The sequence below is a fragment of the Equus caballus genome, chromosome 7 (genome assembly GCF_041296265.1).
Source record: "Equus caballus isolate H_3958 breed thoroughbred chromosome 7, TB-T2T, whole genome shotgun sequence".
Classification (NCBI taxonomy): Eukaryota; Metazoa; Chordata; class Mammalia; order Perissodactyla; family Equidae; genus Equus; species Equus caballus.
In genome coordinates, this window is record NC_091690.1 from 39,391,853 (window position 1) to 39,461,575 (window position 69,723).

Below are 69,723 nucleotides of genomic sequence, written 5' to 3' on the forward strand. Positions count from 1 at the left end.
AATTCCTTGACTACATTTAGGAAGTATCTTGGTCTTTTATTTGGGGGTGATGGGGACATACCTGGTCAATGGATGAAGTTTCCTGACCTTTTCAAATTCCAGAGAAAAGGAGGTACCATGCTGTGAACAAAACTGACGTCCCACCTGTCTCCTATAAAAACGTATCAAACATAGTGACAAGGGCAGATAGCCACTGGGCAAACTACAGCGCAGATTGCTGAGAGGACTTGAAGGAAAGTGAGGTTTGTGAGGCCAGGGTTAATCAGCATGATCTGGGAAGTTCCCAAGAAGTCTGTGTCCTCCTTGTGACAGAAAGGCAGACATATACGAGGAGAAGCTTTGGGGAAGCCACTGCAGGCTGCTGCGGTGGGAAACTCAGCGGTCTCTGTTTGTACTGGCTGCTTTCGTTCAGATGTTTCTCATCAGCTACATTCAGATTGATTGCATTTGCAAATCTCTCCTGGCAGTCTTGGTGGATGAGGCTTGGTGGCAAAATCTCTGGCATTTTCTGAGCCTGCCCAGGGCCTGCTCTTCTTGTATAGTTTCTTGGCACTTGGGCTCCTAAGCAGAAATTGGCTAAGCAGACGCTGCTGCTAACAAAACCAAATGTGAAACAGAACATTGGAACACTGAACGAAGGGATTTTTCTAAATGTGGGGGCCAGAAATGCAGTGGAGGACAGTGAGGGATCAGGAAAGGGCGGGGCTTCCTTAGAACCAGACTGAATCATGCTCTGGTGAGGGTTTGCCATTGTCTCATCTTGTCAGCATCCTTGCTAATTGTACCAGATCAAAGGTTACATCCTCTTTACTCTTTGGTCTCACTAATGGATGTGACATAAAATATTTGGGTCCCACCCGGGGCCATCTTCTCATTGTCTGGCCCTCAAGAAAGTTTGTGACCCATGACACCCTGATACCACTTATTGTTTCTCAGAGTCCTTCACCTTAGCCTTGCAGCCTCTCGTTAGCTTCCTTCTTGGCATTCACCTCCCCAGTCCCACTGTTTCCCACATGTGACCCATCTTTTCTTCCTGCACTTGATGCTAACTTCTCTTGTACTGTTAGGGAGATGCTTACTTGTCTCACTCTTTACATTGCCATAGCAGGGAGAGGACATCGTTGGAGAAACCTCCAATCCCTCTTTTCCCACTGTGCAGACTGGGAAAAGGGGCACTGCCACCCGCAGCCCTTGGCTGTTGTTCCCAGGGCCTGACAGCATGGGGCCTGTTGCTCTTGTCCTTCATATTGCTATCTGGATTTCATTTCCCCACGTGCACGTCAGGGCGTCTAAAATCAGAGTGGAGACCTAAGTATCAGGAAGCAGAGAGCCCACTGGCTCCAGGTCCAAGACATTGATCCAGGCCAATAAAGCTGATAGACACACACATGGACGAACATGTATGCACTCACACATGCAAACACATACATGTGCACACAATGCAGTCTCATAGTCACACAGTTCACAACTAAAAAGGCACAAAAAGGGCATCTGGTGAAAGATCTCCCCGCACTCCTGTCCCGCAGCTTCTGAGCCCCTGCAGAGGCAGCCAGTGATGCCAACGTCCCAGGTATCTTTCTGGACAAGTTTTACATGTATGTTAGCAAATGAATACATACACATGCACATATGTTTTTCCACAAAAATGTAGCATACTATATATGTTGTTCAACGCCTTGCTGCTTTTTTCAACTTTTTAAATGGCTGCATAGTATTTCATTGAATGAATCTCCATAATTTAACTAGTTCCATATGGATGGGCATTTGGTAGCTTCCAATCTTTTGCTATCGTAAAAAAATGGAGTTGATATTTTGATCCTCACATCTTGTGTTTATTTCCCAAGGCTCAGCACTCAGAGGGGAGAGGAGTGTGGTCCATACTCCGCATGTCTGCCAAGCCTGGCACTGGATTTAAAGTCCCAGACCATCGTGTCGAAAACGTCCAAGTTTGCTCTTTTGTTCCCCCTAATTCTCTCCAACTTATCATCATGCAGGGAATTTATGCTACCAATTCTGGTGTTAACTAAATTAGGCAATTTTATGCTTTTCTTTCTCCTCCTCTGCCTATATCCTTATCCAACCCAGGGATCTGGTTGTAACTAAAATAATTTTCCAGCAAGTGATGCCCCATTCTCCGAAGACCTAAGGTATTGAATTCTGTACATTTCTGTAGCATGTTATAATTTGCAAAGCACCTTCACATAACATTCTTTCATTTGATTCTAACACAAATTATCTGAGGGTTGCAGGACATTTTCTAGATGAAGAAACTGAGGCTCAGAGAGACTATGTGGCTTGCACAAGTTCACTTAATTGATAAATAATAGAGACAAAACTTGAAGCCAGATCATCTAACTCTCTGTCTACTGCTTTCCTAATATACATGCTAACTCTTTGCTATGTCCATGACATCAAAGTCATCTTTTAACTTGGAATATGGTGGGAGGCTGAAGTTCTGGCAAATTCTCTTCCAAATTTTGTCTCCATCAAAAGAGAGATTGAGGCTATTCAGACAAGAGGAATTAGGGATCAATTTATCCACATCGATCCACTGGGATGGTGCATAACGTGACAAGGGCAATGCCAGTTGTCCAGGGAGCAGGAGAAAAGTCTGGTGGGAGAAGTGCCAGGGCTAGAAGCCTTTGCTCTTGAAGCACACATGGAATGTGGAAGTCAAGGGATGTTACAAGTTGGGGATCAGGTAGAGAGGCAAAGAATGTGTACGTATGAAGTGCCTTCTGTGTGCTATGCTCATCTACTAATCACTCACAGAACTTGGGAAGGACAGGTACACAGGAATGGAAAAGCCGTGCTAGGTCACTCAGGATGTGGTGGTAGCAGTGGGGAGACTAGTTCTGCTCTGCCCAGGAGGTAGGGGGAATTCCAAAGGGCAGCAAGGGATGGAGTAACTGGTGACACCTAGTGCTGAGTGATGGACACCATACTTGTCTTAACCTCTTCCCTCCAGGAAGGAGGAACTTGGGCGAAGCTCATGTGTGTGGCTCTTTCCTCCCCCAGGATGGGTTTTCTCTCTGGCAGCTCCTCAGCTCCTAGAAGCACAGGTTTCAGGCAGTTTTGCTGCATCTGTTCACTAGGCATCCTCAGATGCACTACCCTTGCTGCAATGATTTTGAACAAGGTCCAGGCCACTACAGAGAGGAGAGAAGCCCCATAGGTGGCAGGGATATGAAAGAAGACAGGAGCACTGAACATGGTCCTGAAGGAGAAAGGGAGCTTTCCAGGAGGCACTGCTGAGAGAAACACTGGACAGAGAGGCACGGGCTCCGATGCTCTGCTAAGAGCTTTAGGAATTATCCTTTAGGCAGTGGGAATTGTGGAGGAGTGATAAGATTAGATATGCATTTTAGAAATACCACTTTGTCAACAATTCACTTGTTTGTTCCCTGAACACACTATTTCTTGTTTGTTCCATAGCACGTGCTATGGAGTGAATGTTTGTGCCCTACCCCACCCCACACCCCGTCCCCAAATTCCCATGCTGAAGCACTAACCATCAGTGTGATGGTGTTTGGAGATGGGACCTCTAGGCGGTAGCTAGGTTTAGATGAGGTCATAGGGGTGGGGCCCCAATGATAGGATTAATCTCCATATTAGAGAGACTCCAGAGAGCTTGTGCCTTCTCTCTCTCTCCCCACGCACATGCACCAAGGAAAGGCCACACCAGGAAACAGAGAGAAGGCAGCTGTCTGCAAATGAGGAAGTGGGCTCTCGCCAGGAACCCACTGTGTGGGCATCCTGGTCTCAGACTTCTAGCCTCCACAACTGTGAGAGACAAATTTCTGTTATCAAGCCCCCCAGTGTGTGGCACTCTGTTATGGCAGCCTGAGCTGACAGAGATGGTGCACAAGCATGCGGCCAGCACTAGCTTGGCTCCAGACATCCAGGGGTGAGCAAGGAGTCCTTGCCCTCATAGAACTTATGGTCTGGTGGGGAGGAGACAGAGGCATGAAATGAACAATCCATACAAGATATACATAGTTACTAATTATGAAAGAGAGTCACGGGGCCTCATTCACACTGGGGAAGATGGGAGAGGACGTCCTGAAGACAGAACCTTCAACCTGAGACACCAGGGTCGATTGAGGGGAGCCAGGTGTGAGCAGAGGAAAGAGCATCCCAGGCTTGAGAAGGGCATGTGTGAAGCCCCCAGATGAGGAAGGGCTTGGTGGGAAACTGACAAGACACAAATGTCACCAGAGGCGGGGAGTGATGTAAGACAAGACTGGAGCTGTTAGGGACAGTTCACCTAGGTGAACTTGTAACCTGTAGGCCTTGTTAAGAGGTTTAGATTTATATTCTTAGTGAACTGGGGAGCTATTAAAGGGCTTAAGTGGAGAAGGGAAATGATCCAGTTATCATGCTTAAAAGTTAATGCTGAATAATGTGAGAATCTGGTCAGAGGGGCGACAAGTGGAGTGGGAGAGGCCTGTCCTGAGGGTTGTTGTGGCCATCCTGGGGACAGGCGATCCTGAGCAGCAGTGGGATAGAGAGAAGTAGGCGCATTTGAGGGCCAGCGGACAGGATGCAGGGGAAGAAGGGAAACAGAAGGTTGGTTGTCGGCACGAGAGCTGGGAGGAAGAGGCTGAGTGTGGGGCATGGAGTCTGGTGGGAAGTTGGAAACATGGGCCTGTGGTTCAGGAGACAGATCCAGCCCGTGCAGAAAGGAGAGAACACAGCAGGCCTGTCACTGCTGTGCTTAGAAAGACCTGATTTCATGGTTGGCTCTTGGTTGGTGTCTGGGAACTTGGCTCTCTGAGTGTCCCGAGTCCACAGTTAACTGTTGATAAGGCTGGTTCCCTGTGGCTAGACTGTTTGTGCAGACTATATGATTTATGCTGCACACCACTTTCCTTCTGGGAGTCTGGAATTTTGGTATGTGCTAGGAGAGGGTGCTCACATGACCAGCCCCCGGTAAATCCTTGGCCACTGAGTCTCTCAGGGCTTCCCTGGGCGGAAATCTCACACGTGCTTCTGGGGGAAGACTGGGCTCTGTGCGGCCCCTCCTGGGAGGGAGAGAGCGCAGAGCAGCCTCACGTGGCCTCCTCCGGACTCCGCCTGTGTCTTTATCTGTTATGATTCAGCTGGGTATCTCTGCTACAACTCTGTAATCAACCTCAGCCATGAGCACTACTCCGTGCGGAGTGCTGTGGGTTCTTCTAGCGAATCTCTGAATGACGGGGGTCTCTTGGGCACCCTGACAGCCTCAGGAGTTAAATTTGGGGGTGATCAGCATGTAGAAAAAACTGAAACCATGGGAGCCTATGCGATCTTCCAGAAAGAGTGAGTAGAACACTGAGATCTCTGCAACTTAGGGGTGGTCTGGGGGACAGATACGACAGAGGAGGGCCAGAACTCAGGCAAAAAGAGACAGGAACATCTGCTGGATTTAGCACAAAGTCATTGATGACGTTGGCAAGACAGTCCCCGTGTGCAGTTGCAGGGAGACCTGGCTTGTTAGGGGGTGACGAGGGGCGCCATCCCCTCAAGTGTGACTGGAGGGAGCAGAGACGAATGTGGGAGGTGTAAACATATTGTTTTTAAGGTGGAAAAATCTTGACCATTTGTTTTCTCATTTATTAAGTGCCTGCTGTATGACAGGCTCTAGGCTAGAAGCGAGTGACAACATGTGGTTCGGGCCTCATGTCATATGTGGTCCAGAAGTGAGACAGGAAGGACTACCAGTGGGCTGAGTATTTGAAAAGTGATGTGCACAACACCATGGGGGTGTTTAACCTAACTGGAGGCTTTCTTTGAGGAAGTGACCTTGAATCTGGGGCTTGGTGAATAAGTAGGAGTTTGTTGAAGTGGGAAGAGGAGAAAAAGGAAAAAGGACATTTCAGGAAGAGGGAAGAATCTATATGAAAGTCTGGAGGGAGAAGAGGGTGCGTACTTTGGAGGAGCAGCAGGGCCTTAGCCAGTGGGGGGGAGAGTGAAGCGATATGGCTGCAAAATGGCACCAGCCAGGTGATGCAGTGCCTCAAACACTCATGGGATGGAGCCAGCAGAGGGAGAAGCTCAGCCAGCAGGAGAGGGTGGGATGGTCTGTGGGCGGAGGATCTTGAGAAGGTGAGGTGCTGTGGCATTTAGAAGGGATTAATTCTGATGGTAGGAAATACCTCATCATGTAACAGAAACGGGAAAAGAGGATAGATTTTGAAAAGGACAGATATAGCTAAAGGTAAGACCTTAGGATTGGTGGCAAGAAATCGAGCTTTCTTGTATGATGACACTCATTTTCTTGTGAGGCAGGTTTTTGCTTTGTTTTGCAGTCCAGTTGCCTTCCTGAAATCTAGCACATTTGGAGGCTAAGCAAATAGAAGGGGTCTTTGGTAATATAACTCAAGATGGAGAAAAGGGAGACACTGTTCCAGCATTACAACACACCAGGGATAGGCCAGCAGGAGGCCGAGGTCAGCGCGGAGGAAAGTCTATCGTCTTTAAGATTGGTTGTCCTTGGTCCTGGGCCTGTAAGGGCTTTTCCCTCTTCCCTTCCTCCACCCTTGAGATCTGAAGACCCAGCTCCATCTAACAGTGAAACTAGACGGAATAGAATGACCGACAAATCGTGTCAGGGACCACACCTGAGAAAAGGCTTTACACTGGGTAGGTGGTGGAGAACAGAGGGGTCGACAAGGATCATGGGGTGGGGAAGTTGAGCCATGTGGAGTCCTGCATATCTAGACCTGATGTGCTGCTGTGCCCTTCAGAGGAGCCGCGAGATTAATTTAATAAAGTAAATTAGTAAGGTAATAGTAAAGAGGAATTATCTCCTGAATCTTCACCCTTCTATGGACTTGCTAGCAACTGGAATGTGCCTCTTGAATCCAAAATAAGGTAGAATTATAACATTCTTTTAGCTTCATGTCTGTAATTTGACCTGTTAACAGTGAGATTGTGTCCTCTCTCTCTCTTCTATCAAGGGAGATGCAGTGTAGGATACACTTAGTAGTAGAGGGTGAAGTCATCTACTCATAGTAAGGGGAAATGTGGCAGGATCATGAGCTTGAGGGGAGTGGAGAAAGTATAAAATAATTTCATAGAGAAGTGGCAATAGAACTGACTAGGGCAGCTAGTCAGAGTTGCTGGTCAGAGTTTCCCTTGGAGACCATAACTTCATGGTGGCGCCCGTATGCTCAGTGGTGTGTGATTTCCCCTAGTGCTGTGCAGCTTGGTTGTTAGCATAATGATAATGAGCATAAGGCTCCTATCAGAGAGTTGAATAGGTCTGGCGTGGGGCTCTGCTTGTTGAACGCCAGAGAAAGTTAGTGGGGCAAGTGAGTTGGGAATATTGGCAAGACTGAGACTGAGGTGCTGGAACGTGGAATCTAAGCAGCACGAGGAAAGAAGAAACAGAGAAGAAATAAAGACAGGGGAATGTGTGGACACAGGGATGGCCAAGGACCTGGGCGTCCGTAGAATAAGTGTAGTGGGAACTAGTGAGAGGTCTGGAAGGGTAGGAAGTTGTGGTTGGGGAGCAGGATATTTCAGTTTAAGACTTCAGAGGGGGAGAAGTTCTGAGTAATAAGCAAGTTCAGGATGTAGCCTTGGGAGGGCCCACATGGATCCTTGTCATCACTGGGGCCCTCTCTTTTAGCCAAGATTCACATGGATTTTCTCTCTCTTTTTAGCCTCTGAAGCACCTCCCCTCTTAGCTACCCTTTCCCACTTTCTGGTCCAGCAAGAGGAACTCACAGCATCTTTTCTTACTTCCGGAGAAATTTATTCCACATGTGTCTGATTCATTTGCGTTTACAGAAACTTGAAATCTCCAGTGTCCAAAACCTTTTCAACTATTTTTTTTCTCCCCTTTCTTCGAAACAGGAAGTTGTGTTTGGCTGCGGACAAACTCTTCCAGTGCTCCTGGGACTCACAAGATGTTTGCAATGAGGAACGGTGAGGTCTGGGGAAGGCGTCTTTACTCCCTCCTTTCCTGGGGCAATTGCATGTCTGCCAGGGGTAGGCTGGGCAGGTCATGGGGATAGCCAGAACTTTCCTGTCTCTCATTGTTGAGCCTGAGGCCTGAGGGAAAGTATGTTCTAAAAGAAACAGGTGGCTTTGGAGGCTCCTATATTTCTCTCTCCCTGCGCTAACGTTAGAGCTCAGGATGTACTTGTACATTGGGTCTCATCTTTCTCTTCCCAATACTTGAGCAGTGTCTGTGAGGAGCCCCTCATCTAGTTTCTGGATGGTGTGGGTTGGCTGGCATTCAATTTTAAGTAGGGGAGGCCAACTATCTCCCAAATGGAATATCAGAGAAGCTCCCTGTCTGAAGAAGAGTGAACCAAGCTGTAAAGGGGCACCACTGTTTTGATAAGTCTGGCCAGGTTGTTGGGAAGTGTTAACTAGAAATCGGGCAGGTGCCGGGGAAGGGCTGACATGGTGCCAGTGAGGCAGGGAAAGCCTGAGTAGGTCACAAACCAATCGCTCTGCTCACTCAGGGCTCCCACTTTTAGTTCCCCTCAGTGTGTTATTTTGTATTGTTTAGAATTTTTTCACATGTAAGGTCGATATGACCACCATATGTCACTTTAGTGATTACCTAGATTGAACCAGCAAAAATGTCAGCTTAAGTTGGTGACTTCTTTCTCTTTCACATTCCACATGCAGCTTTCTTGAAGCTGCAAGCTCAGCCAGAGGACGCAGGAAAACATGCCTTGCCAGAAGAGAGCTTTCTCATAAAGACATACTGTCCTTCAGCCAAAGGCCACCAAAGGCGAGCAAACCCTTGTTTATATTTCTCAAGGGCAGGAGTGCTGCTGTGTCATTCCCTTCCTCCGCCTTCTGTCCTAGCTCCCACTGGCAGCGCCTGCTCAGGGCCTCAGGTGATTGTCTGACCCATGCTGGAATCAGGGGTGGGGAGTGCTGGTGGGGATATAGTTCTCTTCCCTTAGGAAATTTCCTTCCACTCTACATAGAGCAGAGCGGGGCCGGAGGAGGACAGGTGTCAGGGACAGGAACTGCACCTTGCCTACACTGCTGCCTTCGCTGTCTTTGTCATGCTCACCCGATCTCAGGTTTTATTTTGGCTGTGTATTCAGTAATTTAGCTTCAGCTCACCATAGAGGTAAAAGGAAGTGATGAAGCTGTGGCAGCAGAAATCTGAAGTCCAAAGATAATACTACATCTCATTCTCTGTGGTAAATCCCGCCTTTCTGTTCAGTCTTACGGACAAACCACTCCTAATTCCCAAACAGCAGAGGGGACAGCACTGCTTCCTGGAAGGCCATGGTGATCTGAGGCAGAGCGGGTGGAGAAGAGGTCTCTGTGGGCTCATGAGCAGCTCTTCCTACAACCAAGAGAGACTCAGACACTGGCATTCTCGGGCTGTGTGTGACAGTCTTGCACATGGCAGCAACATTGCCTTACCACTTTCCAGGCTCAGGAATGCAGTGGTGACAAAGCCCCTCTCTCTGTTTGCCCTGGACCAAGTTGATAGTGGCAAGACAAAGCAAAAGCCAACACACTCTTAAGAACTTTCCTATTGTTCTTATCATTTTTGGCGGGTGGGGAGTCTTGGAAAAAATGAAGAGAGCTCCAGAGGGAAGCAAGAACTACATGTTTGGATGCTAGGAAGGAGGAACAGTCCTGATTAAGAGGTCCCACTAGTTAAAAAGCCCAAACATGAAGGATCTAGAATGCAGTGGACATCATCAGAGAACAAGATGTGGCTCTAGTGGGAAGAGGGTCCCATCACCCCTGGAAAATGTTCCTGAGAGAGAGGGGTTAGTTTGCTAAACTGGGTCGTGGAACAGCAATGCTGCATACTTTTGTAAATTCACAAGACCTTCTGGTCAGCTACAGGGGAATAAAGGGCAGAGAATAAACTCCAGGCAAGGATTCACTTCTCTTGAGGATGAAAAGTTGGAAGTGAACTTTGATGCTCATGTACCACCTTTGAAATATTTTTGGCAGGTGCTTGAAGGATGCAGATGAATGACCAAGTTACCTGCCGAGTTGGGGCCTAAGGAGCTTCCATTAGGAGGAGTTTCCAGTAGGAGCACTAGGTGGAAAATGCAAACTCTCAGCAGGGGAAATGCAGTCTTCCCTTCTCTGGCCTAAAAGGGTGGTCGTGGTTGGCCGAGGGAAATAATGATGTGGTCTCTCTCTGCAGATCTGTTTTCTGAGTCCCTGAGCTGCAGCTGTTGAATTTCCAGACACAAACAAGTCTGTATTCTGCGAGCCTTGCCGAGCCCACACAGCAAGGAAGAGCCAAGATGGATTCCATTCTGCTTTGCACATCAGCAGCTCTGCTGCCAACTGAACTCCAGGGCAAGAGCCGTGCCTGGTAATGATGCAGGCAGTGCGCATGGCATCATTATTTAGTAGGGGACACACTTGGCCTTGATTAATTTGGGGAGAATGAGAAACAGAAGATGAAGAGTTGCAGAAACATACATCAGCCTCAACAAAACTGGTGCACAGCAAGGAAAAATCTGGTTTTACTAGTCGTCATCCACATGCCTGTGTGTGAGCTTGTTTATACTTAGGTAAGCCTGGCCTCCCACTCACTAAAGAGTCGGCAGACAGGAAAAGTGGCAGCTTGATGGCGAAGCCTGCCATGTGGAGTTGCGCACCACACTAAGGCGACCAGCTGAGGGCACGGTAGGCGCTGAGATCCCGTTTGCCTTGCCTTGTGCTCCAAGGGCCTGAGTCCTCCAAGAGGGCACCTTTTCTTCATTCAGACAAGGGCTCCATGGAGCATCCTCTCTGCCCACATCACCATTTATGTGAAGAGGTCTTGAGAGAAAGCTAAAGGGAAGGACAAAGGGGTCAAAGGTGACAAAAAAGGGAAGATGCAAATTTAGATATGTTCCTTCTTTTCACTAGAATGCCATTTCTTGATGTCATCTGTTTCATCTCACCCATTATGACCAAGGACTAAGTTCCCTCTACACCAGATCACATGGAAGATCGAGCCAGAGACCTCGTCTGGCCAGGAAGAGAGGAGGAGATCTGGAGCGAAGATACGATGGTGGAGGCTCTCAGGGAGGTTTCAGGTGGCAGGTGGGGAATGTTGTTCTATGAAAAGGGGCTGCTTTGGACAGCTGCAAGTTTGTGGGGCCAAAAGAGTTGTGTGATGGAGATGAAACTCGGTGTGGAGAGGAGCTGAGCTCACTGGGATGAGGTTACTTAGCTACAGGTTCAGCATTCCTCAGATCCAAGAGAATCTGGTATCTCTGGCTGGTCAGTATGTAACAGTGAGGATGGGGATGTATGCAGAGTGGAATGGGATAGCCTTTCTCCAGAACGATGAGCCTGGTCATTAAATAACCATTGTTACGTCCAAGTTGGAAGTTTCCACTAGAGCAGTGGTTCTGAAAGCATGGCCCCCAAACCAGCAACCTCCACATCACTGGGGATGCATTAGAGATGCAGATTCTCAGGCCCCCTACAACCCAATGAATCAGAAACTCTTGGGGTGGAGCCCAGCAATCTGTGTTTTAAGAAGCCCTCTAGATGATCCTAATGCCTGCTAAAGTTTGAGAACCACCGGTCTAGACTATGCAAACAAAGAGGGCCTGAATGACCTGAATTCAGCATGCGTATGAGACCTCAAGGGGAAGGCCTGAAGAGACTCAGGCAAGATGCCAGCTTCCCTGTGTGTGTTCAAGGTGAGCTGACTTGGTTTTAGCCTCTGTTCTTGGGCTCTGGGTCCCCTGCCGTTTTTCAAGAAATATTGAACCAGATCAGACCACTACATTGGCACAAGATCACACTTTAGTTCGGAGACACATTTGCATAAATACTTGAAACGGATCCACCTGCAGGTGGAAGCCTGAGAACATGTGGCCCTCCACAATGCCGCCACTCCGCAGCCCTTCAGGCAATGGATTTTAATACTGGAGACAGTCAGGGTCAGTCCTGAAAACAGCTTCGGGGCACAGTTGGGAGCTTGCTTTGACATTCCCCATTGACCCCTGCTCCACACCTCTCCTTTACAGATTTTTTTCCCCTCTGAGGTAGATTATTTATCGGGGAGACCAAACAGAAGAAAATTTCTTTTTCATTTAACTTTGCTAGTCCTTTGCAAACAGGCTGACTGAGTCTCTTGTTTGGGCCAATAAGCGCGCTTTTTACCTTTTAACCTAAGCCCTCTACTTGAACCCAAGCAAGGTCCGATCCGCTAGATAGTAGACTTTAGAAACTGTTGTCCATATCCTCTCTTCTTTTGTCCCTTAGAAATTCATGCCAAACTGCAGGGACTGTGACAATGGGAGGCCTGAGTAGGCCATGCCACCTCCACAGGTAGGGTCACCATAGTGGGGACCTTGGTCTGTACCCCAGCACCCCAAGTCCGTGAGCACAAGACTGGCCTCCTCCCCACTGCATCACAGGGGGCACGGCTGGCTTCCGCAGGGCTTGGCATCCTCAGGTTTTAGAGCCTTGTTGCAGGTGGCAGAGGCCTGGCCGTTGGGATCCCGGCACTCCACAGTCCGCCGCTGCCAGCCAGCTCCACAGCTGCTCGAGCACTCAGACCAGTCCCCCAGTACCCACTGTGCATTGATCAGGGGCTGGATGACATTAGTGGTTGCTCTCTCTTTGCTGTTCTGTATGCTGAAGTCCACGTCATTAGGAACAAAGAAGGTATATTTGACTTTGGGGCGAAAGACCTCACCAGGGACAGTCAGGAGCTGCACGGTCAGAGGCTCAGGCAGGGGCCGGAAGCTCTGCAGCCGCTCCAGGGTGGCAATGGAACCACTGTACTTAAGGATGGTCCCCTTCACCAAGATGTCCTGTTCTATGGCAGAGATGGCCAGGTTTCCATTGAGCAGGTACTGCCCATCGGCGGTCTTCAGTGCCAGGTAGTTCCCATCATTCTGGACCCCTGGGTGGCTCCGTTGTTTCACATCAATGTTAGTGGCACCAGCTGGGATGGTGACGATGTCATTGTAGCCATAACTATGATAGGAACAAAAAGAGATCCTTAGGATCAGTGGCTACCCAGCCCAGTGCCTCAGGAAGTTAGCATGCTGGTGACTGGAGGTAGGCAGACAAAAACCACTAGCAAATAATTAAGTAGTTGCCCCAAAATCCCAAACAAATTAGCTGCTGAGGTGGACAGGAATATTTTGTGTGTTGGGATTTTCAAGGGTTTTTGCTTGGCCTGGCAACTCTGTTTCAAAGGTCTGGAGTTTAGATGTGTGGATCTTGACAATAACAGCCCAGAGAGGAAGGCAGCCCAGAGGGGTTTGAAAAGCTGTGTCAGTGCTGCCAAACCTGGCAGCTCTTGACTCAAATATTTGAGATCACAAACACATTTAGTTCCTTGCACTGGTATAAAACTTCGCTTGGCCACTTCCAAACCCAGAGCTCAAACCCATGTAGGAAAATCTGTTCCACACGCTTGTTCCAGAATCCAACCAGAACAGACATCCTACTCCACCTCGCAGAGTCCGTCAGTTCCCAGCATTTGGTTACTATGGCTCTAGGGCAGGAACCAGGTAAAGCCCGCTTCCGTGGAGCCTCTGCTGGCTGTGCCCAGACACCATGAGCTGTGTTTTTCTGCGAGGATAGGATGCTGTTTGGGGAAAATGTTCAACTATATTGTAGGTCTGGGGCTTTATGTGGGATGGAGAAACCTTAGTTCTTCTTCTCCTCTGGGGTAAAAGTGTTTGAGTTACTTAGGCTGGGAAGAAAGTGATGAGGATTGCTGAAGAGCATCAGTCCCTCGCTATACTGGCCTGACGCCCCGCCGGGCGAGCCACTCAGTCTAGGGCAGCTGTGAAAGCATCCCTGGGCCCATGTGTCGAATGCCGAAAGCAAGCCAGCCAAGGGACCAGGATCTGAATACCCCACACGCCATGCTGCTTTTTTCTATATCCTGGGAGTTTAAATTTGAAAAGATTCCCAAGTGGTCTGCTGTAGGCTGATTCTGTTCTCTGAACCTGATGAGAATGCATGCATGCTCTTGACCTTCCTGTCTAGGAAATGCGTGCAATGGCAGGAAAAAAAAGAGCCCAGGAATTCAGAAGCCTGGATTCTCTTCCTGGCTGTCATTAACTCTCAATGTGACCTGAGAAGAGTCATGTCATCGTTTTGTGCCTTAGTTTCTTCACCTGTAAATGGGGAATAATAGTATTGGCCTTGCCCACCTGATAGACTTATTTTAGAATCAAATGAGGCCACAGACGTGAAAGCACTTAAACAGATACTAGGAGCTTTATGAACGTGCAGCTCTAAGGTGTGAGAGAGCTTCCGGAGTTCTCAGTTTCATGAAAGCACTGAGGCTGCCAAGGCTCCCCTTTTCTGTACCGCCTTTTCTGAAGATCCACCTGTAGCAAGGACAGGACTCGTCAGCTGTAAGGTAAGATGTCCTTCCCAAAACAGGCCTGAAAGAGCTGCTTTCTGGCAAAGGTCCTGGTTATGCAGGGTAGCTCCATTGCTGACTGACTCAGAGATGGTACATCCCTATCCATGTGGCCTCTGGCTGTCCTGTGCGCCATCCTCTCTGGGCCAGACCCTCTGCCAAGTACTCTGTCCCTCTCATGACTCCTTACAGTGACTCTGAGATAGAGAGGACTGCAGATGCTTCACAAAGAAACTGCAGCTCAATACTGCAGGGGTATCAAGTAGCAGTCACAATTCACACTTAGGCCAGTGTGATTCCAAAGCCCGGTCCACTCTGCTACTGAGGTACAGAACTGCCCGGGAGACTCACCTGGAGGGGTTGAGGGAACCAGAGACCTTCCTGCATGAGTTGCCTTTGCCCCCACACACCCCACACCTGTCCAGCTTAATAGGTGAGTCCACCACGTGGTCACAGCCAGCCTTGACACACTGGCCACGCACACAGATGGCCAGAGTCTCCGGCCCACACAGGGTGCCGTCAATCACCTGCAGCCGGGAAAGGGAAGGTAAGAGAGGGTGTGGTGAGCACAGAGGCAGCCCATGGTGGGGTCGGGCCAGGGGGCCTGAGTTCCAGAAGGATTCTCACCTTGGCCTCGAACACCTTGAACTCGCTCCTCCCCCGGGCTCGGCAGAACAACTTGCAGCGGTCCCTGGGGGACACCCCTGCATACTTGGGGACCCACTGCAGGGGGTTCCCATCCACATCTGTGTAATTGTAGGCATTGTACTTCTCACACTGCTGTTCCCTGAAGCTTTTCCCTAAAGAAAGTGAGAAACGGCATGGAGTCAACGTGCTGCACTGAGGCAGGCAGCCCCAGCTGGAGAACGCCGGGATTCAGGGCACCTCTCTTCCTCCTGGTTTTGACTCAACCCCAGGACACTGGTCCTGTGTCACCTGGGCCCTACATTCCTAGACACATGTGACCTAGGTCCACGTGTGACCCTCACTCATAGAGGCAAGGATAGGAGCATCCAGCCTCAGTTGGGCTTTCTGGGATAAAATCCTTTCCATTGGAGAAGATACTAATTCTATTTTACAGATGAATAAACTCAGGGAGGAACAGGGGACAATTCAGTAAGCTTGAGAGGCATGGGTGACACATGGAGTTATATTTTTGGGCCTATGCTAATTGTGCTTTATCTTGACTTTCTTGGTGACATTGGATATGTGGTCAAAGACTCCCAGATCTGCGTCTCTGGTTCTGATCTTGCTCCTATGCCCAACTTGCAGTAATTCTGGGTGTCTATGGGGGAGCTCCATTTGTCGGTACTGCAGTTACCTCCAGCTCAGGGAACCCCAACTCCATATGGTTCCTCCATGAGCTGGTTTGATTTTCATTTGGCGATGCCATCATATTCCAGCCTGAGACTGGAATCCTGGTATCTTCTGAACATTTGAGCATCTACATTCACTATTTCTAACCTGTCATTAAGCCAGGACAATCAGGACTATATTCAATGTCTCCATCCCACTCTCACCATCTCAGTCCACCTCACACCAGCACAGGCCTTGCAGATTCATGCGAGACCTAGCGCCCAGCCTCCTACACACAGCCTGCCTCCTCTCCCATCCTGCTGCATGCTGCTTCCAGAACAATCTGTCTGAAGTAAGACATGGTTATTTTCATTTTCGTTTTTGTTTTCCCATCATCCTGAAATTAAGCCTACTCTTACTGAGGTTCTCCACTCTAGCTGTGCATCTGCATGGCCTGTGGAGATTTTTCAAAACATAGATGGCCGCGCCCTATTCCTGAGATTCTGATTTCAGTACATCTGAGGAACCTGGGCCTCTGTGTTTGGAAAAGCTTCCCAGGTGACCTGATGGGACAGCCGGCACAGAGACCCCCAGATACCATGTTAGCTTCCAAGGACCTTTGTGCTCTGGCCTAGAAATGCTAGTACCTTTTGCTTGACTCCATCTGGGTGATTCGAAGGCCCTCTCAATCCTTCCCCACCTAGCCTCCTCATCACCATCTCGATCCTCCAGGCCCTGCTTGGCCCTAACTCCCCCTGAAGCTTCTGATTAGCCCAGGCTTTTCCTTGTGCTGAAGTCCTCGTAAGCCTGGGGTCTGTGCCTCATAGATTAAGCTTTAATTGCATTGTAAAAGGGCTTTGGATCTCTCACTAGACTGCAAGTTCCTGGAGGACAGAGACCATGCTTTGTGCATTTTTATGTCATTTATAACATCTAGCACAGTTCTAGCCACACAAGAGGCACTAAACACACTTGTTGATTGCGATGGCGGACCTGGTGCGTCTGCAATCACGATATCGCCGATTGTCCATGTCTACCTTGTACCTAATACTCGTTCCCCTCCCCTTTCTCTCTCTCTCTTCCCCAGGAACATGTCACCTCGCATGCCAGGCAAACTCTCTCAATTCCAGGGCAAGGTTTCTAGAGCCTCATGCCATTGCTGATCCTTCCCGTCTTGCAAAACTACAAAGCCTACAGATACCCATTAGACACCAGCCCAGTGCCAGTGTGTCTCTGCACTTGGAAGAATCTCTTGGAAAGCTCCCTTATCTTTTGCTGCCTGCCAGTACTTCCCAGAGCTGCACAAAGAGGAGCTGGATGGGATGGTGGGGAAACTTCGAATGATCCTTCTCGCCAGTTCTGCTGCTGCGCCTACTGCCCCTTAGTTAACATGTGTGCTTTCTAGCTGGTACTAGGGGCTAGGAATCTGCCAAGGGGAGGGAGAGGCGGTGTTGCTTCCTGGGAAGGTTTGTCAGGCAGTTGCCACAGCCCCAAGGGAAGATGGGCAACTCTTCTCAGAAGGAATGTGCACTAGAATCAGATTCAGAAATCCTCCCTCCGCCCTGGGCTGACTCTTGGCTGGAAAGACACTGGAGGTTTGGCTCTGACACTTGCTTTGGAAAAGACTTCCACCCTGTACACAGGCGAGGGTTCATATGCCTCCAGGAGGATTATTATCCTAGACGCCAGCCCCTCTGAAAAGCCCTCCCTCCTTCCACCGAATAAATTTGGTTAGGAGTGACATACTCTATCTCCATGTCCTGGAAGACCAGGGCAATTTCTCTCCTTGACTCTGCCATGCTCTCCCAGCACAGTGAGCAGTGTCCCGGGTCGCTAAAGGCTGCCCTGAAACTTGCTACCTCGCAGAGCCCCTTGATGTCTGGATCACAGGAGAGAGCTCTGCATCCCAGGAGACCCACCCTCCACCTCCTCTGGGGATCTGCTGCAGCAAGGTGTGGCCATAAGTGGCGATTACCATCAGGGGGGCATTCCTCTGTGTGGCATGACTGATACTTGGCTCTCCGACCCAGGCAGTATCTTCCTCCGTTCTGAGGCTCAGGGTCCTTGCACTCACGGTGTGAAAACTGGACTCCTCCTCCGCAGGTCCGGGAGCATTCTCCCCAGGGTCCCCATGGGGCCCAGCCTCCATCTACCACAGTCTGCAACACACAAGGCCACCCTGAGTCAGGAGCAGAGATGAGGAGGCCTCAGCTCTGGGTGTGACAGGGGCCCAGGGCCCTGACTTCCTCATCTAGTCATGCTCATCCTGGTGCACGGAGCTCAGTGAACTGCCTGAATCATTTGTTTAATGACTCTGTCGGCTTTGTGAACACAGGCTGTGCTGGACTTGCTCAGTACTGACCCTCCAGGGTCTAACACAGTGCCTTGCTCTTAGTGAGGTGCTCAATATTAGTTGTTGAGTGAGACTCTTTTCCGTGTTTTTTTTTTTTGCTGAGGAAGATTAGCCCTGAGCTAACATCTGTGCCAATCTTCCTCCACTTTATATGTGGGTCACTGCCACAGCAAGGCTGACAAGTAGTGTAGGTCCATGCCCAGGATCTGAACCTGTGAACCTGTGCTGCTGAAGTGGAGTGCACCGAACTTAACCACTACGCCACAGGGCCGGTCCCTGAATGAAATTCTTTTATGGGAATAAGATTTGTTCTAACGCAGCAGTTCTCCATTGGGGCCAGTTTTGTCCTCTGGGGACATTTGGCAATGTTTGGAGCTATGTTGATTGTCACAACTGGGGAGGGCATGTGCTGCTGGCCTCTAGTGGGTAGAGGACAGGGCAGCTGCTAAACATCCAAGGATGAACATCCAACAGTGAGCAAGACAGCCCCCTACAACCAGACTTATGCAGCCCAAAATGTCGCTGAGGCCGAGAAGTCCTGGTCTAAAGGAATAATGGCTGGGAGGTGTTGCCACTATCTACAGCTACAGTTCCTGTGGGAAGACAATGCCGGGACATGAACAGAGTTGCTTCCAACTTTATAACTGGCCTGTGAGAATAAAGCTTTGGGCCTAGTGGGTGCACAGAGTTTTCAAAATGAAAAAAATAGAAAAGTAATATTTGCTCACACAAAAATTGAAAAATACAGAAACGTGTAAAAAAGAAAGTGACACACAAAAAATACCACTACCCAGATAAAACCATTGATATGATTTTCATCAATATCCTCTCATGCTTTTGCTCTGAATATATAATCATAAAAATGTGGTGTTGTTTTACACAGATATGACTGTCATGTATGTAGTATTTTATATCTGTCTTTTCCCATTAAAAATAGATGATAAACATCATCCCATGATCATCCCACATCAACTTCTCCCGCACGGAGCTTGGCTCTGGTGCTGAGGAACGTTGGACGGACGCCCTCCTCTCCCCTCGGTAACACGAGAAGCTCAGGCTACAGGAGAGGGTCGGGACCTAGGAGAGAAGCTCAGCGTCCGAGTGGGGAGGCTGGGAGGTGGCTGAGGATGAATCCGAGAATCCTGCGCTGGCTCAGGCTTAGAGTGTGTGGCTCACTTGGCCCAGGCAGGCTCCTGAGACTCAGTGCAAAGGACACGCCACTGAGGACAGCCCTCTGGAGACAGTGTTCAGGCCACCCTGGTGATTCAGTGCTGGGCCGGGACCAGGCTGCGAAACTCAGCGGATGCTGTTTCATAGAGATGGCTCAGTGACTCGCAGTAAAAGAAATGTGAGCAGCCTCATAGTTTAGAAGTATTAAGAGCAGGGCAAAGAAGTGAATCATTTAAAACTCTCCCTGGCATTGCCTTGGTTTTTGCAAGTTTACTCTGTCCTGGGCCAAGTTTTCTCTGCCTGCTCAGAGGTGGTTCTGATTCCTCCTCCCCTCCTCCGTTTTGAGTATGGAATCCCCAAATTACTCTCATGCTCCTGACCTCTAATTATGCATTCAGCTCAGACATGGTAGGATCTGAATGCTTTTCCCTCAGTTCTTGATGGAATGCTCCTCTTCTGCTGTCGCTCTATCTGTTTATAATAGAATTCATTATGGCTTCCATTTACTGAATGCCCACGTTCTGGTCTTGGTGCTGGAGTGTTCCACGCCTATCACCAATTCTCACGAGGCCTCAAGTCAACTCCAAAACAATTCCAAAGGGGGAGTTCCCCAAACACCCAGAGAACAGGTGACATGTTCCGTCTGCTGTGAGGACAGCCTTGAAGGGCTCCTCTCGTGTGTGGATAAATATGCTTTGCTTTGTTTGTTAAAAGATGAGTGATTTTGCTTAGAAGTTATAGTTGCAGCCTGGCTCCAAGTCTTTGAGTTTGTGGGTCTCGAGCGTAGTGTCCTCCTTGGAAACAGCCCACCTCCCACCCTCTTCCCCCACCCTCCCAAGTGGCTGTCCCTCACCTTGGGCCTCTCCACTTCCTCCTCAGGCAGACAGCTGCCATCCCAGCAGAGGTGCCCAGGCCCACAGGGCGTCCCGTCAGCCCAGGGCAGGCTGCCGTTCTTCGTGTGGCAAAGGGGCTCTGTGCCATCCATGTGGCACCAGAGCTGGGCGCAGATGTCCTGCGCAGAGGTGTTGGGGCAGTGGCGGAAGCCCAGCCCAAAGATCTGCTTGCACTGTTGGTCCAGGTCATAGAGGGCCCTGCGGCCTGGGAGGTCTGTCGGGAGGGGCAGGGCCGAGGTGGGGGCGTCCAGGAGACAGTCTCCTGAGAAATGGAGGAAGCAGAGGAACAAGAATAAGGGACAGGGGTTCCGTCTCTCAGCTCTCCATGGCCTCCCACGTTACACTTAAATTCCTGTTGATGGGTTTAAGGTCTAGACGTCACGGTTTCCTTGTCAGTCTGAAAACTGTCAACACTTAAACATCTATAGAGAGGTTATCCAGTTGTTGACAATCAGTAGCAAATTTTTTTCTTTTTAGGGTTGAATTTCTTTTGTTATCCAGAACATCTTATATGCATTCAGTGTGCACCTAGGGAATGCCAGCTAATTATACTACTAATCTATGTCACAATACGATGGGGGGACGTAAATGGGCTCTTAAAAACACGGCATGCAAAATAAACCAAAGTGTTGATGTTTGGATAATCTACTATTTTTGCCACATTATTTTACCATATGTGTCCCTGCCTCCTTCAAATGAGAAGAATCAGGAATAAACTGCGTTTTTGCTGCTTTACTTAAGTCAAACTTTTAACGAGGCCTGCCCCACTTGCTCTCCCACGACTTCTTCCTGCCTCTGCCATTTCTAAGCTATCATATGAGTGATCGCCCTTCTTTCCTCTACTACAAACATTCTTCCATTCTTTCAAGCTCTGTTCAAATCCGCCTCCTCCAGACAAACCTTCTCAGACTGATTCCACCCACTTTGTCACTAATAATCGAAATTAGCCAGAACTCAGGCAACTGAGAGATGGGGCAAGGCAGAGCATGCTTCGTGGGAATGGTTGTAATGCACGGGAGGCTGAGTGAGGAACATGTCCCCAGTCTCTTCTGATGCTAAATGTCTGCGATGCTCTGTGATGGCGCACAGCTGCCAACAGTGTAGGTGCCGTCAGCAGTCTAAGGGGGCCTCAGGGCAGAGTCCAGCCGGGCAGCTGGCAGGAGCAGCAGGGGGAAGCCTGAGGGACGCCTACCGTGCCCGCCGTCCAGGAGCTCGGTGAGGTACATGGCACTGCAGGGAGACCAAGGCAGCGTCTTGTTGAGGTGGATGAAGAGGGGCGCCATCATGTGGTGCTTGTCCATGGGCCCAAAGAGCCGCGTGCAGGGCTTGGAGTCGTCGTGAGGCATGCTGAGGACATGCCCTGGGAATGGAGAGACCCACAGTCCGCCCCAACCACTCCGCAGCTCTCCAGCCCGCCCCACCCTGCCCTGAGGGCTCCCCCGTGGTCCAGTGCCGTCCCCCCTTCTTTCTCTCTTGAGAGAACCACACTCTGCTGACACGAAACTCCACCAGTCACTAGCTCCTCATGGGAACTGCCACCCCCTCGTTCCTTAAAGATTTCTTTTTCAGACTTCACCCTGGGCTTTTCTCCTCCAGGAAGCTTTCTCAGAGTACCAAGGAACATGGATGTCCCTTTATTTTCTGCCTCAGCCTGTCCTAAATTCATGTTCACCTCAATTATTCGCTTGCTTACAAAGCACTCTCTTTACAATGGATATTCCCATAATTGTTACTGCTTAGCTTAGATACGGCATCACAACTCTACCAGAGCATTTGTTTCACGTTCTGGCATTTTCCTGGTGACCTCTGATGATGGTCCAGGACACTATTTTAACGTTTTGGCCTTATGTTCAGGGTGGGAGTGGAGAAAGCACAGCATCTGTTTGCATAGATCACTCTGTCAGAATTATGAGGGGAAACTGGCTAAGTCTGCAGGCTGATATTCATTCCTCAGACTCTGGGCCAGCTGCATTTGGAAGAGGCGGTCCCTCTGACACAGTGGAGTGGGTTCGGGCACGGCAGGTCTTACCTAGTTCATGGGCCAGAGTGTAGGCTGCCTGGAGCCCCTCATCCTCGATCACAGAGCAGCTCTTGTTGGGGTCGCAGATTGTGCCAATGTCCGCCACGCCCAGGGTGTCACACATCCCCTCCTTCCCACAGAAGTTCTGCTTGGCGGAGAGAACGAGGGCATGAAAACAGACACAGAGCAGAAAATCTTCCTGTCCCTGCTCCTCCTGAGTGGAAGGAAACTTTCAAAGCCAAACGCCCTATCTCTTCACATAGGCCACCGTGTGAGGAAGCACGTTTCTCTTTCTACGTCAGTGTGTCCTAGGGCCAGCCAGGACTTGGGAGGCAGGACAGCATATGACTAAGAGCTCTGACCCTGCAGCAGGACTCCTGGGACTGACTTTCAGCACTGCCACTGGTGGCTGCTCTGCGCCTCAGTTTCCCTAGTTGCAAAATGGGGCTAAGGGCAGTCACGTTGTGGGGTCGTTGTGAGGACTGAGGAGTGAACAGGGCCTGGCATACATTATTACACTCTCTAGACTTCAGGAAGCTGCCTGTTTAAATCACACCAGTGGGTAGGCCTCCTGAACCGTGAAGATGGACCTCCTCTCTTAATTCCATCTCCAGATCTCTCACTGGGCAGTCTGAGCCCATTTCTTCTTGTTATGACCTCAGCAGACAGCTGGTCACAAACTTTTGGAAAAGAGCCCTTATGAGATTCTTCGCCTTCCCTTGCAAATACCTCACACTTGTCCTCATGACCTCCTCCTCATAGTTGCACACACGAGGCTCCTGGTGTCCAGCTGGGGCCAGCAGGCAGACATTTCCCATGTTTGGGCAGGCCTAGCGGTCCTCCCTTTGATCCGCCCATCCCGCCTCCCTTCCTCCGTGGGGTTTCTGGAGCCAGTCCACAGACCTGTCTGGTGAGCAGAATGGCTGTGTCAAAGTGTTCTGGGTGCCGGTCGCTGGGCTGGTTGAAACGCCGCTGCCAGTTGCAGAAGTTGCGCAGCGTCAGCCCCCCGTTGTCAGACACTTCGGGGCCCCATTGTTCATCTTCCACGATCAGCACTTTGACCACCATCAGGTTGATGGAATTCCTAATGCTGGGGTGCTTATAGATGCGGGCTGCCACGGACATCAGCGTCAGGATGTGGTTCTGTCAAGAAGGAGGGAACAGGCAGAGTGAAGGGTTCCATCTCCTGGCCTGTTGCCTGCCTACTGCCACCACTCCTTCTTAGGCACCCCGTGTGCCAGGCTCTGTGCTGAGCATTTGACAGACAGCATCTCGATGAAGATTCGCAAAAGCCCTAAAACATCTGGAATTACTTCTCTTTATTTTACAGATAAGAAAATCGAGGCTCGGTAACCGGCCCAAGATCACAAAGCTGATACATGTACAGCCAGCATTTGAACCCAGACTGCTTGGCTCCAAAGCTTTTCACATCTAGGCCAGCCACACGTGGCTATGTAAATCTAAATTAATTAAAATTCAATAAAATTAAAATTATAGTTCCTCTGTCACACTGGTCACATTTCAAGTGCGTCAATAGCCATCTATGGCTCGTGGCTACTGATTTGGACTGAGCAGACAGAACGTTTCCACTGTCACAGAAAGTTCTATTGCACTGCACTGGTTATTCTGCCTTAACCTTGACACCAACTGTCTCCCTGCCAGCTACTCCCGAGCCCGCCCTGTTCTCAGCCCAGAAGCAATGATTTGAGTGCTCAAGGTTAGTCGAATTTCCCTCTTAGAATCCAGTCGAGCATTTTCCTGATGTCCGTTGGGGTAATCTCCACTCTTCAGGATGGGAATTGTTAATGCCGAAGACATTGCTCTAATAGTGACTACTAACAATGGTTACTCCACAGCCACAGGGCCCCCACTTTACACGTCCCCTCATTAAATGTTCACAATAACTCTGTGAAGTAGGTATTGTAATCCCGATTTTATGAATGAGGAAGTGGAGGTTCCCACAGGTCAGATAACTTGTCTAAGGTCACATTGCTCTTAAAGCCAGATGACAGGCCAGGCGCGTCTGTCTCCTAGGTCCACATTCTGCTCATTAAGTTTCCCAGTGCTTGGCCTCCTGGTTTCTGCCTGGACAGCCCCAAAGGGTTTATTCCCTTCTGCCTGGGGCTTGAGAGAATCCAGTGGGCCTAATGAGAGCCAGGCGCTGAGGATCACACCTGCCCTTAGTTCCATCCGCTGAAGGAGTCTATGTCATCGCTTGGCCTCTGTCCCATCCCTGGGCTGCCAACCGCTCCCACAGCTTTGGAGGCAGCCAGGCAGAGCTCACTTTCCAGCCTCAGGCACCTCCAGAAGTGAGTCCTCTTGGGTTACTTTGCAGAAGCAGAGACAAAGGGGCAGAGGCACATCCTCCTTCAGTCAGGAGTATGGCCAGCCGAACTGCCACCTACTTGCCCTGCTCCCTGTTCCCTAGGGCAACACCTCCTGTAGCCTCTCTTTCTTCCCTCCTGTGGTCTGGAGGTGGGAGTGGAAGGAGGCAAAAGGGGGGGTGAAAGGCTAGATAGGGACATTCCATCCGCAGAGGCCATGTGTGGGAGTTCCAGACGAATCCCATTATTTGTGAATGGGATCTGTCTGTTCACCTCGCAGGCAACAAGCCAGCTATTTTGTAAGCCCTACAAACAGGGGTTGGCAGGTTATTTAGCATGTCAAGCACTCCAGCTATGTTTAGGCTGATGTAAACATCTTATCAGCAAAGCTGAAACTTGGCACTTGCTTCTGGAGTTGGATTCCTGAGGGAAACAAGCAATCACATCATTATGCAACTGGGGGTGAGGGCTGAAGAATGGTAGCTTGCTGAGGCTCCTTCCTGGCCAGGTCTTCACTGCTTCCAGGGGCAGAAAGAGTCTCCCGGTCTCTTGCCCTAGGAAGGGCCAGGGGCTGATGGGCTTGGGATCAACCCCTGGAATTTCTTCCGAGGCAACCTGCAACCGTCCTCACAAGATTTCTTCCCTTTGAATCCCAACTTCGCAATCTCAAAATGGGGGCGATGATGTCTTACAAAGAAGATATGAAGACAAGAGATGTCAGTTGCTCAGCACGGTCCCAGAAGGCTCAAGATAAGGAACTGAAGACTTGAGGTTTAAGAATGGCCTGCCTTCCCACAGTGACCAGAGCTGACTCTAAGGCAATGCAGGTGAGCAGAGACCATGCAACGGCCATGTCCCCAGTGAAAACCAAAGGCACATGGGTGCAAACTGCTGCATGAGGATCGGGTGAGGCATCGGGCTTCCCAACACTAAGGTCTTCAGGGAGTCTCCTTTGCAGATCAGGGAGCTCATATCATCTCTTCCAGACGCTGAATAACTGTCAGGCTGAGCCGGCTTGAGAGCCACTGTCCTTCAAGGCTGTGGGTTAGACTTGAGGACATTTCAAAGTCCTTCTGGCTGCTATCTCAGGAGATAATTTCTATTGCAAGAGGGCTCCAAGGATTATGTGGTGCAGTGTTTCTTTTCAAATCCCAAATCCTGGTCCCACTTACCTCCCCTTCTCTCTTGTCTCACTGAGCTTTTGGAGACAGGAAACGCCACCATCCCCACCGTTAGGTCCTCTGGGAAACAGTGGCAGGAATGCCTGACATTTGCAGTGCATCTTACAGTGCCCTAGGGGGAAGGACCACTGGGCCTGGAGGGGTGGGTGGCCATGAGTCTGTGAGCCTTCGATTCTCAGCCAATCCCCTGGGCCAAAAGGGCAGGCCTGACTTACAGTCCCACAGAAAGCTGGCTCAGGGGCTGGTCAGGGAGAAGGTTAGATGGCTCGCTCCACTACCTGGTGTCTATTTATACCTTCCTACGCACCATACAGTGTAGGCTGCTTGCTGGAGTATGTGAAGGAGATTGCGGCCCTGGTGGAGTGGGAGCCCCAGCCCAGCAGGCAACCTCCAACAACCACGTCAGGTAGGTCGGAGACCATGACCAGCCTGGCCAAGGGTGGTTAAGCAACCCTGCTCCTGAATGGCTGGGGATCCCACGCCCTTAATTCTCATTAGGGAAAGCCAGGACATTTTTGGGAGTCTCCTTCTCCACTGGCGCCCCCAGGACCTGGAAAAGAGAACAAATGCCCCGGCCAGGACAGAGCCTTCTTTGACTCTTTGACCTACAAACAAGGAGATTCCTCCCCCAGAGCTCCCGTGGCAGCCAAAGCAGCCTATGGTGGGAGTCTCGGGGAAGGCTGGGCCCGGGCCAGACGCATTTCCAGCAGCTCCCTCTGCTCAGAACGTCATCCTTTACGCTTTGCTATTTGCTCTTCACACTGTGGGTCCTACCACGTTTCCTTGCAGCACGCCTGGGAGAGGCAAGGAGAGGAAGAGTGGGAACATGGAAACCCTCTGACCCCAGCAACGGGCGCCATTACTGGTCCTTCCGGGTATCTCTCTGGGGCCTGAGCCTGTGCTGGGAAGGTGGTGCGGTGGAAGCAAAGGAAGAGGGAAAGAAGCAAGAGGAGAAAAGGGGGGGAGGGTCCAGCATGATGTTATTCACCTCTCCTTGTTCTCCAAACAGCAGGGGGTGGGCCACCTCTCCAAAGCACATTCTTACCAGAACCACAAGAAGTCGAGCTGAGCAAGCTGAAAGGTAGGGCTCTCTGCCGCGTGGGACAGCAGAGCGGGCACAGCAGTGGCTGGTGTGAGGGCGTGTGACCACAATGCCCTCCTACTCTGTCAAATGCCATCACTGAAGACAACTCTGCTATCAATCAGGCTTTGTGGAGCACCTACTCTGCCCCAGGCACTGGGTCAGGTGCTTTCCATATTTTATTGTATCCTCAAGAGAACACTAGGACATTGGTATAACTATTCCTATTCTGCTGGTGAAGAAAGTAAGGCACAGAGAAATCGGTAACATGCTCAACGACACTCAGCTATTTCTATTACCCTTCAAAGTCTATGCTCTTAATCACCACACTGACTGCTACCCGTCTTTGCTGCTGTGAGGAAAACTACAGCACCGCCAAAACAGACCTGAACCCTTGTCTATGTACCCCCACCCCCTGCACTGTAGGGGAGGTCAAGTGGCCAATCAAAGGCCTTTGGATATTAAGGCGTTTTCCTTGGGAAATATTTCATATTGTTGATCATTCTGACTGCAGCAGACTCATTCTTTTGCCAGCGGGAGAACACAATGCACACGTATGTAACACTTGTCTTTCGCAAGTGAAGACAGGAGACTATCAGTGCCACTCCTAGGACCCTCTCTGCTAAGCAGAGAGTCCAGAAGCCCGGCTTGTAGCTCATATACTGGCAGGACAGATTTACCCAGACTGAGTGTGTGGCACTGCTCAGCCACCACTTGCTCCTTTCCTGCTCCAGTTTCATCCAGGGAACAATTAGCAGTGGCCGGATGCAGACAGAGTTAATGGTCTCTTCCGAGGTGGTCCCTCCTTTCAGAAAGCCCCCTTTGTCTAAGCTCCTTAACTCTGAAACCAGATAAGAAGGTGGGAGGCAGGGGCCCCTTCTGTCAAGGGATTAAGTGAGCTCAAGTGTACCGAGTTCTGGAAAACTTCATCGTCACTTAGCGGTAAGACCAGCCTCGAGCACAGCTGATTCTTTCTCTAGGCCTTGAAGGTGGAGGGCCTCCCGCTTTGGCTGGGCATCTTTGGACTGCTGGATTCAAGGACCTGTTCCCACAACACACACCAGTGTCGGGGGTGAGAGAGGCACAGAGCTGCAGAGCCTCCTCGTGCTGAAGCAGCAGCGTGGCACAAGAAAGAAGAGCAGTAGGCTCAGGGTCCGGACACGGCTTGCACACCCAGCCCTGCCGCTTACTAGCCATGTACGAGAAAGTCACATGTCCTTCCTCCTCTGCCTCCCTCACAGGTATTTACACTGAGGTGATATGTGTAAACCACACTGCAAATTGAACACACTCAGAGAGTGGCTTCCCCACATAGTGCTGAACTTTCCAGAAGTCTCATTATGAAGCAGTCTCACAGATGCTTCAACTCGAATTGATTACCTGGTCCAGGTGTCTTGCTTCACAGCGGAGGAAATCCAAGCCCTCGAGGGGGGCAAAGTCTCTCTTCATCCTTGCCACACACCCCGCAGTTGCTAAGACACCCCAAACACCTTCCATCTGTGTGAATGAAGTCTGCAGAGCCTCCCTGAAGAGTTACTCATAAAGAGCTGGATCCTATTTTGGGGTGATGGGTCTGGGCAGGCGAGGTCTTGAGGACCTGGGACTTGACATTCACTTCCTTTTGACTGGGCTCATGGGCCTGTTTGGGAAGCCCAGGGGACTGAGCTGAGAACTGCTGGTGAGCAGTTAGAGCAGAGGGGCCAGTAGGCGGTCATAGAAACAGCTGTGCCTCAGCTGCTGCCCCACCCAGCATCATGACAACAGACACACAGGTGGGCTGTGACATGAGACCAAGGGGCGGTGATGGGGCTGGTTGAGCTGAGAGGGGACTTTTCTTTCAGGTGTGAGACCTGGAAGTAGATGCTTAGAGAGAGGCACCGCCTTCACAGATGCCTGATGTCTATTCTGATGTGCTCTCTTGACCTGCGTGGGTTGGCTGGGTGCAGAGGTGTGTCTGTGAATGGTCCAGAGACCTGCATATGTGGAGAGGGAGGAGATGGCACAAGTACGTGCTTGGTCATCCAGCCAGGAGTCATTTGAGGGTGGAAGTGCTCCTGGGTGGCTCTGCAAAGAGAAAGCTGACTTGTCTGGTGCAACCCTGGGGCAAGCCCAGCCCAACCTCCTGCTTTAGTGGCCTGGGAATCCTGGAGCCCAGCACCAACGCATGTCTGCTTCTAGATGCTCTGATATCTGGAGATGCCAAGTATGTCCTTGAGGCAAATACTCAGTATCTTAAGTGTCTAGGTGATGAGCTGAGAGAGTAGATGGTAGGAAGGTGTTAGGGAGGACATTTTGGCTCTGAAGACTGAAAAGAAATTACTTTTTCTGTTGCTTCTCTGTGTTCTTGCTGCCTTTCCTACCTCCTGGTTCTCAGGCAGATGTCAGAAACTGGTCCGTGTGTGTGTGTCGGGGGGACTCAGTATCTCATCTCTGGGTTTGCAATGAATACACTTCAGCTTCTTTCTGGTGGAGACCCCTAGTCAGCCCCTGACCTGAGATGGGAGAAGCCCCACTTGCCGCCCTCTTGAGGATGTGCTTGGGGAAAGGAGTCAGAGAAGGTGGCTGGTGCCTCTGCCTGCTCTCAGAGTAGACAGGGAAACAGATATTCAATCAGCGTAGACACAAAGCCCATGGGGCTCAAAGCTGAAGCCTTCGAAGCACCGAAGGCTCAAAGCTGCCTTACCATGCTCTGGGAGAAACAAATACCACAACAGCACACAGGGAAGCCTGCCCGGGGTTTAACCGGCCCCTGCAGTAGCTAGAGGAGCAGCCACATGGACCTCTCACCCCTAGCTCTTTCCATCCTTCCATCTAGAGTGCATTTCCCAGTGACTGCAGAGTAAGAAAGATGGGGTGAGAAACAGAAGAGCTGACTGCGCCTCATCTAGACTATTCTGTACAAGTGATACCTGAGCACTTGGTGTCCCCAACAGTCGGGCACAGGCTGAGCCTAGAATAGGGCTCCCAGCCACGACTGCCATCATTGAAAAAGTGTCAACTGAGCTGCAGCAGTGGCTAGCATCCCTGTTTCAGGGGACTATGGCCTCTGGGCAGGTCAGTTCTTCTCTGCCTGGCACATCTCTGGTTCCGTGCTCCCAGGGGAAGAGAAAGTCCGGCCCTCTCCTGGAACCCTTACAGTTCACCTGGTCCTTGGGGGAGCTGCTGGGGCATAGGGCGACACAGACACCTCCTGCTGAGTCTGCACCATCTTTGAATCTAGTTAGAAATGTTATGGCTACAGGAGCTGTCCCCTCGACTCAGTTTTCCTGGGTAGGGAGTAGTGTCTGGGCTGACAGCAGCTGGGGTGGACCAAGTTTAGTTCTGGCTCCACTAGGAATATTAACTGAGTTCATACCCCACTCCCTTCTCCCCTCCCTTTTCCACTGAAGTTTCAGTTTCCCAGGCTGAGCCCCCAGGCAGAAATTCTGTTCCCCTCCCTTCTCGTGCTGATGCTGGCACTACAAAGTTCTGCCAGGGCTGAGTGCCAGGTTGGCAAGGTAGTCCTTACCCCTTGATCAGAACCAGCTGGGCACACAGAAGTTGGGCAGCCCCCTTCCAGGTTTAGCTCCCTCCAAACAATGTCCTCTACTTATGGCAACCTCAGTTCTGGCCGCAAAGGGAACGAAATAGCCCTATCTTTTCATCCCAGCTGCCTTTCCTTGGGAGCCTCTCAGGTCTGGAGACAGTAGAGGGCTGAGAAATGGGGGTGGGGGGGGGTGGGGGGGGTGGATGTTCTTCCAAAATGTTCAATTTTCATCTCTGTTGGGAGAGGCAGGTGCCCGGGGGAGGGGCGGGGGGAGATGCTTTAAAACACTTTCAGTTCAGTTTGACAAGTGCTGCAGGAGATTCAAGATGCGAGGGGTGGGGCGAGCAGGAGAGGGGAGGAAGCACCAGGACCTCCACTCTAAATTGGAAGGGACACGGTGGGGTGGGGCAGCAGGTAGCCCAGGTGTCAGAGGTTAAGCAAAGAGTTACAGCGCTTTCTCAGAAAGGCAAGAACCTTGTCTGGGGTCGATCTTGGAGGGTGAGAAACGTGGAGGGTTTTCTCAGAGGGACTGGAAAGGGAAGAATTTGGAGACTCTGGGAGGTGACCGGGAGCCTCCAGGCAAAGCGAGTCCTACCTGTAGGTCTGCTCCATAGAAGGCGGCCATGGACGCATCGGCCACCAGCAGCGTTTCCACGAAGCGAGCCTCAGACACAAACCGCTTGGTTCTACTCGTGGCCCCCAGGGTTGGTGGCAGCTCGCTGGCGCCTTCTGCCTCCTCTTCGTTGCCCCCCTCTTCCTCCTCCTCCTCCTCTTCCTTCTCCAGCTCGTCGTCTCCTCTCTCCTGCCTCCGACCCTCTCCCTTCTTCACCTCCCACTCGGGTCCTCCAGGGAGCGGGTGGGCTTCGGCGGCGGCGGTGAGCCCGGGCCCCCAGCGCTGCAGGCGGTGCGGCTGGTGCAGGGAGCCCCCGGCCCCCTGCGGCTGGATGGTGAACTCCTCGCCGTCCAGCAGGAAGGAGCCGCTCAGCCCGCGGCACAGGCTGACGGCCGCCAGCGACTCGGGCTCCCCATTCACCGTGCCCGAGAAGAAGCAGTCGCGCAGCTCCCGCTCGCCCCCGGCCGCCTCGCCCGAGCCCCCGAGGCGCTCGATCTTGAACTCGGGCGCCAGGAAGCTGGCGTCGGGCGCCAGGCGCAGCACGAAGCCCTTGCCGAAGGCGGACAGGTGGAGCGCGAGCTCGCCCGCGCTGCCCGGCAACCGCGTGGGCACCACCAGCTCCGAGGCCTGCCCCGCGCCGCCGGGCCGGGCCGGGGCCCCGCGGGCGAGCGGCGGCGGCGGCGGCAGCAGCAGCAGCAGCAGCAGCGGGAGCGGCGGCCACCGGGGGGCGGCGCGGGGCATGGGGGCTCCGGCTGCGGCGCAGGCGAGGGAAGAAGCCGGCCCGGCGCGGGCAGGTGCTGGCGGCGCGCGCGCGGCCCGGCCGCTCCCTCCAGCAAAAAGCAGCTCAATCAGCTCGCCGGCCGACTTGGCCAGCGGGCGCCCGGCGGCGGCGGCGGTGCCCCGGCGGCCCCTCGGGCTGGCGCAGCCCGCTCCTCCCGCGCCCGCCCGCCGATCCGAGCGCGAGCAACTGGCGCCCCGGCCGCGTGCGCCGGTCCTCCGCCCCTGCCCCGCGCGGCGTCCCCGCGCACCCGCCTCCAGCCTCCTCCCCACCCCGGGAAGCACCGAGTGGGCTGCCGAGCCCTTCGTATTTATACTTCCTTCCCGGCTTTGACATAAGAGGTTTATTTTTGATCTCTCACTATTCCCGTTTCCCCTCCCCTGGGATCAGAGAGAGAAACTGAAAAGAGGGGGAGAGAGAGGAGAGAAAAAAATTTTTTGGATGAAATGTAAAACCAATCAGGAGCCAGCGAGACTCGCCCCCCGCTGCCCCCACCCCCCACCCTCCACCCCTCCCCGCTGCCCCCCTTAAGTGTCAACTCCAACTTTTTCCCCCTTCCCTTTACGCGCGTTCCCACGTTAACTCCTACGATGCTGTACTGGCCCTTCAGGCAGAGTCTTTGAGGAGGCCCCAGTCTCTCTCCTCTAAGGCCAAGTGCCCAGGACACGTCCTCCGAAGAGGCTTCTGCACTGACCCCAGCGACAGCGTTCGGATCCTTGTAGAGTCGCTCTGGAGATCCGACTGTGTAGAGGAATGATCTCTGGAGAAGGTTCCAGAGCTTTTAATTGTAAAGCAAAAGAAGGAGGTGGGAAAGGTCATACTAAAAATCATGCTTCCCACTAAAACCACATTCTCACCCAAAGGGATCGGGGGAAAAATTACCACCTGGTTAACCAACCAAAGACTCTGGGCCGACCTCCTCGGAGGCAGAGCTCAGCACAGCGGTAAATTACCAGGGGTGAGGTTGGCAGCGAAGCGGACTCACCCCAGAGGGAAGGTCAGCATTTCGCTAGGAGGGCACCGGATCTCCAGGAACTGCAGGTCTGGCCCTGAAAACTCCGCTTGAATACTGCCCAGGCAGGCGGGCTGCCACTGCACTGTCCGCAGCTGTGGGTACAAATGTGTATGAGAGTTGATTCATTCTGTCTCACACTGCCACCTCCCCCTGGGATGAGAGGGGACTGAAACCCAGAGAGAGAGGAATGGCGTGGTCTACGGTCCTCTCTCAAGACCACAAAATGCAGCACTTAGTGGCACCCTGACAATGCACAGATCTGGGCTGGATTCAGGGGCCTGTCTCTAAGTATGGGCTCTGGGGTTGCCCCTCACTGCGCTTGCTCCAAGCTGAGCTGTCGGTGTGGGAGAGTCATTGGGATCAGGACCTTTAAGTCCTCACCTACCCACCGGCTACCCCGTTCTCCGGCCAGGTTGGGGGTACTGATGGTTGAGGTCATCCCTGCTTCCTTTTAGCCCATTGAGCTCCTCTCAGGAGCTCTTTCCAGAGCTTCAGCATGCACGTGAGCCGCTCAGGGCTTGTTCCTGCAAAGAGGAGGCTCTTACACACACAAGTACTTTTGCGACTACAGAACCTGGAGGAAGCCCTGACAAATTCCCTCCCAGTGTCCCCCCTCTCTACTCTCTCAGAAACACAGAAGGATGGCTGTGAATTAGACAAAAGGATGAACTCCCCAACCTAGTATACTGCTGAATTGTCTTTCCTGGATAATTTACAAGATAGGAGCCACTCAAGTCTTGGATGTTTTGGGGAAATATTTCTGGAGGCAGGGGAATGGAAAGAAAATGGCCTCTTCAATCCTTTTCCAAAACTGAGGAGAACACTTCATCCCAGCACAACGGTGTAATAGTCTGGGAGAGTCTGCCCTGGGCAGGCAATTTTGTTTGAGGCCTGTTGTAGCATTTTGATCATAGGTCTGTGCTTCTTAAAGCCCCTTCTTCTCCATTCCCCTTTGTGAGCATCTGAGAGGAGCGGGACCCAGTGGCTGCGCCCAGTTCCACTTCCTCTCCTGCACATGTATTAATGGCTACAAGTGCAGGACTTAATGGGACCAGGGAATGTCTTGAATGTCCTTGGAGCCCTCTGGTCTCAGTTGAGAAGGTTGTGGGAATTTTTTTTTTTTTAAATAGAATGAAATGCCCCCAAAGATAGCCCTTTGGAGAGAGAAGTCAGATAGTGAACTCTGGAGTTTATTCTGCTCCATTCCGACAACAACAACAACAGCTGCTCGCTGGCTCATTGCTGGGTTCAGCCTGCAGGGCTGCCCCTCCACCCTGGGGTTCACCCTTCCCAGGAGATGTGCCTTGCTGCTAACTTCCAGGGTGGCGCCTGTCACTTGCAGTGCAACCTCAAGGTGTCAGGCTTGCCTTACCTATGCTTAAATCGGGTGCCCTTGCCACTAGGACTGAGAAGGGTCCCTGGCTTGTGGCGAAAGCCCTTAGGAGAACGGCAGATGATAACAGTCCAGCAAGACAAACACCAACCAAGCGCCAATCCCAGAGGGTGACTCTGCCAATTCCCGATTTCCTACATTACCACGTTCTTTCCCAAAATATATTACTGCGGGGGGTGGCCGACTACAGTCAGTCGGCTAAATCCTGCACCCTGCCTGTTTTTGTAGAGTCCACAAGCTAAGAATGGTTTTTACATGTTTTAAACGGCTGAAAAAAAGGAAAAAGAATAATAAAATTTCATGGCACTTGGAAATGGTGTGAAATTCAAATTTCAGTGTGCATAAATAAGGTTTCACTGGAATGCAGCCACAGCCGTTCCCTGACACGCTGGCTGTGCTTGTGCTGCAGGGGCTGAGTTCAGTGAGCCTGAAATGTGTCTGCTCTCCAGCCCTTTGCAGAGAAGGCTGGTGACTCCCGACTGTGGTGAAGCAGTCAGAATTTGGAGTCCGCAAATGTGGGATGTGGGATTATTCAGACTGAGTATCTGTGATTCATATGGAATAAGAAGCTCAAAATAATTTGTTGCTCTGAATATGAAGGGGAAATTATATAAAAATAAAAATTAAAATATCTATGTTTGCCTTTCATTCTGTATCTAGCAGTTAATTATTATTTAGTTAGTCCTTAAATGATTAAAGGACTTTCATGTTTATAGTACCTTATACCGTAGGTCTAGTGTGAATTTTAAGATTTTAATTGGCTTATACTGTTAGTAACTGGTTCTGTCTTAGGTTGTAACCGGAGTTTGTTAGAGTGACTTTTATAAATTTATAGTGTATACTAAGCTCTGGTATCCTCTAGAACCTCCTTCCGATGGGAAGAGACATTGGTGGTCATCTCATCCACTTCCACTCGCGTTTTCCAGAGAAGAAACAGAAGTGCGGAGGTTATAGTGATGTGCCCAGAGACGCATAATTGGAGGTAAAATTTTTCCTAAAATACCATAGTACCCCCCCAGCATGAAGATAAAGAAACTGTATGGCTTTAAAATTTCATTTGCAATTCATACTTTTTAGTTAAAATTGAGTGCTTACTCTGGGCCAGGCATTGTTCTAAAGGCTCATTTAAATTTAATTTTCATTTAATCCTCGGTAATAATAGCGTCATCTTCTGAGTGTTTGCTGTGGGCTGGACACTGTGCTGAACAGCTTACAAATATTATACCACTTCGTCATTGTGATCACCCTCCGAAAAAGGCATCCTGCAGATGCAAAAGCAGATTCAGAGAGGTTAGGGAACTTGCTCACCGTCGCTCAGTTAACAAGTCAAGGAAACAGTGTTCCTAACCAAGGCCGCATTCATAAACTACCAGTTAAATACACTATTTTTCTGGTGATAATGTCCTACACTGAATTAAGTGTTCCTTTGTTCAGAACTGAGGATTAAATTATGATATTACAGAGCTGGACGGCACTCGAGGACTTCATCTTTAAAGACCTCAAAGAAGGGAATGAGCAGCTTTTCTCAAAAGCACTTAAATATAAACAGTTCTTTCTTTCTAAACAAAATAATACCCTTTTTGCCACAATTCACGTTCATTTTTTATAACTCTGGCCATTGTGTAATCTCCCTGACCCTGCATTGCTTATAACAGAAGGAGAATTTCCTGGTCCTCTTCTACCACCCGGCAGAGCCCCTTGTCCGGCCGTGTTTGGGTTTTGGCATTACGTCTGAGCTGACATGCGCGTTGTGCCCCTTTGGCATGCAGGCTTCTGTGGTTGCCACTTGTGTGTGTACATGCACTCCTATGCATTTTTATCTGTTTAATTCTCTCTTAGTCCTAAATATTCTTTCTTTTGGAACCTTTTGAACTACCCCTAGTATATGGAAAACCATTTGTTCATACTCTTGAGGCCACTTCAAGTTCAACTTCCTAACTTCTGTAAAGCAGTAGCTACTCTGATTATTTTTTCTACCTTCGTCTGGCCATTCTGGTGGATACAGACAGTCTCAATGGGCACGCTGCTGATCCTGTATCACTGAGAGCCAGGGGGAGTACAAACCTTAGTGTGATATTGATGTTGATGTGCTTGCTGACCAAACTTTAATTGATTTTAATACATCAAGAAAAAAACAGACATTTTGTTCTTACATTTGTATTTTCAGTGATTAACTGCCAAGTATTGGGGTCATTGTTGGGTGCCCAAAATATAAGGATGCCAAAGATTCCATGTGAAATGCTTCTGTGATTACCATCTGTGATTACTGCTGTAACTGGTCAGTAAGAATTAGCACATTTTGAGTCCTATATGCAATAACAACGGCCACAATGATAATAACAGGCTTAGGTCATGCTTGCTTTACCAGCAAAGGCCAGCAGGTGGCATTGTTGGCACTTGGTATTTATCCTCTTTTTTACACTTTACAGAACAACTTTTTCAAAAGTTAGGAGTCTCTATTATGCCATGCAACTGTGAGACAGCAGTCTTTCAAAATTGTACCAAAAAAAGGTGAGCGTTCATTAGATTTCTTACAACTAGTCACTGGAAAATGTTGAAGGAGGTGTTGTGTGGTTGTCTTAACTTGTGTTTCTCTCCTTCCTACAGTGTTTCTTCACCTTGATTTCTGGTCTTCATTAGACCAATGTCTTCAACCCAAATTATCAAGCAGTCTTGGAGAGCTGGCCAAGCTGACATGTCTCCAGGGCCTGGGACCACCTTAATCTTGAGGATGGTTTGGTTTCTATTCACCGGGTTAATTATTAATGCAAACAATACATGTCCCCAAATCTTCATTTATTGATTCTAACCACCAGATGGGAGTCTTGTCACATTTACCTGTTATAGCCGATGCAAGAGGGACTGAAATCTCTCTAAACAATGGGTCTAATTAACCCCTTCTGGTAACGTACATACAGACACAGACACACTGACACACACACACACGCACACATACATATGAATATATATTTTATTGTACTAACTTGCAAAGCTGCACCCATTTCTCCTTGTTTCAGAGAGCAGAACAGAGGGATGAAGGAAAGGAGTCCGGATTTCAGGGTGGAGGGTGATTTCTCAGAGCAGATGAGGTGCTTACTCAAGGTCATCAAGGGACTTGATATAAAAACCACCCACTTTTAAAGGAGACCAGATTGGTGGTTACCAGAAGGGAAGGGAGTGGGAGAAGGGCGAAAGGGGTAAAGGGGCACATATATATGGTGACGGATAAAAACTATACCATGGGGGGCCGGCCTGGTGGTGTAATGGTTAAGTTTGCGGTCTCCGCTTCAGCGGTCTAGGATTCACAGGCGCCCATGCTGTGGGCAGCATCCCACATATAAAGTAGAAGAAGATTGGCACAGATGTTAGCTCAGGGCCAGTCTTCCTCAGCAAAAAACAAAACTATACTACTAGTGGTCAACATGATACAGTCTTTACAGGCGCTGAAATATGATAATACACACCTGAAATTTACACAGTGTCATAAACCAATACGACCTCAATAAAGATAGGCTTTCTCCACAAAAAACAGACAAAACTGTCCACTTTTCATACATGTGTTCACCGTGAGTTAGCATGTGAAGTGCCTATGTTCATTGTTTTTACTATCTTTGTCAGCATCACCATCATGCTTATGTGCTCCCATCTGGCCTGGTAGAACACTTGTAAGAATCTGGAGTTCATCTTGGTGCTGGTCTCCTCTTCCTCAGGGCCCCTTCTTTTCGAGTTTCCCAGGGGCCTCACCTGACCTTCTCTGTCCTGGACAGAAGGGAATCCCAGTTGTGAACACTTTGGTTTGACGGAAGTACTACTAGGAGTGTTTGAAGTTTAAGAGACCTGGGGACGGGGAACCAAAAGAAATAAACAACTAATGGAGAATTTCAGACACTGTGGCTGTAGCATAAGGGAGAAATCTGGGGGCCAGGGACACGTGTCAGGAGTCCTGGTAACAGACAGGGGGCACCTGCAGGCGTGCTAAAGAGGATTCTTGAATTGGGTGGGAGATGATATCATGAGAACTTTCCGGTCCCATCCATTCTATTATTTTTGAAGTATTCTTAAGTAGTGGAGGAAATGAGAATTCTTTTGATTCTGGATTAAAAAATCCAGGCTTTTTTCTTTTTGACATCTAGGTCTAGCGCTAATTGTGCAACTGTCCACGAACCCCACTTCCTGAGATTACAGGAGTTCTTTCTTTTTTTCAGAATATTCTTCCTTGCAGTCTGCTCCGTCTGGAGTCTCATCAAGCTTGTTAGCATTAGAGAATTTTAGAGAGGGACATGGACATTAGAGGTGGATGGCAGGAGATCCTTTCTCTAACCTCTTACTTTATAGATAGGGAAATCGAGACCTGTGAAGATGTCATTTTCCCACACTCACAGCTGGTTGACAGGAGATTGCAGGCTAGAATGTGTGTTCTCAGTCCCATGTTCTCTCCAGGTCACATCTAATTTCACTCTCTCCTGCAGAGCAGAACCTGGGCTCAGAGGGTTTGTGTGACATGACCCGAGTCACGGAGCTGCCTGGAAGTGGGCTGGCAGCAGAATCCGGGTCTGTGGAGGCCAGGGGGACATGCTGTTATATTTCAGCATCTCTGTACCCCGGATGACCATGTTATCTTCTTGCAGAACTCTTCCTTTGGTGTGTTTGTTTTTTCTTCAGTAAGAACCTTCAAAAAGAACAGTCCATTATGGAAGAATTCAAATTATTTAGATTTGGCATAGTTAGTGACTTACAAAGGAGTGTCTCACCCCATGTGAAACCATCTAAGAATGTGGAGGTATCTTCTGAAAGCCTCAAAAGATAGTGGAGAACAGGAAAGGCCCAAGGACTAAGATGATGGAGGATCAGGAGAGGCCCGAGGACTCAGGCAGCGAGTGGGATTTAGAGCAGCCAGGTAGCAGGGAAGAAGGAGGCAGGGGCAAGGATGGAGATGGCCTGGCACACTTCATGGAAAAGCTTTGTAGTTAGCATCGAAGCTTCCACTGTTGAAGGCTTTTCTTTATATCTTTCGTAGGGTGTGTGTGCACACCCACTCACACCCATACAACCCCCCCCCGCCCCATATCAATCTGTTGATGGTGGTGAGGAGAAGTGATACACTCTTCTGATTCCATACACACTTTCTGACTTTCTCGTGCTCCCATCTCTGGAGCTCCTGACCAAGTTTCTCTCTTCTGCTTGGACTTTACTCAATTCTCTCCTCTTTCTGAATTTTCTTCTTTCCTCTTTTCCTTACTCAGCTTCCCATTCCCTGTATTTTCACTTCAGTAAATAGTTCCATAAACCTACTTTGTGCTGTCCTAGGCAACATGGGCAAAGAAATGCAAAAGATAGTTCCTGTGTTCTGATCATCTGTGTCATCGAGGTAGTTCCTGGTCTGGAGAAAGAGAAAGTTAAATAGCCAAATAATTATCATATAATGTTGCAAGTACAATAATAAAGCCGTATGCAAAAAACCTGGCAGACAGAGTAGGCATTCAGGAAACATTTGTTGAGTGAATTAATTAATAAATTAGGAGAGCTCAGAGAATGTAGTGAGAGCTGTGTTTTGATGGGCAGATAGTCTCTTGGTTGGGAAAGATTCCATTTGAGTGATACTTTGATTGACTTTAATGAATGAGTAGAAGGGGGAAAACCATTTCAGAAAGGTAGAGATACACACACACACTCACACACACAGCTACACACACAAGAATCTGTGCATTTGGGCCAGGAAGAGAGTTCTGAGTCTTGCAGGTCTGGAATATGAGGTGCTAGCAAGGAGCAGCAGGCAGGAAGCGAGGATGGTGAGCAGGGGCCGGAGTGTGAAGGGGTGTATTGTTACCCTGGGCACTGGGAGCTTTCTTCCAGAGGGCGATGAAGACTCAGTACATCATCACATTTGTCTTTTAGAAAGACAACGCTAACGAGTATGTAGAATAAGGACTGCTTTAAGTGAGAGATTGGAGTTGTGGAGAGCTGTCAGGACAAGCTTTCCAGAGATGGTGTGGGCCTGAGCTGGGAGGTGGCAGGAGATGGAGAGGAACACACTGGAGCCTCTTTGAGTTAGCCCTGATGGGAACTGGCTATGGGTGCAGGGGGCCAAGGTAAGGGAGGAGGTGAGGCTGACTGGATGGGGGATGAGGTGAATAGAGATGCCATTGGCCGAGTTGAGAAAACAGGTGGAAGAAGGTATATGTGCACCTGTATGTTGTTTGGGTACATGTGTGGGAGGGAGTCATAAATTTGGTTTTAGATTTTAAGGACCTGTGGGCTAGCTAGGTGGAGACGGCTACATACTGGTGAAGCTCAGGCAGTGATGCGGGCTAGGAGTGTGGACTGGCGAGCCAGACGGAGAGATGGGGCGGTTCGAGTTGCGAGCGAGAATGCATTCTGCTCTATGAATATATATGAAATTAGAGATTCTCTTGGTTTTCTTTTAAAATTTGACTCTTCTCTTCAGCCCTCCCTATTCCCACACTGTTCTCTCTTTTCACAACTACAAGAGCAGAGGTGCAATCTGCCTGTGCAGTCACCATTCTTGCTGTCTCCTCTCCCCCTAATCTGGGGCCTTTCCAGGAGCCTTGGTTTTCCTTTATGAAATGTAGGGACTGTCACCCAATTGGGCTCTGCGTTCTACGAGTGTCTTTCACTTGGTCTGCTGGCTGATTCCAAACGTCAGAGTGGGATGTACTGATGTGAAGGAGGAGATTCCTGGCTAGCAGGAAGAGAAGAAGGGGAGGAAGAGAGAAATCTTTCCTTGGAGTGACTTGATGTTTGGAGTCTCACCAACCACAGCTTGCAAGTGTTGGACAAGTTGCTGGGCTGCTGCTGCCAGGTTGGCTAAGAAGTGACATTGCTGGATCCATCACCTCTTGGCTCTCAGCAGTAACAAGGGAGGCTGCACAGAGGTGCAGGGAGGAGGCAGCAAGGGCAGGCAGAGCACGGAAAGCCTTGCTGAAGGAGATAACTTCTGGTCTCTCAGCAGAGCACTGGGAAACCCAAGAGGGGAGAAGACCGGGGTCTGCTGGCACCTCGGGCTCTGCTCTGGGACCCACACTCAGGTAAGGGGTGGGCCTGAGCAGGGAGAGCCAGAGGCAGCCTTTCTTCTACCACTGCTGGGTCAAGGGCTACTTTTATGTTCTTCTTTAGTTAAATAGCAGAGTTTTATGCCCTTGAGTTTCTGATGCTCTTATGGGCCAGAGGAAACTCAGGCCTACGAGCCTCATGCGCACTGGGCTGTGGATGCTCAGCTGGACATTTTCTCCGCCACTCTGGGCTCCCGGCACTTGCCTTGCTATTCAAGATGCGCGTTCCCATTGTCCACGGACTCCTCCGCTTCCAGAGTAAACAGAGGCAGGAAGCCTGAGGTGAGGCAGTGCGCACTGACTAGGTTCATCAGACACAAGGACAAATGAGGTCGGTGTTCCTCGAGTCGTTTCTAAGTGAAGAGCCAGAGAAACGCTTCCAGGGCGGTAGCTTACAAGTGGAGACTCTGCCATCCTGGGAGGTTCTCAGGAAGACCCACCCAACCTGTTGGGTTCAGTGAGGAGCATGATGGATGAGAGCAGGGTGGATACAGGGAATCAGCTGCTTCCCAGGTGCTTTGTTTCTCATTTATGAGATTTGTGCCCCCAAGTGCTTTGCTGTTAAGTTGTAAATATACATGAATGGGAAACATTTTAAAGCTGTTATCAGTTATTTTTACCTTAATGTAAATGAAGATGCCAACAGCAGCAGATTTTGAGAAAGGGGAGTAAAGACGCATGAGAAGAATTAGAGAGAGCACACAAAGCATGGTGGTGGTGGGGCCAGACAGGGGATATAGAGGATGGAGCGGAGAGAGGCGTGCTAGGAGGAGACAAGAATGGAGGAGTGTGGCGCAGACAAGAAGGGGTAGCTGCTCTGGGTTTCCACAAGCTGCACACCTAGCCCCTAGTTTTACCTACAAGAAGAGAGCAAGAGCCACAGCTCACCTTGCTTCTTCTTGGCAGAATGAATCAAATAAATTGCAAACTCCTAAAGTGAGAACTGTACCATACTTTCCAACTACAAGAGTCCAGAATAATGCTGTTCACTCTGTGGGCTCAATGCGCCCTTACTAATGATAATAAGAATATCCTTCCTTTTTCATAAATAAGGAATTCAAAGCTCCAGAAGACTGGGTCATTTAACTAGCATCCCCGAATAACCCAGCGTCACCCTGGCTGGGGCTGGGCCCTGGCTCGAAGATCTGCGATCCGGGGCAAGGAGCTAGGCTGCTCCTGACCGCTCAGTGGTGTAAGGGTGGGTGTGACAGGCTCAGGTTCTGGTGCAGCCCTGTCTGATTTTCAAGTATTTTGGCAACACGCGTTAGAGAGGAAGCTTCCTCCCGCTGGGCGCGGGCAGGGCTGAGGAACGCGTTTCTGAGAGTCCACCAGTCTCCCAAAGTCATGGCCAGTGCTGAGTGTGGGTACGTGCCGAGCTGTTTCTCAGGATGAGGTTTCACTGTTCACGCCTTCTCCGCCCCCGACGGTTCAGAATTGCTACGTTAGAGCATCTTGTGACCTATGCTGAGTTCCAGTGACTGGAGTCCCCTTAGTGCCACAGTGTGGAGGGAAGGAAGTGAAAATGAGGACAATGGAAAAAGTGCTCTTTTAATACAAATTAAATAATACTCCTCTGTTATGGGTATTCTCTGTGGCTTTTTGTGAAAGCTCCAAAGACAGTAGACCAGTCATGTTAGGGCCATCAAGTTAATTGTTGACCCAGAGTAGGCTCAGCTTACAGGCAACTCACTTCTTCTTATGAATTCTATTTAAACTAGCTCGTATGTGTTCGCGGAACGTGAGAAGCAGTGTGTGTATGGAGGGAAGAGGAGGACAGAACTGTGTGCGGAGGGGAGTGTACGACAGGACGGGAGGGAAGAGGGTGCACCCACGATGTGAGTGGGCAGGCTTGTATACACACACGCGAAAATGGCATGGTCTCGCCAGAAGGCCGGCAGCTGAGTGAGGCACAGAGGAAACAGCCGGCTGGAACTTACACAAAACGAGTGTTTCGGTCTTCCTGTGCTTCTCACTAACAACAGGATCTGTAGCAAGTCACTTAACCCCTTGAAGTCTTCATTTCTCTTACCCAAAGTGGAGATGTCAATCATTCCTGTCCCACTACTTCCCTCCCCAAGTGTTTTTTTTTTTTTTAAAGATTTTATTTTTTTTCCTTTTTCTCCCCAAATCCCCCCGGTATATAGTTGTATATTCTTCGTTGTGGGTCCTTCTAGCTGTGGCATGTGGGACGCCGCCTCAGCGTGGTTTGATGAGCAGTGCCATGTCCGCGCCCAGGATTCGAACCAACGAAACACTGGGCCGCCTGCAGCAGAGCGCACGAACTTAACCACTCGGCCACGGGGCCAGCGCTCCCCAAGTGTTTTTGTGAGGATAAAGTGAGATGTGTATGAACTCATTTACAAGCCATATGCTCTTTTGTATATGTCACATACACTTACCAAGGAGAGTCGGCTGATGGAAGGAGACATGGCGGTGGAGAGGAAGGAGGCATCCTACTTTGGCGCCTTGTCTAACATTCTGAAGAAGCCCAGAGGTGGTGCTTTACTCCTCACTGTGCTGGAGAGCCGGAGGCTCAAGTTCAAGCTCAATCTTGAAGCTACTATTCTGGATACTGATAGCGATGGGGAAAGGGTATACTGGGAGGAGCAGAGGAGATAGAAGCTTGTTTGGCAGAAAAAACGAATTGCTTTCCAAATCCCTAGACAGGAGTCAAGGATTTAGTATTCATTTCATCTCCTTCTGGGTATCCCTCCTCGACCGGCCCTAAGGCTACTGCTATATCCTGAAGAGCCGAGAGCACCAAAGTCGTTTACACTGCTGTGTGTATGTGTGTGGGTCTCTAAAATAAATGGATAAGTTGGGAAGCCTGAGCCATGAGGGTGGTGGCTGTCATTTAAGACCGTACAAGAGGGGACTCAGGGGGCAACAAGGAGGCAGCCTGGAAGTGTTATTTGGGGAGTTCGCCCAAGCCGAGTCAGGACCGTTTGTCCTAACCTGCTAGCGTTCAAGAGAATAAATACAGCACTTAAGCACCAGACGGACTTCTATTAAATATTTAGCCCCAGAGGAAAAAAACAGAGTGGGTGGCTGAGAAGGAAAAAATAGAGTTAAATATTTTCTCTGAGCAAAGAACAATGGCCCCAGGCCCAGGGCCATAATTCATGTGGCCTTAGATGAATCTCCAGCTGCTCCAGCTGTCTCCACATCTGGGAGAAGATTGGCCAAGGCCTCCAGCACTTGTGGAAGCCAGTGGATGGTGCAACTCAGTAATTTAACACTCCCTGAGCCTTCTAAGAAGCTTCCCAAAGTCTGTGCCCTTCTAGGTGTGGTCTGCTCCGCCCATCTCTGTGGGACGGTATCCGTGAAGAGCAGATTATACACATCTGGGACTTCTGGGATCTTTGACAAAGAATGGCGGAGACATAAAGCACAAAAAGCGATAAATTCTTAACTCTATTTTCTGTGTAAAGCCTGATCTAGATCCTAACATGGTAAAACAGTATTTCATAAAATCTGATCTGAGGGAGGGGGAGACCTCTTTCAGCCACTTTCCTCCCCATTAAAATCTCGCCTAGACCACAGGGCTTATTCCTCATTTCTCCTCCCACTCTCTTTTCTCCTTAATTGTTTTCTCCCCTTTGGGGAGATAATCTGGGATGCTTGATTTTACAGGTAGGCAGAAGTCACCCTTGGTCCTGATGTTGGTGAGTAATCAGGACTTGAAAGAAGTGGAGTCTAAGTCTCTGAGCTGAACTCCGTGGCTGCCTCCTCTGGCCTCAGCGCATCACCCTGTTGGGCTGATCATCGTCTATCTTTTACCTGGAACCTCCTTTATCCACCTGGCTCAGTCAATATCCGCTCTGGGGACCGTCATGAGACTGATATAAAAGAAAAGGAAGCCCTGGTTTGGATGAGTTTCCAGGCCGGTACGGCTGTAGCCCAGGCTCAGGGAGAGGATTTAACATTTAATAGCAAAGGGCAAGCGAGTTCCAATAGCTTATTCCTCTGCTAGAAATGGAATACACATATGTTGGAGGAACTAAGAAAAGAGAAGCAGTTAAAGCGGTGTGAGTTAAATTAAGTGGCGTCCTATAGAAGTTGAAAGTTATATAGACAGGCACAGATAAGCTTGAAAGGCATCCTACATGGGAAAGTGGCTTACACAAAGCTGAGCTGAAGAAGACAAGCTAAATAATTGAGCTAAAGCCAGGTTTTCATGTAAAGGGTAAAGAGAATGAGTTTATGAGATGAGCAAAGCAGCTGGCTGGCAACCTTAGACAAGACACCCTATCTGCCTGGCCCTCAGTTGCTTAACTAGGAAAGGAGGCTCCTAGGCTAGGTGACAGGGGTCCTGGGCTGAGGTTCTGTCAGAGAGGTGTAGGAAATTAATAATTATGGGAGCAGTGTGGTAGGCACTCCAAATACTAGGAGAGAGCCTCATCCCCATCTCAGAGATGAAGTATCTTGTCAAAGTCTCACCAACTGTGAGTGACCAGGCTGAGGTTAGAATCGGGTGAACTCATTCATTCAGTATTTAGGAAGAGCGCCTGTTTGCCCAGCACTGTGCCAGGCCCTGGGGGATAATAGTGAATGAGACAGATAAGGTCCTAGTCTTGTTCTAGTTTTGGGGGGCGGTTGCGAGACATTCAGTAACAAAGTAAAGATCCATGTGAACAAAATAGGCTTAGATAGAGGTCAATGCTACTGAGAAAATGAAACGTGATTTGGGGCTTCTTAGGTTGGGTGGCCCAGGAAGGCCTCCCTGAGGCTGTGGCACATGTGCTGAGAACTGAAGGTCAGGAAGAGGTCAGCCTAGTTGGCAAAAGGCATAAAAGGCCAAGCTGAGGTATTTAGAGTTGACAGCACTGGCTTGGCCCCTAAACTTCCTTTTGGGGAAAGAGTTGCTTTTTATTTCCCAAAGATCTTAAGACCATGGAGGACAGGGAGAAGCAAGACGGTGGCAACTGCAGGGTCCTAGTATAGAAGCAGGGCTGCCGAGGTGACACTGCGAGCTCCCAAGCAGAGCTGGGAGAGGGCGTTCCTCCCTTCCCTGTTAGGAATACCAGAAAACTCCCGAAGGTGATGATGGCAATCATCTTGGAGGGCCAAGTAAGGCTTGGCAGGAATAATAACAATAATAATTGCCAATAAGAATATTAACAGTACTATTAGATAACCTTTGAGAAACATTTTTTGTGTTAGATACCAAGCACTTCTGAGCACTTTATAGGCATTGACTTACAATAACTAGAGGAGATGGTTAGTATTATTATCCCCATTTTAATAATAAAGAAGGTAAGGCTTAGGGAGGTGCAGTAACTTACCTGAGATTGCACAGCTAAGGTCTGGTGGAGCCAGGATGCAGGTCGGTCCTTCAAGCCTGGGCTCTTAGGCATCATGCTATGTTGCCTTCCACAGGCCTCCAACAGTCAAGTAATATTTGACCTGGAAGCGACCTTAGATATTGTCTAGACCAGAGGTTTCTAATGCAGTCCTCTGATGGAAGACCTCTCATCTGGAATAATCCCTCCTCTTTTTTTTTTTTTAAGATTGGCACCTGAGCTAATGACTATTGTCAATTTTTTTTTTCCTTTTTCTCCCCAAATCCCCCCCAGTACATAGTTGTATATTTTAGTTGTGGGTAATCCCTCCTCTTTGACAGATGAAAAAATTAAGAGTCAGAGAATCAGATCAGTTGCGGAAATGGAGTGTTGATGTTGAGTTCTCCTGACTCCTACTCAAGTACTCTTTATCCTCTGCTTCAGCATATCCCTAGATCTTCACTCCTGGTTAGGAAGCCCAAGCAAACCGATCAGACAGAAGTGCAGCTTCCCAAGACGGGAGAGACAAGCACTAAATAAGATAATGCACATGAAACTCTTGTTGCAGTGCTTAGGGGAGAGTAAGTGCTCAGGGTATGCTGGTACCTGTGAGAAAGTCCACATGACTGGTTTCTGTGCTCGAGGGTGAGAACAGCTGTGCTGTGACTAGGGAAGGGGAAGCAAGGCACACAGGTGGGGAAGGGCTTCCTCTCGCAGTCCTGCCATCTTGATTGACATGCTGGAGCCTTGCTTTCAAACCCGATCCATCACAGGGAAAGAAAAATGTCATTGGAAACCTTGTAACTCCCCACTTAAACTGCTGGGTGCAGGAAAACAATTGCTTGCCCTAAATCAATGACTTATGATTGCCCTTGGTAGTCTGAGTTTCCCTTTAATTACAGGCCCTCTTGAAATGCTCAAACGCACAAAACGCTTGTAAACATGAACTCCCTCTCTGTCACACACAATCTGCCCATATGCCCACTCTCCCTTTCATTTACAGAGCATAAACACCCATCTCTTACTCATCCGCATAATGAATTTCAGCCTCGTGCATCTCAGTTGAAGAGCAGCCCCAGGAGAATCATGTGCATCTCAGCGGTCTTCCTGTTCCAAGGTCCCAGGGAGCTCTTTGAAGAGTGGATCCTTTATGGGGAGAAAATAATGGGCAAAAAGTGCTCTTCACTGATGGACAGTCCCAGCGTTCTCTTCCCTTCAAAAATAGTTGTTTACTTGAGCAGCCACTTTCCTAAGAAAATTCCAAAATTCTTCCACGCCACCCCCCTTTTCGGCTTCAAATCATTGCATACTCTCCTCTCCTCTTGCAAACTCAACTCAGAGCCTTTTGGTTCTGGAAAGATTTTCTAGGTATCAAGAGAGATTAGGAAAGCCTGCCTTCCTCAGCTCGCCTTGTTCCTTGTCAGAAGAAAGAAGTCAATTTTTCAGAGAGAGAAGGGGGATCTTGAGGCCCAGCCCCTGAGAGAGGGCTCCTTAGACTCCCCTCCAAACTCCACAGGAGCTCGCGGCCAATGGTTGCATCCTCACAGACGCACGCTCAGCTTCCCACTCCAGTGCCCTGCATGATACTCAGTCAAGGGGCAGATGAGAGAAACTCGTGGAGGAAGCACTGTCTGACTTTTTACTGTCCACCAGTCCCTCAGCCCCTCCTGGTGAGAAGACAACTTCTTCCTCCACATCCCCTCCAGGCGCCGGGGCACTGGTCAGCGTTGAACAAGGGTTCTGCTCCCCTCCCCAAGCCCTGAGGGGTAGCATTTGCCTATTTCAGTGGTGTGAATACTCCCACCAGGACATACTCCAAGCTCCTATTGTGGTGTCCCTGAAGGGGGAGAGGCACGGTAGCATACCATTTAGTATTTCTCTCCTACTTCCACCTCCCTCTGCTCTCTTTTCTGGGAGCTATAGGCTGTCCTAGCTGGTTGGTGGTTCTGGAGGCTCAAGAGCACAGACAATAGTCAAATAATTAGGATGTGATGGGGTTTGCTAGTAAACATAATTTATAGTTATTTTATATAATTTAATTTTTAGTAGTGGCTGTGTTTAATAGCTGACTGGCAAAGTTCCTGAAAATTTGACTGTCTGCACCAGCCCATGGAGCACACCACTGCCCCAGGGCAGACCGTGGGCCTGGACGGCCCTAGGTTCCACAAAGGCTCTCCGTGTTCCTGGGAATTTGCCCTTCTGGCAACAGGGGCACGTCTTGGTTCTGGGCCTTTTAGGGGACACTGTGATGAAGAAACAGCAGAGATGTTGCAATGGGAAGGCTGAGGTGAGACCGGGAGAGGAGGTCAGTCGTGGCTCTGCATTCCCAGTGCCTGACCCGAACTGCCTAGAGATAAAAACTAAGACCCAGAGAGCGGACTGACGTCCGTTGGGACTGAAGCAACTGATGTGTTGGGCACTGGGGCATAACCTAAGAGCAAAACGCGACCGAGACTCCCTCTCTGGCTTCTCTAGCCAGCCCACGCCTCCTGCCTCAGCTCAACGCCACTCCCTCCCCGCCAAGTGGCTCTCCGCTCCGGAGGCGGGACCGAGTTCTTCGGTGGCCCCTGGAGGCTCGGGGCTGCAAGCTTTGGGAGGCTGGGAGGCTGGGAGGGGAGAGAGGGAGGGGCGCCGACTGGGCAGTCCAAAGAGGAGGGGTCCTTTAATAGGCTCGCCCAGCGGCTGGTTTGTGGCTCTGCGAGTGGCTGCGGCTCGGAGAAGCGGCCCGGCACCTCCCTCTAGTTTTCGGCAGCAAATCTTCGTCCTTGCACTTGACAGCGATTGCCCTTAAGCTCCCAGGGCGCGCTTTGCTTGGAAAGGCACAGGTAGGAGGCGCGGGCTGCCCGGTGCTCGCTCACAGCCCTGGGAGGAGTCTCCCTCCCTTTGCTCTCCTTTCTGGGAGCTGCGGGCTGCCCCGGAGCGTGGTGGTTCCGGTGTGCGTGCTGCAAAGAGACCGTGCCGGCGCCCGGGGTGCCGGGCCGAGCCCTTCCGAGAGCGCGGCTGTGCGCTGCTCGGCGCCATGCTTCTGCTGGGCATCTTAACTCTGGCTCTCGCCGGGGGATCCGCTGGCGGCTCAGAGCCAGAGCGGGAGGTGGTGGTCCCCATTCGACTGGACCCGGACATCAACGGCCGCCACTACTACTGGAGGGGTCCCGAAGACTCCGGGGACCAGGGACTCATTTTTCAGATCACAGCATTTCAGGAGGACTTTTACCTACACCTGACGCCGGATGCTCAGTTCCTGGCGCCCGCGTTCGCCACTGAGCATCTAGGCGTCCCCCTCCAGGGCCTCACCGGGAGCTCTCCAGACTTGCGACGTTGCTTCTACTCTGGAGATGTGAACGCCGAGCCGGACTCCTTCGCTGCTGTGAGCCTGTGCGGGGGGCTACGCGGAGCCTTCGGCTACCGAGGCGCCGAGTATGTCATTAGCCCGCTGCCCAACGCCAGCGCGCCGGAGGCGCGGGGCAACAGCCAGGGCGCACACCTCCTCCAGCGCCGGGGCGCCCCTGGCGGGCCTCCCGGAGATCCCACATCTCGCTGCGGGGTGGCCTCAGGCTGGAACCCCGCCATCCTGCGGGCCCTGGACCCCTATAAGCCGCGGCGGACCGACTTAGGGGAGAGTCGCAGCCGGCGCAGGTCCGGGCGCGCCAAGCGCTTCGTGTCTATCCCGCGGTTCGTGGAGACGCTGGTGGTGGCCGACGAGTCAATGGTCAAGTTCCACGGCGCGGACTTGGAGCATTATCTTCTGACGCTGCTGGCCACGGCAGCGCGACTCTACCGCCATCCCAGCATCCTCAACCCCATCAACGTCGTCGTAGTCAAGGTGCTGCTTCTGGGAGACCGCGACACAGGGCCCAAGGTCACAGGAAACGCGGCCTTGACGCTTCGCAACTTTTGCGCCTGGCAGAAGAAGCTGAACAAAGTGAGTGACAAGCACCCTGAGTATTGGGACACCGCCATCCTCTTCACCAGGCAGGTGAGTTGATCAATCACCTTTTTGGACCCAGACAGCCCCATTTTCTTAGAGTCACCACTCATAACTCTCCAAATGCCTTTTGTGCCGCGCAATGCCCCCGAGTTTAAATTTCGTTGATCTCTTCTAACTCCCACTTCGGATCTTTCAGGGAGAGCCCGCTCCTGGGCTCAGCGGAGCTCGGGCTCACGCGCGTCCCGATGCACGTGGGCGGTCGGAGGAGCGCCTGCTCCTTCTGAAGGTGTTGGCCTGGAGGTAGCCAATCAGCGCCTCCTAGATCAGCCACCGAGGGGCCGGAACCCAGGAAGTTGCCGCCCCGGAGCCGCAGTTTGTTTCTAAGGCAGATAGGAGGCGCTCTGAGGATGGCGTTGGAGAGGGTGTGGAAGGTCCGCCCCTCTCCTATGGAGGCGTCTAAGCCCTTTCAGACACCTCCGCCCGGTCTTCCTTTCTCTTCTGGTAGAACTGGAATGTCTACCAAACGTCCCAGGTCAGCGCCTGGCTACGTTTCTCGTGGGTAACATGTTCAGTTATCCTCTCTCTGACCTGGGCCTGGAAAACCTGGATTGGGATGAAGGGAATCATTTTGGTTATTTCGTGGCTTGTAGTGAAAGGACAGACTCAAGTTCTGGGAGCTTCCCATCTCCATTGGTGGGTCTCCTGTACTCTTCTGTGCTGGGCCTGTCTTCTGTTTGAGGGGCTTCCAGTTCATTCAGAGCAGGCAGCCTAGTTAGGGCAGCTGTTTGGATCTTGGAGTTTAAAGTGGAGTTTCGCTTGGAGCTGAGCTGGGAAAATCTCTTTCAGTTTTCCCAAATCCTCGTTGGCCGAGGGTGACCTGTTTGTCCTGATACATGTTATTGAGCAGAGCAGGCAAGGTCGCTCATGACCCTGACTCCCTGGCACTTCCTATGCGCTTGACTGCGGGGCTCCAGCTTCTGCCCCTGGCACTGTGGAAGTGGTGGGAGCTTAGCAAACAGCCTCTGGAGACCCCAGCTGCAGAGTTGGAAAGATGCAGGGTATTGGGATTAGAAAGACAGATCAAAAAAGCAGATCAGAAAGGCAGTCCTGTCCTTTGCTATGGATCTATGAAAATCTAGATTCATAGGTGTTGGAGTGATTGGGTACTGTGAAAGTTTAGGATCCTTGAAATTTCTCAGATACAGGAGACTGGGAGCAAAGGGGACATCCAGGTGACCTGCTTCCTCTGATGTGGGACTGTGACCTGAGTCTGTGCCGTGCTCTTGTTTTGTTATTATCATAACCATAGCATTGGGGGGATGGCACTGAATCCTTGGTGACCCGTGGGGCTCTAACTCTCCACTGTTTCCACTTGGCCACTCAAAGCTGGCCTGGTGCACACAGGGCTGGAGCTGGAGTCTTCCACACTAACCCATTTGGCGCAGCTTGTCTCTTCCTGGAGTTGAACTTCCTGCTTCCCCAGCCTTCTCCTCCCACCACCTGGTTTCTCTAGGGAGGTCTTTGGCCTGAGTCTGTTTCCTTGTGCTCATTCTTCCAACTGAGGTCTGTAGAGCGGCCACTGCCCAGCCCTGCAAGCACTGCCTGAGTCATGGGGAAACTGCAAAGGAGGTGGCTTCGACCTCTGCACACAGACCAACTCTGCTGTCAGATTGCTGGGGAAAAAACCAAAGGCCAGAACAGGATATCTTAATGGGCAAAGCAGCTGTTGCCCCATCTGCTATCTGGGATGCCCCTGTGGAGGTCACTCACTGGCTCTGAAGTAACAGACCTCAGGCTCTGCTGCCTAGTGGCTAGGCTGACTTTTGGAACCAGCCCTAGGAAGAGGATTTCTGCTGGGAATATGGGCCATGCCATCAGAAGGACCTGCCTTTTGAAGAAGAAGCAAGCAAACAGCGTGACAGCTTCTGTGTGTCAATGGTGTGTGCCACTCCCCCAGGGGGCTATGTTGACCATGCATAATGGGTACAAGATGTATGACCACCTGTGTCAGAAGCAGTGATGTGCAACGTGTGACTTTCAGAAACTGTCTTTCTCTTAGGCGTCTAGAGGGCAAAGCCAGAAAGTGGGGAGGCTGTGTTGGCAGGTCCATCACCCAGGTATGTGCTTTATGCTTTAGAGTAAACATCTCTCCCTCACCTCCTTGCAAGCACAGACTTCAGGGCCTGCTGCATTCTCAGAGTCTTAGGAATGCTCATTCCTGAGCTCCCCTGGGGAAGGTGCAGCCTGTGATGAGAACATGAGCGCACAGCTGCTCTTTCTAGACGAAGGCAGATGTGGTCTCCGGGAACCTGGGAAGGAGTCTCCTGCTATACTCCGACACAAGGGGGATTTTTGTTTTACTTTGCAAAAGTGAAACAAAAGTAAAAGGGTCAGTAGTAATCCTTTAAATCAGATGTATGAGCTATTCTGCTTGATCCCTGTTTATTATAATGTTGGTGTAATCAGTGCTTTTTCAAAGTAAAATTTGAAAACAAAATACACAGTTTGTTTAGATAGGAAGTTTTTAGGAATATGCTTATTTTGTAAATCGCCTTTTGTCTGCAATGGCCCTTGAGCTGATAGACACCTTTAGAGTCACCTGTTTCTTGGTTCCCCCAGAGAAATCTGAAAAATGGCTGGGACTCTTTTTGATTGATGATGCTCTGGTTGTGATTTTTGCAGGGAGAAAGCAGTTAGGAAGGGTCAGGCTCGGTCAGACTGTGTTTCCTCCTGAGGAAGAGCTGAGAGCAGCTCCCGTAGAGCTCCAGGTGCCGGGTACCCAGGGGAGAGCAGTAGGACCACATGACTGGAGCCTCCCCTTCGGCCCACATCAGAGTTGCTGTGCGTGAAGACAAGTCTGGGCTCGGCTGTGGGAGACGCCGCTGTCCTCTTGGCAGGCAGAGGGAGGGGTGTGGGGTGTTGAAATCAAAACACTGGGAAGACTAGACCCAGGGAGGATCCTTTACTGTGTGCAAAGGAGAAAAAATTGATCGTACAGCAAGAATTTTGACAATTTGAGGAGTTTACTTAAAGATTTATACATCTGAATCTGCAAAGCCATCAGCCTCTAGCCTCCTAACAGCAGGGTGAGGTCAGCACAGGGCTGGAACCGGCATCTGTGGAGAATTAGAGCCAGTCTTGCTGGGTGGACATTCATTTCCATGGGGAGAGAAGTTTCTCTGGGTTCCTGTTGCACTGGGCAGCAGGAGCCGGGGATTCATGCCGACGCCTGGCGGGACCGCCTCTCTGAGTCTTCTCTCTCTGTAGGTCCCATGCCTCTGCTGTTCGGGTAACTTGGTGCTAGACTGGCTCTCATTCAGTAATTCATACATTTTTTTAATACTTATTTCCAGGTGCTATCCCGGGCTGTGGAGATATGGAAATTAATGAGACGTGGCCTTTGGCCGCCAGGAATTCACTGCATGGCAGGGAGCCCAGCAGGGAAATAGCTCTTCACTATATGGGGTGTTAAGCGCGTGGGGGAGGCTTGGGCCCTCCTCTCTTGGGGGTCGTGCTCCTTAACACTGGAGCCGGGAAGCCCTCAGAGGGCCGAGGGCTGGGGGCCGAGGGACAGGTGGCAAGAAAGGCACTGGGGTCGGGAGCTGGTGGGATGGGGAAGGAAGCTCATTTCCTGTGTTGTAGGAGGCCTCTCCCCTTTTTGAACATCTCTTTTGCTATGACCTTTCCTCCTTGAGACTGACTTTGTTTTTTAGGGTTTGTTGTTTGTGCGTTTCTGCTGCTTATTTCTTCCTTTATTTTTTCTGTTGTGCTTAGTACCACTCTCCGCCGTTCCCTCGTCCCCACCTCCTCTCCTCGTTTTCTTCCATGCTCTCTTCTTCTGCCTTTGGGATTGTCGAGGCCGGCTCTTTGTCATCTCTCTTCTTCTTATCTTCTTCCTTCACATTCTTCCCTCTCCGCCTCTGGCAATACCAAGCTTGGCGCTTACCTTCTGGTCTAGGGCCCAAGCAATGCTGTGTCTTGTGGGCCGTGTACTTACAGTATTCTACACTCTGAAGCCTGGAACAGCATCTGGAGCCCCGTTTGAAACAGAGGCCAGCTCTTTCTGTAATAAAGTGCTTGTGATAGAGCAGTGAAGTTTACTGTTCAGATTTAAAAAATTTTAATAATAAAATGATAATATGCAGTTTACACATATCTCCCAGTACAATAAAAGGAATCATAATTTCCTCAGGATCTTTTTTGAAGTCAGGTCTTGGAAGATATTAGCAGAGAGGGGAATCTGTAGCTTTGGTATTTCATAGTTTGTAAATCTTTATCACTGAATGGAAACTCAACCCCTCCTTCTGGAAGGGTGGAGAACAAGGGAGGAAAAGAGAGGAGTGGGGAATAGGATTGCTCCCTGGCTTGTTGGGTGATTGCTTTTCTCTCTCCTTCTCTCGCTGACACCAAATGAGTCAGCTGATATTAGTGGTGGAGGATGGGGGAGGACGTTTGGAGCGAGGAATGTGCACTGGAATCTTTTCCTTCTTTTTTTAATCACTGGTTTAGTTGGGAAGGTAAGCGAGGTTTTTTCCCTCCTTCAGTCTTGCTCTCCTTCCAACAACATCTCTGCAGTAGTTCATGTCACCGGGCCTCGATCACGTGGCACACTGGAAGGAACACAGGCTCGGAGGCGGGCGGAGCTGAGTGTGAATCCTGGCACTTGCACTTTTAGCAACGGCCACTGAATGAATCAGCCGTTTGAACTTCACTTTCCTCATCTTGGAATGAGGACAATGATGATGATGATGGTACCTCACTCATGGGACTCTTGCTGGGGTAAGTGACCGAGTGTTCCAGAACAGGCCCCCAGTGAACGGCAGGTGCTATGAGTAGTGGCTCAGTCTCTGTTTGTTGTTGTTGGATGGTTACCTGCAGGTCCCTTGCAGAATTTCCCTTTGGGACGGCCCTGATTGGAAGGAAGCATTCCGTCCCATTGCCCTTGCGAGGATGCCTTCCGCTTGTCTGCTTTGTGCGCAAACTATGGACCCCAGTGTTTGCCGATCTCCCTGATCTGTGCATGCTTTCTGTCTCTGTCGCCCCTGCACGCCGTCGCCGTTCGGGATGTGTCCTGGAAGGCAGGTGCTGCCGTAGGTGAGAGGACTGCAGATGGCTCTGCGTGCTCAGGTGGTTTGCTCCTTCCTGGGGGTCTTTAAGCCACTGTTTTTGGCTGTCAGGCTGCAGGGCGGGAGAGGGAGCCTTAGGTTCTTCTGGCATTTTGTGTTGGCTCTTTGCCATCAGGTTTTGCCCTGGAGAAAGGAGGGGCCCCAGTGAGGAGCCAGCAGACAGGGTGCGCAGAAGGACAGGTCGGTGTGTCGATGCAGGTGCGGGGCAAGGAGCCAGGGGCTTGCTCACTGGGGGAGGCGGCACAGACCCTGCTCCAAGAGCACTCTCAGCACTTAATCCTGCCCTTCGCCTCTCGCCCGGCCTCTCCTCAGGCTTCGCCCACTCAGCGAACAGCCTGCACGCGGCGGGCGGGAGGTTCGGGGTGGACAGCCTTGCCCTCTTGAGACTCCCAGCCCCTTCATTGTTGGGGTGCGAGTGCCGGGAAGCAGCCCAGAGCTGTGGAAGGAGCTCAGCTCTGAGGCTGCGCTGCCTGAATTTCAGCCCTCTCTTGCGCCAGTCCCTGTCCAACCTGGGTTCCCTGGGCCAGCTACTTACCTTCTCTGGGTCTCATCTGTCCACTGGGGCCTAATAATGGCATCTCCCTCATAAAGCTGTGGTGAGGAGTCAGTGCGTGCATACGGCTGGAGCTCTCAGGGCAGTGTCTGGTCCATCATAGCAGCTCCGTATGTGTTAGCTACTACCCTCACGTTTGGCATGTGCTCTCTCTTGAACTGATGATTTCTAGAGAAAGTGTGGTCCTCCTGTAAGCCTGGGGTTCGTCCTCCTCCTCATTGAGGTGATTCTCGTCCGGGTCCCTCCATCTCTTGCTGCAGCAGCATTTTGTGCCTCATGAGGGATTTATATTCCAGGGAACGGAATCTGCTGACAGAAACCACCAGGGCTGGCTTGCCTCCTCTTCACCTCGTCTTCCTCTTCCCCGGGCATCCTCAGTCACGTTGCCTGGCACTGAATTGCTAGAGGTACTGAATTGCTAGATTGGTTTTTTCCTTCTAGCAAAGCCAGGCCCTCTTGTCCTTGGGGATTACAAACAGAAGTGGATTTTGGGTTGGACGAGGAAATACAGTGATGCATGACAGAAATTCAGATGGAAAACAAGTTAAAGGGCAGGATTAATACTAGTGCAGGGGCGTTTTCACCAGCAGTTATGATGTTCTAACTAGTGTGGCGTGATTCACACCAAAGACCACTGCCGGCCTTGCTCTCAAAGGGCACGGCTGCAGGACTGAATTCTTTACTTCGTAGCCCCATGGCCTCAGGTGAGCCATCTCAGTTCCCTGAGTCTCAGGTTCCTCATCTGTAGAGTGAGGGATGGCTCCAGAGTTCTGCGAGTGTGCCTAGATGCTGTGATGTGGTCATCAAGACGAGCACTGGGGGGCTGGCCCGGTGGCACAGCAGTTAACTGTGCACATTCCACTTCTCGGCGGCCTGGGGTTCACCGGTTCGGATCCCGGGTGCGGACATGGCACCACTTGCCAAGCCATGCTGTGGTAGGCGTCCCACATATAAAGTAGAGGAAGATGGGCATGGATGTTAGCTCAGGGCCAGTCTTCCTTAGCAAAAAGAGGAGGATTGGAGGCAGATGTTAGCTAGGGCTAATCTTCCTCAAAAAAAAAAGACGAGCGCTGGCTCACAGGCCCAGGAGTGCCGTGTGAGTAGGAAGCCGGCTACGTGAGAACGCATGTATCTTCTGCCACATAAACACATTTAATGTGCTTGATGTTCGTGGGTCCCGCTGTCTCCATACTGCTGGGAAATATTAAGCATCTCAGTGCATGGCAGGGGAATGAGAGGAGGCGGGAACGAGGTCTGCAGGGAAGACGGGGGTGGGGGGTAGGGGGGAGTTGTGGGGGCATGTGCAGGGAGCCGCCTTGGCGAACACGGATGGGCCACTGCACAGTGTTATCCTTATTGATTTATTTTTTTTCACACTGTGGCTTCAATCCTGAATTTTTATAAAAAGAGGGACAGTTAGAATCCCGGAGGATTAGGCTCTTGGCCAAGATGATTCTTGGGTCATCTGGAATGGCAGCTTCAGCTACAAGGAGAAATGGTGAATTACCAGGAATAGTGAGGCAGGTAGGGGGCTGGGCTGGCGAGTGCCGACATCCTCCAGGCAGAAGGAAGCAGGGAGCTTCTCTTTCTGGACACGAGCGCCTGAGTTGAAGAGGTTCAAGCCGTTTGAGTGCCTTTGAGTTCATTCCAGAAGGGTGGAGACATTCAGGGCCACAAATAAGGCACAACTGGGCCCTGCACAACCGCCGTGGGCACCCGGGCCCAGTGAGTCTGCGCTGGGGTCCCTGCCTGGGGGAGAGGGCTGGGCAGAGCGCTGACCGCTGCAGCTGCATCTTCCCACAGCGAGGATGCTGGGTGCCGCAGGATGGCCGCTCTTAGCTACACCAGGCCCTCGGGAAACATGCAGCTCTTTTCTCAGTCCTCTTGTTTGAGCCAGGGAATCTGGGATTTCTTGATGGAGGGAACAGGTTGCTCCTGTCCCAAAAAGCGCCTGGAGCTGCATGTCTTTTCTTCAGAGAGAATCCGACCCGAGAGGAAGGAGGCTTTTGGCTTTAAGGACCTCCCAGTTGTGGAGCTGGGCTGCCGGGCAGCTCACCTCCAGTGGCCGCCTGGACCCAGTCTGAGCTCTCATTCTGCCCTCGCCATTCTTGACGAGCAGGCGGGGTAGGACTCTAAATGTCCCCATGGGTGACCTGCACTTTTCTGTGAGTTCGTTTTATCAAGTTCGCAACCTGGGTCAGTAGACAAGCCCATCCTTAGGGTTCTTTCCATTCTAAAAGTATATCGTTCGGAGTGTTCCTTTTATAACCAAGGGCCAGAAGGGGCTGAAGAGGCCCCTGGCATTGGGGAAGGAGCAGAGCTTAGGGCACTGGTACAGTCTGGGTTCTACTTGAGAACTGGCCCTTCAGGGGAGGAAACTGAGGCCCGGAGTAGAGAAGTGACTGCCCACAGTCACACAGCTACTTAGTGATGGGGCCAGGTCCAGAATCTAGGCTTCTTCGTTCTTATTCCTGTGCCCTCTCTCTTACACAAGGCTGATAGTCAGTGTTCATGGTGGCCCCGGGACAATGTCACATGCTTGTCCTAGGCTGTGACCACCAGGCTAGAGGCTCCACCTTAGTGGGGATCCTACACTCCAGCATCCAGGGACATAGAGGCCCTGTCACCCATCCCCTGCCTTCATTATGCCCCAGCGTGAGCCTCCATTCCTTCCCTCCTCATCCTGGCCCCCTTGTCTCTGCTTTCACAAGCTGATCCATGTGACTCAGTTCTGTTCCTCAGCAGTCAGATTCCCTAAACTGCTTGTCAGGTGAGTGTCTGCTCTCAAGTTTTGACAGCAGCTGTCTTCTAGATTTCAGAATTCTGGGGAGGAGAACTTTTGGGAGAATGAGCCTTTGGAGAGGGAGTGTACTTGGAAGAGAAGGGAATTTGAGGTTCACCCCATGGGGTTCCCAGAAGTGGAAGGAGTGCTACGTGCGAGCACAGGGCAGCAGATCAAGGCTGGGCTTGCGTTTCACCCTCGTTGACTCCACTGTGGGCGTGCGTTTCACCCTTCTTGACTCCCGTGTACTCTGGCTTCAGTGTGATCGCCCCCCCGAGGGTTCTCTGGCCAGAATAACTGTTAACTCATTAGGAGGTGTGACTATCACCTGACCGTGGGAAGCTGAGTTTGACTGCTCAGATGGTAAACTGCTGAGTGCTTTGGATTAAATTTTGCTGATTTTCTGCACTATGACCACTTTTCCTCCTGTGCCCCCTGGCCCCGCTAACTCTGCTGCCCACCTTTTCCCTATGTCAGCATGCGCCCGCACACACATGCATGCACGTGCACACAGCCCTAAAGAGAAACAAAATTGAGAACAGCTCTGTGCGTGTTTATGGGAACACCTTGGCTCCCAAGGGAGAACACACACAGCCCTTTCTCCTGAGTGTTAACTCAGGTGTTGCTGGGCAGTCGGCTGTGACGTGGGAGAAAGAGCACTGAGGATCCAGTCTTACGACCCCGAGTACACATTTCTGCTGAGACTTGAACCTCTCTGAGCTGCAGCTTCCTTGTCTGTGGAAGGTGAAAATAATAGTCATTATTCCAGTGGGATGCTGTGAGGATTAAATAGGGTCATGCATGTAAAGCGCACGCATGGTGCCAGCATTTGTTAAGCCATCGCCATGATTCACTGTGAACATGAGTCTCAGTTTCCACCTTTGACAAATAGGCCTAATAATATATCTGCTTCCTAAGACCATTGTGGGGAATAATTAGGCAAGACACATAATAGTTTCCTGTAAACTATAAAATGCCCCGTGCATTAAAGGCAAGGATGTAATCAAGAGAATACCAGCATCACTGATTCAACAGTGTCTTCTCAGGAGGAGTAGAATGTGTACAAGTATCGTATGCTATTTCCAATTCCTGGGCCCCTAAGGTATCTAGGTGCATTGCCGACCCAAAATGCTTAATCAGTTCTTTGAGTTACCCACCCCAGAAGCCCCATTTTTCCCTTCCCTGTGCCCTGGAAGAGCTTCCTGTCAGGGATGCTGCTGGAAGCCCTAGCTTCTGCGACAAGTTAAGTGTCAGTACAGAGGGACCTTCCTGCTTGGGTCACGCTCTATTTAATTTATCTTTTCTTCCTAGCAGCCCTGGAGCCCATGGTCCTCTGGAGCTTCTGTAGCCAGTTGAGCTGTGTCTGGATAGGGGCTTGTGTCCACCCAATCTGCCTCCTCCCAACCCAAGGAAGCCAGATCTCTGGCATGGGCGGGTCCTTGGCCAGTGACCCTTTGGCTGAGAATCTGAGCATAATTCATGGTTGTCCAAAGGCAGTCACTCACCAAGGACCGAGGCTGCTAGAGCTGACTCTGGTTGGGGAATGTGCTTGCCTTCCACCCCCACCTGCCATGACCAGAGCCTCACCCAGCTGTGGGAGTCACCATTTTCTGGCCTGGAGGGCTGTCTCTATATAAAGCGATGGCCCTTGTAGTTTAGTTTTGTACCTCCTAATTTTCTCCCACAGGCCCTCCTTAGATAGGATTTGGGTAGAATTTCTCAGTGAGCCACAGAACTTTTTTCCTGAGGCCTCCTCCCTTAGCCTGGGTTGATTCCATGAACAGCCCCACAAGCCCCTGGAAAGCAGGGCCTGGCTGGAAAGGTGCTGGGCTGGGTTAGGCTTGGCCTGGGGATGAGCTGGAATGTCCCATAGGATACCCTGTCTTCCCTTCAGTTACCGTCTCTAACTTCTGGCTGGCTTCTGCTTCTTCCCTGCCCCCGCAGGACCTGTGTGGGGCCACCACCTGTGACACGCTGGGCATGGCTGACGTGGGCACCATGTGCGACCCCAAAAGAAGTTGTTCTGTGATTGAGGATGATGGTCTTCCATCAGCCTTCACCACTGCCCACGAGCTGGGTAAGGCTGGAGGGGCCATTGGATGGAGGGAGGAGCGCTCCTGTCTGGGGTCTTTCTGGGTTTGCACTGGGTGCTCTGGTGAGCGGGGGTAGACATTTGAGTTGTTTTTGCTCCCTCATGTCCTGACGCCTTAGGGATCCTTTTTTAGGGTCAGAGTCTGCCTTAGCAATAACTTAGTTTTATTTTTTTCCAATTGTCCCAGCACACTTGGCCAGTGATGTTGTCTGAGTACGTCAGCAGTTAGAGTGTCTCGTCAATTAGGCACTAAGGGAGAATATGTGAAATACACTGCTGTCCTCAATGAGTGCACAGGCTGATGGATGCGACAGAAAGTGGTCTTGAGACATTTGCAAAGCAATCTTTTGTTAGCTGGAAATGACCAGCCCAGAAACATCGACGCGGGCTCTCTAGCTTGTCCAGCTGATCCTCCCCCAACCCTTTAAACTGCATAGCCCACATCCTTCTGCCCTCTGAGTCCTCTTGACTCACCCCGCAGGCCACGTGTTCAACATGCCCCATGACAATGTGAAAGTGTGTGAGGAGGTGTTTGGGAAACTCCGAGCCAACCACATGATGTCCCCAACGCTCATCCAGATTGACCGTGCCAACCCCTGGTCAGCCTGCAGTGCTGCCATCATCACCGACTTCCTGGACAGCGGGCATGGTAAGCCAGGGCAACAGAGGAGGGGCTTCAGTGCTGTCACTGGAGATGGTGCTCACCACCTCTCTGGACCTGTCCTCCATTACCTAAGGTATGCATGACCCCAAAGAGTTGGGCTCTGCAGTGGGTCATCCCATAGCCGCTTGCTTCCTTCTCTCCCTACCATTTAGATACTGGGCTAGCTAAGCCTCCCCTTTGCTAGCTCCCTGCTAACGGATGCCTTTGGCTCTCTGTAGGTGACTGCCTCCTGGACCAACCCAGCAAGCCCATCTCCCTGCCCGAGGACCTGCCAGGCGCCAGCTACACCCTGAGCCAGCAGTGTGAGCTGGCCTTTGGCGTCGGCTCTAAGCCCTGTCCCTACATGCAGTACTGCACCAAACTGTGGTGCACTGGCAAGGCGAAAGGCCAGATGGTGTGCCAGACCCGCCACTTCCCCTGGGCAGACGGCACCAGCTGTGGCGAGGGCAAGTTCTGCCTCAAGGGGAGCTGTGTGGAGAGACACAACCTCCAGAAGTACAGGGTGAGTGTGCTGGAGCTGCGCCCTGGGGACTGCTGGGAGGAGGGTGGCCGACTCCCGGGGCCTCCACTGGGAACCTGCGCCGGCACAGAGTTACCATGTGACCATAACTCCATTGCATTGCTGTGCTGTGCCTCAGTTTCCCTGTCTGTAGTCCTATCTCCTCTTGACTCTAAGGCCAGAGAGAAAAGATATGGTAGCTCAGAGAACTTGGTGAGGCCTTAGGTGCTTGAGAGAAGCCTTTCAGTCGGAGTGAGGGGTCCCAGCCCTGAGCTCTGCCCCTCGTCCTACCTGGGGAGGAGCTCTGGACCAAAGCTGAGCCCTTGATCTTCGGAGTTGCTCACCAGTTGGCTCCGCCCTGTCTTCCTGCATCAGCTCTTTCTGAGTGTGCTCCATTTCCAGGGAGCTGTGGGCCAGAGAGGAACAGGGCTCAGAACTGAAAGGAAGCAACCCCCTTGGGCCAGCATCAGGCATTTGCTACCTCCTCCTGAACCAAGTTCAGATTCTGTTGTGATCGTTGTTTTTTGAACCTGAAACATAATTGAACGAAAGTTATTTTTTTCCTGATAAATAGGAAGAGCAATCAAACCAGAGCAAATTCAGAATGCCAAATATTCTCTGAATATAATAAAAACTTTATACTCTTCAGGTCTTGGGTTGGGGTAGTAAAGGGATTTGTACTTTTCCAGACAGAAATAAGAAGCCCGTCCTTGTCCCTCATCCTCGTCCCTCATCCTCGTCCCTCATCCTCGTCCCTCATCCTCGTCCCTCATCCTCGTCCCTCATCCTTGTCCCTCATCCTCGTCCTCCACCCTGGCTGCAGGCAGGCTTGGCTTGGGGTTTAGGTGCCCAGAGGCAGAAGAATGAAAGTGTTCACCAAGCACTTTATCAGTTGCCCTGAGATGGGTGTGGTACAGAATTATGTAAAATCCTTCTCTGTGTTTTGGGAATATATATTTAATTAAACCTTCAACCATTTATTCGGCAACAATCCACTGTGTCCAGGGAACTGTGTAAGATACTGTGGTGTCAGATAGATAAGTAGAACTCAGGCAATGTCTCAGAGGGCACACAGTCTACTGGGGAAGCTAGAAATGGAACTGTAAAACAAGACACAGAGAGGTGTGTGGTATGTGTTATGACAGAAGTGTGACAGTGTGTCCTGGCAGATCAGGGGATGAGAGACTAATGATGGTTAGAGGAGTGTGACAAAACTTGATGAGGAGGTCAGATTTGAAGAGAGCCTTGAGGGATGAGCAGGGTCTCAATAAGCAGAGGTGGAGCAAAGTCAGGGAGGTGGGGCAGGCGGGAGGGTTGGGTGGGTGAGGGCTCCATCGGAAACATCTTTGGGAAAGGTGGTTTGGAGCTAGGTGGCATCTGCCTTGACCACTGGTTTGATGTGTTTAGACTAGAAGGTCCTGAGGACAAGATCATCACCAGGATCAAGCAGGCTGTGACTGGCTAGCCTCTTCTCTTGGGAAGATGAGTCTGGAGGATAAAGAGATTGGCCAAGAGGATATTGGATGCAGGAAATGTGATCTGAGAAGCACAATCTTCCCACATGCTTTCTGGAGTTCTCAGTCCATCAGCAGTAAAATACACTACATCCTCAACCACTTTTCTGAATAGTCCCTTTGCTACCCTGTTTTAACTGCAACCTAGCCCTTCACAGAGGACACTGCCCTACGGAGAAAAGGTCAAAGTCCAAAGCTTTTCTGACTAATCATTGCAGCCTGGCAGTGATCTCACTTTCAAGAATACCACTGACCACCAAGACCCTATTATCCCAGCTCACTCCCTCTAGTTTTTGGACTCCAACATATCTTCAGTCCCATTTGGACCTACAATCCATTAATCTGACCATCTTTCCATCATCCCTCGCTCTTCTCATGCCCTCACCAATCTCTTTATTGAGCTGAGATTCTGTGGTCCCTTGTTAGAAGCCATCCTTCTCAGACACTCTTGACTCCCATATCCCTGTCTCTCTTCATCCTACTCACTTGGATAAGCCACCACCCTGGTGGAATCCAACTCTCTTACCTACTCAGTTGTGCCAGAATAGGTGGATATGGCTGGACAGAGACATGCGATAGTGCTCACTGGTCGCAGTTTAAATTCAAACTTAGGTGGGCCCATAATGCTGCCAGGAGTTATAGATTTCCCTAGTTCACTCACTCTCCCAATCGCCTGAACTATTATTTCACACCTTCACCTCTCTCCTCCCATTACCGACTCTTTCTTCCTCATTTTCACTCTGGCAGTGACCTTGCTTCTTATTTCATTAAGAAAAAAGAAGCAATAAAATAATCGGAAGAGAACTTTCTCTAGCTCCCACCACTCCATCCAGTGTCTGAGCTGCTTCTGTGCCCCCGTACTCTACCTTTCCTCCTTTACCGTGGACGAGCTGTCCATGATCTTAGCTGGGGCCAGACCTTGTGAGTTGCAGTAGACTACTGTCCCCTCTCATCTGTTCAAGGAAAGCGCTCTATCAATTCTCCTCTCTCTCTCTCCTGCAGTATCAGATTTTGCCCTCTCTTGGGTTGAATCATTCTTGGCGGGATACAAACTTGCTGTAATTTTTCCCATCTTAAACAAAACTTCTCGTGATCCTACTTCCTCTCTATATTGCAGCCTATCTCTCTGACGCCCTTACAGCAAAGTTGTTGAAGGAGCTGGATCAAGTTGCTCTCTCCAGTTCCAATCTTGCCATTTTTCTCTGGAGCCCATTCCAGTCAGGCTTTCACTCCTACCATTCCTTCAAAATGTTTGAACTCTTATTAAGCTCACCAAATGGGCTCTACATTGCTAAAGTCAATGACGAGTTATCATTCCTCATCTTGCCCGACTTATTAGCAGCATTTGACACGATGATCACTCTCTCCCCGGGGAACACAGTCTTCACTGTCTCTTGGTTTCCCTCCCCCGTGACTGGCCCCTTCTCAGTCTCCCTTACCGGTTCTTCCTCACTCTTGTTTTCCCAGTGTTGAAGTGCTCAAGGGCTCAGTCCTTAGCCTTCTCACTATCCACACTAACTTCTTAGGCGCTTCATCTAGACTGATGGCTTTAAATACTATTTATATTTGTATGTTAAAGACTCCCAAATGTGTATCTCCTGCCCAGACCTCTCTCCTGAACTACAGACCTGAATGTCTCACTGAATCTTGGCATCTCCGTTTGGATAATTGTTAAGCATCTAAAACATAAGATCTGTAAAACTGAGCTCCTGATCATCTCCCCTAAACCTGCTGTGGCAGCTCCATCTTCCAGTTGCTCATGCCAACACCCTCTTCCTCTCACATACTTCGCATCCAATACCTCAGCAATTCCTGTTGACTCTGTCTTCAAAATAAGTCCAGTATGTAACCATTTCTCCATCTCAGCTGCTGTCACCCTGGTCCAAGCCACCATCGCCTCTCCCTGGATTATTGCAATTGCCCCCTAATGGATCTCCCTGCTTCTGATCTTACTCCTTACAGACGATTCCCACCAGAGAGGGGTCCTTTACAATGGGAGTCAGGTCATGCTGCTTCTGTGCTCTGAACCATTCAGAGGCTCTACTCCTCGCTCAGAATGAGTGAGTCCATCTCTGCCTTCTTTTCTCCTGTCTCCTGCTTTTCTCACTCTTGTGATGCTGGAATACTCTGGGCACATCCCTCCTCAGGGTGTCTTTCCCTAGTGTCTGCATAGCTCACTCCTGTACTTCCTTCAGGCCTCTGCAGAGATGTCACCTCAGCAGTGAGGCCCCCATGGCCCCTGTAATTCAGAGCAGCCCACCTGACTGAGGCCCTCCCGCCTCCACTCTGTACGCACAGGCTTATTTTCATCCTCTATCTTCTCTGCGAGGATGCAGTCACTGTGGGGCAGGGATTCGCTGCACATGGCACCAGGCATGTAGTAGGAACTCAACAAATATTTGGTGAATGAAGGCATGAATGGCACATGGCAGGAGCACGATGAATGTTCCCTGTAGGAATGGGTGGGAGGAAGTGATGCCAGGTGAAAAAATAGAGCATCATCTCAGAAGCCACAGGAACACTGTTAAGTACTGAAGAAGAACTGGAGATGACCAGGTGTAGGCCCTGCCTCTGTAGACAGCCATTGCTGACCTTTGAGAGAGCAGCTTCCATGGGGCGCTGGGCACTGAGGAGGGAGGAGGCAGAAAGCACGGATGGGGAGGACTCTCTGGAAGTGAAAGGCTGCGATGGGGTTTGAGGAGGGAGCAGAGTTAAGGGAAAGTGTTTGTTACAGGATGAAACGGGCCTGTTGACACAATGAAACAAGAACAGTCTGACAGAAGGACAGATAGAATACGTATACAGACAAGAGTTAAAGTATCTGTCACACGCAGCTGGTGCCTGCTTAGCTCCATGTGGGTTCAGTGCTTTGGATGATCTGTGACAATGTTTATTCCCAGGTTTGTCGAACTGGGCTGCTTCCTCTATTGCCCAACTTATGTGTGTTCAGCGGATGAAAACTCACTTTACTGTCATCTTAAGAAAAACATAATGAAGACTATAAATTTTCTATCCCCTATCCACCCTGTTAGAAAACAAAACAACACTGCATAATTCACTCCAACTCCAAACACAGTTTTAAGATTGCATAATAGTCTCTTATCTCTACCTCCTCTTAGCACAAACATTAGAACTGCTTATAGTGAAACATTCTCAAATTCAGCCCCTCATTGAGACTAAGATCAGTCTGGTTTGGTGAAAAGTCTGAATTATAGAACATTTACAAATAAAAATATTCAGATGTCTGTGGTGACAAGGTTTGCTGGCAAGGCTGGGGGCTGGCCGTGCCTTAGATTTGGTGACTTTTGTAAATACACCGGAAGTAAATAAGGAGAAATGTTGAACTCCTGCGCAGTGGCAAGCTCGGTGCTAGGAATTTTCATACGTGTTGCATCATTTAACCGTTCTGTCCCACCTCCCACCTGAGCATTAATGGCCCCGTTTTTCCAGATGAAGCTCCTGAAACTTCAGGGGGTTTCCCTCCTTGCTCCAGACCCCCGTGTGGGGAGGGCAGAGGGGACTGTAGACCTTTCCTGCCTGACTGCACAGCCTGGAAAGGCCTGTCTTCCGAGTGCCCTCATTGACTCGCGTATGACTGGGACCAATTGGCGCTTGCTAATTAACCAGTTGAAGTGTTGTGTGGGCCCCGTGCACGCTGCTCGTTTGCTTGTCATTTTCCCCTTCGTGATACAAAGTGCATCTTGTTCCGGTGGGACGGCATCACGGAGGCTGCACCAGTCTAGCTCTTCTGTAGGTTCAGGGCGTGGGTGCAGCACCCTGACCCCTGGAGGACTAACAGACTCTTCCTCACAGGTGGACGGCTCCTGGGCCAAATGGGAGCCCTACGGCCCCTGCTCGCGCACCTGTGGCGGGGGCGTGCAGCTGGCTCGGAGGCAGTGCAGCAACCCCACCCCTGCCAACGGGGGCAAGTACTGCGAGGGCGTGAGGGTGAAATACCGATCTTGCAGCCTGGAGCCCTGCCCTAGCCCAGGTGAGAGGGGAGGGCAGGCGTGGCTGGGCCCTGGGAGGCAAGGCTGGAGGTCATGCCCTCGCTCCGGGTAACTCATAGGTACAAAGTTACTGCAAATGTAATATACAGTGTAGGGAATATGGTCAATAGCATTGCAGTAACTTTGTATGGTGACAGATGGTAACTGGACTTATGGTGATCATTTCACAATGTATGTAAATATCAAATCACTATGATGTACACTCGAAACTAATAGGATATTGTATGTCAGATATACTTCAATTGAAAAAAAGGTTCTACGGGGCTGGCCGGTGGCATAGTGGTTAGGTTCATGCACTCTGCTTCGACGGCCCGGGGTTTGCAGGTTCGGATCCAAGCAGTGCTTGGACCTAGCACTGCTTGTCAGGCCAAACTGTGGCAGTGTCCCACATAAAATAGAGGAAGATTGGCACAGATGTTATCTCAGTGACAATCTTCCTCAAGCAAAAGGAGGAGGATTGGCAACAGATGTTAGCTCAGGGCCAATCTTCCTCACCAAAAAAAATATAAAAAACACAAAAAAACAAGAAAAGAAGGTTCTATTCCCTAGGACAAAGTCTGGAAGTGTAGAGGTGCAGAGTCCTCTTGGGATCGTTTCTCTGTCCATTCCCCTTTGGCGAGGGTGTTTTCGTGCAGAGACTTAGACACCAGAAGTCCCCTCAGTTACGTAGTCCTGAAACCATCTTCATAAGCAGGAATTATTTATGAACTTGGGTGGCAAGAAAATTATATCCCTATTTTTATTAACTTGTTTAATCTAAAATTTAATATTGCCTTCAATTAGAAATTCAGTATTTTTTACTAACCTTTCTATCTAAAACTTAGTATTTCCTTTAAATAGGCAACAAACTACAATCCTAGTGGCAGGACCTGTGGCTTTGTCACCAGTAGAGATTGTGGATGTTTTCATGCGACATCTCAGTCGTGCAGACTTCTCAAAAAGCTATTTGTGCCAGTCACTGCTTCAGCAGGGTGGTGGTTATTGGAGTTGTTGTGGAATCTTGTTATCTAATGAGTAACAAGGAAGCACACACATCACAAGTATGTTTCAAGATAGATTGATAGCTGTATTTAAAAATAATGGTATTCTTTGTCATCTATGCAATTTATTTTATGCTTTTAATAACATTCTGAAAATAGTATGGAAAGACTGCTGAAAGGCTCTATAGCACAGAACTATTTAGGATACCTGTTGTGGAGGTCATTTAAGGCCCGATTCCTGGGGCAGGTGGCACATTGCCTGGGGAGGCATCATCATCTGTGCCCATCCTTTGGTCCCATGGGGTGGCTTCAGTGATGGTGATCACTCGCTGAGGGTGAGGAGGAGCTGTTTAGAGTCGCAGGAGGCTGAGTGCCCCGGAGGCATCTCTCCTTTGCCTCTCCCCCCACTGCCCCTCCCTTTAGCCTCCTGCATATGCTTCTCCCTCCCCAGCCTCTGGCAAGAGCTTCCGGGAGGAGCAGTGTGAGGCTTTCAATGGCTACAACCACAGCACCAACCGGCTCACCCTGGCCGTGGCGTGGGTGCCCAAGTACTCAGGCGTGTCTCCCCGGGACAAGTGCAAGCTCATCTGCCGAGCCAACGGCACCGGCTACTTCTACGTGTTGGCACCCAAGGTGAGTGAGCCTCTGGCAGGAGACCAGAGCAGGGACAGGGTCTCCTGGGGAGCATCCAGCTGAGCTGCCCCTCTCTCCTGTTCTCCCCCTCCTGTGGGTGCTGCAGGTGGTGGATGGCACACCGTGTACTCCCGACTCCACCTCGGTCTGCGTCCAAGGCAAGTGCATCAAGGCTGGCTGCGACGGGAACCTGGGCTCCAAGAAGAAGTTCGACAAATGTGGGGTGTGTGGGGGAGACAATAAGAGCTGTAAGAAGGTGACAGGACTCTTCACCAAGCCCATGTGAGTTCTGGGCCCTGGAGGGTGCAGTCAGGTTCAGGGTGGGGAAGGGTGAGTGGAGTTGCCCCCAGGCGTTGGAAGCTTGGGTTAGATTGGGGTGAATGTTAGATCCTGGCCAGTACCCTTGCTGTGGAGCCCACTCATACTCTTCTATGAGTAAGCTATTCATTCATTCATTCATTCATCTAACAAAGAAGAATGCTCAAGGAAGACACCACTTAATGGGAGACGACATTCAGGGAGACAGCAGGGCGTTGTTAGGGTCTGTGTGGAGTTCTGGAGTAAGACTGAACTGTGTTCAAATCTCAGTTCTCCACTTTCTGGATGACGGTGGGCAAC

General features: G+C 50.5%; 2 protein-coding genes and 1 long non-coding RNA gene across 4 annotated transcripts in view; 2 read left to right on the forward strand and 1 right to left on the reverse strand.

The window, feature by feature from the left end:
- The first annotated feature begins 4,959 nt into the window (after positions 1 to 4,959).
- LOC138925001 (uncharacterized) lies at positions 4,960 to 18,721 on the forward strand. Of its 2 annotated transcripts, none has more exons than XR_011440566.1 (5): positions 4,960 to 5,301; positions 7,843 to 7,914; positions 10,133 to 10,508; positions 10,849 to 11,633; positions 16,713 to 18,721. It is a non-coding gene; the product is annotated as an uncharacterized lncRNA (long non-coding RNA). The 2 variants fall into 2 exon arrangements; XR_011440567.1 differs by having other exon boundaries at positions 5,094 to 5,301; positions 10,133 to 10,306.
- On the reverse strand, positions 11,722 to 31,939 carry ADAMTS8 (ADAM metallopeptidase with thrombospondin type 1 motif 8). The gene is made up of 9 exons (XM_023645146.2): positions 30,769 to 31,939; positions 22,965 to 23,204; positions 22,071 to 22,206; positions 21,234 to 21,401; positions 20,002 to 20,303; positions 17,601 to 17,784; positions 14,957 to 15,129; positions 14,681 to 14,856; positions 11,722 to 12,921 (listed from the first exon to the last, which is right to left on the reverse strand). The coding sequence occupies exons 1-9, from the start codon at positions 31,525 to 31,527 to the stop codon at positions 12,351 to 12,353; spliced, it is 2,709 nt and encodes a 902-aa protein (XP_023500914.2). The 5' UTR covers positions 31,528 to 31,939; the 3' UTR covers positions 11,722 to 12,350.
- A 15,269-nt stretch (positions 31,940 to 47,208) lies between these two features.
- Positions 47,209 to 69,723, forward strand: part of ADAMTS15 (ADAM metallopeptidase with thrombospondin type 1 motif 15) — a 27,608-nt gene continuing 5,093 nt past the window's right edge. The window contains exons 1-7 of the mRNA XM_001505108.7: positions 47,209 to 50,300; positions 60,658 to 60,790; positions 61,287 to 61,454; positions 61,688 to 61,971; positions 67,296 to 67,473; positions 68,924 to 69,105; positions 69,212 to 69,387. Of these exons, the coding sequence (XP_001505158.5) occupies positions 49,344 to 50,300; positions 60,658 to 60,790; positions 61,287 to 61,454; positions 61,688 to 61,971; positions 67,296 to 67,473; positions 68,924 to 69,105; positions 69,212 to 69,387 (2,078 nt within the window). The 5' untranslated portion in view covers positions 47,209 to 49,343. The remainder of the gene's footprint in view (positions 50,301 to 60,657; positions 60,791 to 61,286; positions 61,455 to 61,687; positions 61,972 to 67,295; positions 67,474 to 68,923; positions 69,106 to 69,211; positions 69,388 to 69,723) is intronic.

Excerpts from the sequence above, each read along its gene's own strand:
- ADAMTS8 (XM_023645146.2), bottom strand. The coding sequence starts at position 31,527 with ATGCCCCGCGCCGCCCCCCGGTGGCCGCCGCTCCCGCTGCTGCTGCTG. Across the intron at positions 20,304-21,233 it reads GCTCCTGGACGGCGGGCACG|GAGACTGTCTCCTGGACGCC; the intron begins GTAGGCGTCCCT and ends TCCATTTCTCAG. Across the intron at positions 12,922-14,680 it reads GGTTCCCTCAACCCCTCCAG|TTATGGCTACAATGACATCG; the intron begins GTGAGTCTCCCG and ends TTCCTATCATAG.